General features: G+C 34.2%; 2 protein-coding genes, 1 long non-coding RNA gene and 2 pseudogenes across 3 annotated transcripts; 3 read left to right on the top strand and 2 right to left on the bottom strand.

Moving 5' to 3' along the window:
• Positions 1 to 15,835: 15,835 nt before the first annotated feature.
• Positions 15,836 to 16,530, top strand: LOC120120851. Its single transcript, XR_005515939.1, has 2 exons — positions 15,836 to 16,305; positions 16,483 to 16,530. It is a non-coding gene; the product is annotated as an uncharacterized LOC120120851 (long non-coding RNA).
• Positions 16,531 to 36,006: 19,476 nt separating this feature from the next.
• LOC120120933 lies at positions 36,007 to 36,747 on the top strand. The gene is made up of 3 exons (XM_039140420.1): positions 36,007 to 36,276; positions 36,353 to 36,519; positions 36,627 to 36,747. The coding sequence occupies exons 1-3, from the start codon at positions 36,007 to 36,009 to the stop codon at positions 36,745 to 36,747; spliced, it is 558 nt and encodes a 185-aa protein (XP_038996351.1).
• A 2,053-nt stretch (positions 36,748 to 38,800) lies between these two features.
• Positions 38,801 to 39,900, bottom strand: LOC120120868. Its single transcript, XM_039140390.1, has 3 exons — positions 39,698 to 39,900; positions 39,377 to 39,509; positions 38,801 to 39,283 (listed from the first exon to the last, which is right to left on the bottom strand). The coding sequence occupies exons 1-3, from the start codon at positions 39,862 to 39,864 to the stop codon at positions 39,227 to 39,229; spliced, it is 357 nt and encodes a 118-aa protein (XP_038996321.1). The 5' UTR covers positions 39,865 to 39,900; the 3' UTR covers positions 38,801 to 39,226.
• Positions 39,901 to 41,500: 1,600 nt separating this feature from the next.
• On the bottom strand, positions 41,501 to 45,186 carry LOC120120821 (annotated as a pseudogene).
• Positions 45,187 to 57,956: 12,770 nt separating this feature from the next.
• Positions 57,957 to 59,974, top strand: LOC120120822 (annotated as a pseudogene).
• Positions 59,975 to 72,089: the final 12,115 nt, after the last annotated feature.

Below are 72,089 nucleotides of genomic sequence, written 5' to 3'. Positions count from 1 at the left end.
ACATGAACAAATGAGAAATGATATAAGTCATATGAAACGATCTACGTGAATACATGCACTTGTGATACATGTGATATGATATGAGATATATGGTTACACATACATGTGGTATGTAACAGAAGAGAAATAACAAGTGATATGAAATGTTATAAATGATAATGCCCATGTTATGTGATATGAGAGCGAGGGGTATAGTTAGCATGCCAAGAGTCGAGGCTATACTTATGTTCTACGGAACATATGGACAGAATTACCTATGTCTTTCGAGACATATGGACAATATACCTATGTTCTAAGGAACATATGGACAGATTACCTAGGTTCTTCGGAACCTATGGACAGTTGCCAAGGATCTTTATGACCTCTAGATAGTTACCGAGGATCTTTATGACCTCTGGATAGGTCCTTCGGGACATATATGTATTCTTTGGAACATGTGTGAAGTCTGGTGAGACACATACTTGATCCTTGGCATATGTATATGATTCTTAAGGAATGATATGTGGTCATTCGGGACATTTATATGAGCTGTGGTGACAGCATATGTGTGCACAACCTCAATGTACTCACATACCTTAAGTTCTCCCTAGTGTACATGGGCTAATAAAGAGATTAAACAAACATACTGAATGTGATATGTATACGATGGGTTTATAAATGGTTATCAAAAGTAAGTGGTTTGAGATGTGTTACATGAACCATATGATGTTATATGTGTTTCTTAATGATAATGATAGAGATTATTATAATGATGGTATATGCTTTATGTCATATGATATATTATATGTTTTATATGCCTCACTAAGTCATCGACTTAGCATGTGATTGTTTCACACGTATGTTTGGAAAGCGAAAAGAGAAGTAAAGAGGAACAAGGCAGGTCAGTTCTCCTTACCGAATGTCAGATCATAAGAGATATGAATAATATGTATATTTTTTTATATAAAGTTCTAGTTGGCATGTAATCAAAAGAATATATTGAATAAGCTCTGAATAGTTTTGTAAATGTTTTGAATAAGTTAAATGTTATAAAAGTTTTTAAAATTACTCACTATTTTATACGAATAAAGGTTTGAAAAGTCAATGCGACACTTCGGACTCGTATCCGGGTTGGATACGGGTTGGGGGTGTTACATTTATCGTTCAGCTTCAAGTTCCTTAACTCTCTGTTTCAGCTCATTATTCACAGCTTCAAACTCTGCCTTGACTAACTCAAGTTCAGAAAGGACAGGCTTGAGATGTTCCTCCATGGTCCGGGTGTCTTTACAGTCTAGCATCGGGATGCTATCATTCTTTCTCAATCTTTGCCACTCCATATAATCCGGAGTAAGCATATATCTGGCAGCCACGACATCCATCCGGGATACTTTCTTCCATGACTCGGCTGCCTCTTTGATCCTCTTCTTATAACTGTCACCGTGATACACAAACTCTAATGTAGATAATCCGTATGTTGCTGGGATAAACTGACGTGCCCCATACTGTCTAAGTGCCAACAACAGAGCATACCCAATTGCACCCCAAAGTCCAAGTAAGGTCATAGTGTCAGAATCCCCAAATCAGAAAAGAACGTCACTGAGGAATAACCAGGGGGCTCTCCAAGTAATATCCCGGTCCTGAAGATGAGTGAAGACCTTCATCCATTCTTCCTTCGAAGCGCCTTCATGTCATTTCATAGTAATGAACTCTCCCAATGGTGAATAGGTAGTACTGAATCGGTGGTAGGCAACCCCGTTAGTCTTCCAGAAGTGGCTGTGAATCCAGACTTGAAGAAGCTAAACACATCCAATGAACCTTCCTCCACCAGTTCTTCTGTAATGATTAAGAGACCGAAAGGTCTCGGCTAAGATGGTCGGTGTTGGGTTGACTCGCCTTGGAAGTTGTTCAAATAGTTCTACTACGACTGCGTCGATGCACCCCAAGGTCTTCGGAAAGATAATCAAACCGTACAGACCCAGTGCAAAAATATCAATAGTCTTCCATTCATCATGGTGGTTCTTCATTAGTTGCTTTATATGGATCCACTCGATTCTTTCCCCGCTACCTTTGTGTTGGAGTCGATCAGTCACCCACTTTTCATCAACCCCTGCAATCTTGGCCAGTCCGTTCTTAAAAGGTTGACCCTTGATATGTTTGCTATATGCCTTCTCTAGTCTGATGCTTTCGCAGTGCAGTAGTGTGGTATACTCTTCGATAGTGGGCACCATGTCCTCCCGGTTAAAGGTGAAGCAACTATATCCCGGGTTCCAGAATTGAATCAGTGCTCGGAGCAGGGGCTCATCAGTCTTGACATGAAGTAAGAGGGCAATATCACCATATCGTTGGCTTAACTTCTGCTTTCTGTCATTCTTCCAACTGTCCCAAATGTTTCGCAACTCTTGGACATCATTCTGTTTCAGGCTGACAGAGGCATAGCTAACCAGCTCTGACACGTAGTTCCCCTGAAGACTGTCTCCCTTCTCTTTCTGAGTCATCTCGGACCATAGTCGTGCCTCGGCATTATTAATCTCTTGTATTACAACACCTTTGTCCATTAATTCAGATTATTTTGTGTGTAACAAACGCTTTTTAAGGATCAATAGCCTCTTGTTATGATGCAAATGCTAAAAAAACAAACACAAAGACAGAAATGTTAGTAAAATAAATAAATAAATAAATAAATGACGAAAGGAAAAAAAAGACATGGTTAAGGTAAAAATATCATAGGTTTCGGAAATGTAGTTTCGGGGTAGGCTCTAATTCTCCATGGTCTCCCAATTTAGGTTCTAAAAACGGTACCCGAGTTCTCCTTATCGGTGCCCCCTTGGGCTTGCCAGTCCCTTAGTCCTAAACCCATCACAGGCTTATGTGGACTAAGTTAAACTCGAGGGGACACATTCCCTTATGCCCGCATGGTGAATAAATTCACACGAAGACATAAGGTATATGAATCTCGAAGATTACTTGCTAGGCCCGCACGGTGAATAAATTCACACGAAGGCGTCGCTTTTACCCCCACTTAAAGCAGGGTTTGGAGCTCGGGTTTAGAGCCTTTGATGAAAAATCTTTAAGGGCTGAAATCATTAAAAAACGATCAGTACAACTATTTACTCGAAAATATAATCAAAAGTAAGTAATAAGGATCGAAATGTTACCTTAAAATTTAAACTTACCCTTTTCATTAAAAAGACAACTGGAAATTATCTTAGCCTGACTCACTTACCTGTCTCCCTAGCGGAGTCGCCAAGCTGTCGTAACCGTATTTTGGTTGGGCCCCGGAATTGGGCTTCGACTTGAAAAATATAGATTGGAGTCGCCACCGATCATTTATTTAAAACAAATGGGTTGATCGGATACCCTATTTCTTACCTGATCTGCGTCTTTCCAAAGATGTGTCGGGTTCGAGAGTCGGTTACGGTCAAGGAAGGATTAGCACCCTTGAACCGTCCTTTCGGTACTACGTAATTTCCAGTTGTCTTTGATTAAGAAAATTGCAAGTTAAATTAAAAGGTAAAATTTGATCCGAATTACTTACCCTTAATGAGTTTACGGAAATACCCTTAAAAATAAGATTTTAAAAGAAAATAATAATAATAAAAGAAAGTAACAAAACTAAAGAGTAAACCAAGGAAATAAATGAAACAAATAATAATAAACATAAAATAATTGGATGAAAAAAAATGAAATTGAATAAAATAAAATAAATGAAGACAAAATATATATACAAAAAGAATAAAAAGGTAAGTGTTTTTTAAAAAAAAAAAATAATAAGAGCAAAGAAACTAAAAATATAATGAAAATAAATAAATAGTATAAATAAAATAATAAAAAATATATATAAAAATATAAAAAATGTATGTATAATATAATAAAATACTAAATAGTAATAATAATAATAAATAAATGAAAAATAAATATACATATAATATTAACTAAAAAAATAGTAATCATGGAAATATAAAATAAAATAAAGTAAGATATATATATATATATATATATATATAACGTTAGGAAAATATAGTAAAATATATATAGTAAATAAGTAAACATAGATAAAAAATAATAATATAATATATATATATATAATAGAAAAATAATATAATATAACGCAAAAAAATAAAAAACTTATAATAAATAAATAAAATATAATTAAATATATACATATATACATATAAATAATAAGGGTTAAATTAAAATAAAAAATGAATTAGGAGTCAAAATTAAAAGCCAATCGAAGAAAAAAAATAATAAAACACGCGGATCCACACGACCCGTTTATAAAAATCCGAATAGGTTTTCAAAAACACAAGCCTCGGGGACTAGATCTACAAAAATAGATCTCGAAAACGCCCCCGTTCATCGGCCAAAAACACTTCTCTCAGTTTTCTTTCGAAATCAAAACACAGCAAGGGTAAGGAAAAGTAACATGCGAAGGTATGAACTTTACCTTTCAAAATATAAATGCTTCGAAAAATGGCTACGAGTTGCTTGTAATTTTTTGCTTGGTATTTCGTATATCCTCCTCCGAATGTGTTACAATAATGAGTTACAATGACTATTTATAATGCTTGTGGATCCTATCTTTAGGAGTTTAAATAATAGTATAACTCTATCCTATTTTTAGGAGTTTGAATCCTAGCAAAATTATATCTTATTTTAGGAGTTTGAATCCTAGTAGGACGAAAAGGTGTGTTGACACTCCCTCCTTATAAATACTCCAATCCTTAATCACTTTCATCACACCAAATCCTCTCAACTTCTCTCAACCTCTCTCAAATACTATATTTTATATTTAATGTATATTTTATTATATTTAATATTGTGTATTTAATTTATTTAAGTATTTAAATTATTTAATATTGTATTTAATTAATTTTTTTACAGATATAAAATGGAAAGCGGTCTGCTTCGCTTGAATGGAAAGCGGTATGCTTCGCTTGGATGGAAATCATATATCTCGACATTTTGTTGATACAGTAACATTTTAACGTTTTAATTTAATTTAAATTATTAGTAATAATTTATTTATTTATTTATTTATTTATTTAATGCATGATTATTAGTTTAAAAATTAATTTTTGGAATTATTTATATTTTAGGAGAGATACCGTATATTAGATCATTTTATTAGGAACCTTAAGTTAGTGATACATGGTTGTGTCATGCTGTATTTAGTAGAGGTTGGATTCAGTCACATAGGTAGTTATGAGGGTCACTGTAAGATAGAACCAGACCTTATTGCTGCCTTAGTGGAGCGGTAGAGGCCGGAGACCCACACATTCCATCTTCCGTGCGGAGAGGGCACGATTACGCTTGAGGATGTTTCTATGCACCTAGGGCTTCCGGTAGATGGAGATGTGATATTGGGGATGACGCACGATTCATGGACTGCTTTGTGTCGGGACTATCTAGGACGTGTCCCGGAAAGTTTTAACGGTGGTCGGATACCGTTAAATTGGTTAGATGCCAATTTTCAGGAGTTGAGCGAGGACGCCTCTGATGATGAAGTTAAAATGTATGCACGGGCATGAATACTGCAGCTGATAGAAGGGTTGCTGATGCCGGACAAATCGCGTAACCAATTTCACTGTATGTGGTTGCGACATCTTGGCGACTTTCATCTGGCCGGATCACTCAGTTGGGGCTTTGCAGTTTTGGCTTTCTTGTATAGGGAGATGTGTCGTGCGATTGACTACAGAAAAAATGCTATCGGCGGATGTCTCCTGCTGCTACAGTCTTGGGCATGGTATCGATTACACATTACAGTCGTCGGGCTATCAACCTGATCAACTTGTTCAGCCAGCCCATAGAGGGAGCTTAATGACTGACCCCGAGCAGCACGCACTTGAACAAAATTTGCATACATCTCAATATCGACGTCTGAATAATTACTTTGAGATTCAACCATCACTTCAACATCATCATTGTTTGAAAGTTCGAACGCTTTATAAGTTAATGGCAACAATGATGTTGGAAATATGTACTGCAACGACGATATTCTTCTACTACTTCCAACATGAATCTTCCTCGAAATCTTCGTTATCAGCTCCTCAAGAGTTATGTTTCTCTTCAATGATGTTTTAACACGCTCATTTAATACGAAAACAACGCCAATTTCATCTTCTCGAATTTCACCATCATAATAAACAATAGCTTAAAGGCGCATCATTCTTTGAGTTTAAAAGTGCGACAATATTATATCTGCAAAAAAAAACTGAAACAAACATGATTAAATAAATAATATATGAACGAAAATATAACATAATAAAATTTTTACACATAAACGTATAATATTTTTTCAAATAATCATAATAAACAATAAGTATAATAAAAAAATTATAATAAAATTACCTTATAACGAAAAATCACACGAACTTCTGAATCAAATATGAGAAGATTTTCGGAATTATTGACTCGTTGATGTAATTGTTGTATTAATTTATAAGTTGAGATGGGAGATGTGAGGAGTTTACCGAGGGAGAAGGATATTTATAGCCGAGAAAAGTAGCTATAAATATACAAGGCGCGGTACCTGCATCGCGTCTTATATAATTGTATCAGTTAAAGATAAGGCGTGGCCCCTGCCCCGCGCTATATATAATTAAATTAAAGGTAAGGCACGGCCCCTGACTCGCGCTATTGCCCTACGTGGAGTAAGGCGCGCCCCAGGGGCCGCGCTTTACACACGTGTAACCCACATCAGTATAAAGCGCACTTCAGGGGGCGCCTTACGCACGTGGCGCCAGATCAGCGTAAAGCGCGCTGCAGTGGGCGCGCTGCAGGGGGCGTGCTTTACTGCAAAGGGAGTTAGATCGGGAAAAATAGTCTAAAGGGTGACTGACAGGGAAAAATAAATGGAAAATGTGATATATCGGGAAAACGCCTAATTATTCACCCGCATTATTTATTTTAAATATTTATTATTTTTTCTATTTTTCTTACTTTTGTTTGTATCTTTAATGTTGCTTTGTATCGACTTTTTTAATTATAATAAATTATTTTATAAAATATTAGTAATAAAACTTTTAACTATATCATTACTTATGTAACTAAACATAGCATAAAAGTATCAAAATATGTATGATGTCATATTATTATAAAATTATTTTTTATAAAAAAACTATTTGTTATTTATAAAATAATAATTGTAGATGCTCATTTTATCTGGGATGCATCTAAGTTCATTTGTGTTTATATATTATTATTAATCAGTTTAAGTGCAAGAGATTATTGGGCTAATTATTTAGGCTGCATATTATATAGGTATATCTATTGCATTATATTATTATTAGTTATATGATTAATTATATGGGTTAATTATCAGTAGTGGTTACGCGTGTGTTCATTTATATTAGTATTATATTGTATTAGGATTTATTTATATTATTGCAAGTGTCACATATTATAAATAAAATATTATTTATATATATATATATGGGTTACATGGTTGCGTGGGTGCGATGTTTATATACATGGACATAATATAGGTGCGCTATATATATATATATATATATATATATATATATATATATATATATATATATATATATAGGCGCGAATATATGAATATAGAAATAATTAAATATGTTTATAATTACTAAGCCGAAATACACTAATGTCATTCCATATTTATTTTACATGCCCAAAAATTAATTATATGAAACCCATACCAATCACAAGGGAGAAGTGGCCCAAATGGCAGTCAAAGCTCGAACCAAAGTAAGCCCAAGCTGCTAGAGTTTGCAGAAACCCTAGCCTTCATTATGTCCCAAAGCCGTCGAGCCTTCACCGTTGGATCTCTTATGGGATCAACGACTCAGATTGAACACACAAAACTAGGGTTTTACCCTAATGTTGCATCAGTCGCCGTCAATGCATCCGAACCGTTGGATCTGATCAACGATCCAATGGTCCATCTTCAACCCGAGGAGACCAACCGACCAGGCCTTGCGCGTAGGGAGCACGCTCGACGCTCCAACTGCTTCCCAAGCTGTCACGCACACGTGCCATAACTAACCCCTACTGTACCCGAGCACCTGCAGTAGCACCCGTTGTCTCCCTGCCACATTCCCCAACAGTGGCAGAAGGCATAGGCGATGGGCACCCATAAAACTCCAAAAGGACGATCAGCCTTCTCTTAACCACGAGATCATCCACGCGATGAGCATATCGATGGTCCTCCTCCCTCGCATGCAACAACAAAATATTATAGAAAAACGAGGAACAATATACAAGGACAATTATCAGCAAAATCGGGAGCAGAAGATAGCATAAAAAAGGGCGAAAAAGTATTCCACTTATTCCTCATCTTAAAAACCAACACTCAAAAACCATAAAAAAATTCACATAGCCATCAAAAACAGAAAAAGGGCTTTTACCTTTGATAAACAACAAACCCGGAGCCGAGAAACAAGAAAAAACGACGAGGAAAAAAACACTTACCTTTTTCGTTTGTGTCGAGACGTTTCTCTGCCCAGCGACGGAGAGTGCAAATAGTACACCCCAAACGGTGTAACTAGTCTCGAAAAAGTAAGTGTTTATCCTCCTTGAATAAGATAAAACACCAAATTGTAGAGTCGCCACCAATCTGTTAATTTGGTGAGATTTGTCACCAAAATGTCATATTATTTTAATAAAAATTCCTAAGAATAATATTAAAATAATACAACTAGGGTCTGCTCACCAGAAAAATGAGTTCGGGAGTCGATTACGTATGAGGAAGGATTAGCACCCCAAAACACCCAGAATTGATACCGATATTTATTAATTAAATGTCTTTGTTATAATTGATAAATTTGTATTTAAAATTTAAATAAAATATTATTTAATAGTGTGTAATATAAATATTATTATAATATTTTAATATTAAAACGATATAGATTAAATTATAAAGTTATCCTAATATATAATTATACTAATATTATAATTAGTCTTAAAATAATAATTAATAATAAAATCATAGAATATTAAAATTAATTAACATAATTCTAAATACTATTAAAATAGTGTACTAATAATATAATTTACCCTAAATTATTATATAGATCATAGCATAAAATATTAAGGACTAAATGTGATATTTTATCCTAAAATATATAAACATATAGGCGGGACTACAATATAAATAATTAAAATTTAGAAACCAAATTAAAATGCAAAGGAACCTATTTTCGTGACCGAATTTAATGTTTACAAAACCAGAGGGACCACACGTGTAGTTTACCCATGCAAAAAAATTACAAATATACCCTCCCCAAAATATGTCGCACAAGGGAGGGTATAAATGCCTAAAAACTGGCCTTTTGAGGCCAAGCTCTCTTATTTTCTCTCTTTCCCTCTCTCTCTTTAAACCGAGAGATGTCTGGTATCTCTCTAAAAAAACTCTCGCTGGAGGTACGTCAGTCACCGGCTGACAGCCTCTCACCACCGTATTCTACTGTCGTCGGCCACCATTCACGGTGGCCGAAAAACACCAAACCTACACTAAACGTAGATCGAGACCCCCTCGACTCGAATTCGACTTCCTTTTTCTCTAAAATCCTTCAATAAGCCTAAATCTAAGATTTTTACCTTCGATAAAATCTCTTTTCCAACGACCTTTGGGCTTTCGACGATGGTAAGTGCTCTCTACTATTTTCTATCTATTTTCTGATTTTGGTTGTTGTTCGTGGTACTTGTTTGCTCGTTTGTTACTCTCTATCTCTTGATATTTCTTGTTATGTTTGTTCTCTTTCTTACTGCCTCTTGTTGGTGTTGTTTGCAGGGTCACTTTATATAAGCCTTGGAGATCCTTTGTAATGATGAGGAAATCCGGTGAGTCACCCGGACCTATGGTGGTAACTCACCATAGACCAGTGTGTTGTGCGGTCTGTGTTCGTCTTCTAGAGCCTTCTAGAGTGCTCTGGTGAGATTTGGAGAGGCAGCAATCATCGTGGCAGCACTGGATTGGAGATGTGAAGGCGGTGGCTAGAATAGGCCTTAGGGTTGCAATGAGCACCCTAGGGCCTCTGCTGGATGGACTGGTGACCGTTGGATCTGCCTCTGATCGTGTGGTTGAGTTGCTGTGCGACGCTGGAACAGTTGGTGGAAACCCTAGCAGAGCTGGGTTCGCTCGTGGGCCTCCCAGATCTGGGCCTGGATGGGTGTGGGCTTGAATCTGAATCGGACTCGGTTTAATTATAACCGGGCCTGAAATTAAACTTGTAACTTGGGTCTGTGTGCCTTGCTTTGTAACCGGGTCATCCTCTTGTAAATGAGCCTCCATTTGTAATAATAATATATATAATAATTTATATATTAATATATATATATCTATCTATATAATAATATATATAATAACATAACACTCGGACGAAAACTAGTGTCGACAGCTTGAAAGGGATCGTCACAATCTCCCAAGATCAAAACCCCCCAAGTCGAAGGTAGTCCGCTTCCTAGGTTCATTTGGAGTGGGGGTTTAGAGATTTGTTTCGTGGGGTTAGAGGTTTGGTTAGGGTGTTGCCTTGCTTGGGTTTTAGGTTCATTTCGTCGGGTTTGGTCGAGGTTGATGGTCGACAAGACAAGAGGAGAAAGAGTAGCGTATGGGGTTTCGAGCTCCTTATCGGAGCTGCTAAAAGGGCCACAACCATGGTGGCCTCGCGGGTTAATGGAGAGGGTTGAGAGAAGAGTAGAGAACGCGACTATGAGGAAAAAGAGAGAGAAACAAAATGGGGCTAGGGAAAAATCTTATCCGAAATATCGTATATATGTGCATGCCCAAAATGGCGGCATCTTGGGAGATCTAGGGTCACTCGTCCCTTGTGGGTAATTAGCCGTTTGGGCTACTTTTGTTTTTGTTTTAATTCGTTAATCAAAGCTGTCGAGATTTCTGATTTCATCCTCTAGGTTTACGCGCCTTTCATTTTAGTCATGTGTTACGTGGTTCTTAATTTCATGTTATTTTCGCATTTAGCCTGTAATTTTGTTAATTTATATTTTAATCCCTCAGCATGCTTGTTTAATTTACTTACTAGTTTGCACTTTGTTCGCCCGATTTTGGTATTGATTATATTCGCCCTTTTTGACATCAATATACACATGTACGTAACCACGCATGGTATGGCTTATATGTAATCTATCATGTATTACCTATAGGTATAGGTATTCATACGTCTAATATATATATTCCGTATAAGATATGATGCTGTGTTTGCAAATATGTATATTCCGTATAAGATGTGATGTTGTGTTTGCATATACATATACTGTATAGGTCTTAATTTTCATCCTAATATTTTTATGAATGCCAAGCACAACATGATGAGCATTCTTTTTTTATACTATAGGAACAAGTATTAAAGGTATTTATTATATGTTATTAAAAATAATTATAATATATATTTGCTTAATTAAATCTAAATAATATTAATCCTTGACATGTTTATAAATTATATATAATTGCAGTTGCATTTGCATGTGCTCTTTTGAGTGTATTTGACCTAGGTTCTTCAATTATAATACTAAGCATGTGACATCCTTTATATAACATATACGATAGCCATTAGCATAACTCGATTCGATTCAAATAATTTGATTATGGGCAATACTCTTTCATTTAGGATTTTTGTGAAGTGACTGTCTTAACATATAAGAAAGTTGCTTTCGATAATTTTAAAATGAAAGGGTATCTCGTCAAGCAAAACCCTAAAATTTGATCACACCTAAAACATGGGGAACGAAAGAAGAAGAAGAAGAAATGTTTGTTTATTTCTTCGAGAAAAGATCGTTAGAACTTATAAAAGGTCTAATCTCGACGTCTTTAAATAATTGAATATCCTTCTTCTTTCTAAAAGGAGTGGTAATTTTTAATTTAACTTGTTTTATTTTATTATCATTCATGCATTTGAACTTTAGAATGAAATTGTAATATTTCTTTATTTTGATTGGAGTAGGACTCGACTGCCTCAAGGTATGAGATGTTGTTTCTTCTTGATAGGAAATAATTAAATGTTATTATGTTTCGTTCTAAAATTCAAAGAATATTATTTGAAGGGATCTTAAACTAAATTAAATTCGAACTTGTAGATTTCATTGCAAAGACAATTAATTAATCGACTAGGTACCGATTTAGGGCGTTGTGGGGGTGCTAATCCTTCCCCACACGTAATCGACTCCCGAACTCAATTTTTGGTACGCAAGCCTTAAAACGTTGTTTTAATAGTTTTTAAAATTAAATCTTATTAAAATGACAAAACATTTTGGGTGCCCAATCATACACTAATCAAAAATTGGTGACGACTCCTCGAACCATTTTTTAACTTTAAAAAGGAGATCTTTTAAAAAATCACACTTAATTACAAACTAAATCATTTTGTTTTTGTAAAGAAAAAATCGTTTCGACAATAACAATAATTTAAATTTTATTGAACACAACAAGATGAAAACAACACCCTTCAGGCATCCTAAAATGTTTATTTGAGAAAATATTTTTTTTATAAAGTTGTGTCACATAAATTATATTATTTCTATGGTTTGCATCATTTATGATTAAAATGAAAAAAAAAACAAGGAATCAAAATGTTAAAAAAAAGTATGGATTTTATCTAAAAACACGCATGTGGTACATGTCTAGTGATCGAAGAATAAACCCGAGTCACTATGACGATACATGTGTATAGATATTATCTTCCAACACTCGATGAACATATGTTTAAAAGGCTATATTTAGATACTTGAAAAATATGTGTATAAATATTGTAAGATTTGAGAATTTCATAGTTAAAATTGTTAAAACCTTTTTTTTTCTCACAATAACCTGAAATTACGGTTTAAAATGCGTGAAGGAGAGCCAATGGGGGAGTTTTGATTATTTGTCTAAATTAAATATAAAACCGACCAAAGTACATGCGATCTAATTAATATCTGTTCCTGAGGACTTTCTCTAATCCGACACTAATAAAATAGTAGTAATGTTTTTCAGCTTCAACTTTGATTAAAAAAATAGAGTTTTGATCATTAAGAGATAAACAAATCTGGGTTTTGTTGAATAATTAAGGGGGCTTTACTTCTTCATGTGCACGATGCACGACATCATGGATTCAGCCTGTACTTTGGATTTCGATTTCAGATAAAGCTCTGCTAACTGGTTTTTCTGGTTTATTTATATATTTATGAACCAAAATTTCTCTGCAAGGCTTGTGCTAAAAGACATTAATATTAATTAAACCCTGTCCGTTTTGACAAGTATATATTTAGCAGATAAAAAAAAGGAAAGGTAGCGGTATAATCTGGAGAGAAAAAAAAGTAGGCGGCTTGTAGGTTTTCCAGGAATATTTTAGGGTTTATGTGGCCATCTTTTCAGGGTTTTGTCTAAAGAAAAGTTGAAACATCTTTGCATTGTAATATCAATCAATGTAAAAAGCTTAGAGCTTGAGTTTTTCTGACAAATTAAAACACCATGTTATGAAGTAATCGATTAATGTCGGAGTTTCAATTCGAGAAGGCGGAAAGATCGATGAATCTCTGGATTTGCCTATGTTTAATTGGAAACAAAAGCAATCGTGGCTTCAATTCAAACCTATCCACCTGAATGTCAGATATGCCTGTTCTTTTTATCACAATATATATTATTATTAGAATCTATCAAAGGATTTTATTGATAAAAATGTGCTATTCCTTTTAAAATTTTAAATTCAATATATATATATATATATATATATATATATATATGATTAATGATTACAAAATATTATAATTTTTATAAATATATATTATCTTACAATCACACTTAAATATAAAAGATAATACAAATTATTCATATTTAAAATTAAAATATTTATTGTCAATAACGGTAATAATCAGGAACTGATCACAAGCAAGATTAAAGGGGTATGGTCCCTCCAAAATTTTAAAATTTTAAAAATTTTAAAATTTAATCTAAATTTCTAAAAGTTTTGGAAGGTCAAATTAATTTTTTTTTAAATTTTAAAGGTCTAAGTTTTTAATTAAATCTCTTCCCATATTTAAAAAAAATCATTAAGCCTATAAAAATTTCAAAAATTTTAATTAGACCTAAATATTTTTTTGGAGGAAAATAAATTAAACCTTTCAGAGTCTTAATTTAAACTTCTAAACTTTTTAAAGTTTTAAATTGACTCCCTAAATTTTATCAATAAGCTCCGCCACGGGTAATAATAAATTATCAGCTATCATAAAGCATACTTTATTTTTATAAAACATAATAATAAAATGAAAAAATCTATGCCCCACCAAAAGAATGTATTGTTTTAAATTCCAAGCATTTTATGAAGTTCCAAGTGTGTATGCAAATGAGAAAATAAGAAGACTTTATATTTTGGGCGGAGTAAAGAAGTGGAGTGAGGTTGAAGTTGAAACGAGTTTATCTTTAATAATATAAAATAATTACAAGATAATATATATTTATAATTTTTTAATATTAATGCGGTTTAATCGCTTTAAATTTAAGGGTTGTGCATATATTTAATAAAACAAAGCATAGATAAATTAGTTCCACATAGTAAAGCAGGGAAGTGATGCATCTTCATAACTATTAGTGCAAAGAGATTGGAAGGTATGAACCTCACATACAATTCTATATAGCAATGCATTATAAATAATATGAATAAGAGTTTTAGTAAAATTAGTGGAAATTGATATTGAGAAAGAAATTAAGAGTGTGAGAATAATATTTAGAGATATTGAGAAAGTTGTTGTCTTTTACTAGAGACATCTCATGTTGTTATTTACTAGTTTTAATTTAAGGTTTATGTATGTTAGGGATGTAAATGTTTAGTACATGAGAGTAATATATATTACCGTTTGATTGGACAAAAAAATTAAATTTATTAAATAAAAAAATTATATTTGAATTTAATCATTCAATCAGATGATAACTCAATATATATTAGAGAATTAAATTTATTGGGTTAAATTAAAATTAGAATTAAATTGATAGAATGTATAAATAACATGAATTAAATATGTAATTATACTAAAAAAATTAATTTTAAGGTCACATTATCCGTTAAATATTAAAGATAAATAACTTAATTGGAACGATTTAAATAATTAAATAATTTAGTTTATAAAATTGAAAGATAAGTGGTCAAATTTAAAATTTTCTATAATTAAATTATCATACTGTAGTTTATTCATAAATTTAATTATTTATTTTTAATTTTTATTAAGTATTTAAAATTTAAACTCGAATTCATTATTGAAAAAAAAATCGTTGAATGAATTCAAGCATTAATTTTTTATATCATATATGGAAGATACATATAAAGAGAGAATACATCCTAATGGGCACTAAACCCTTTCCTTTTTAGCTTATATAATGCCATATCCTTCTTGCTGAAGTGCAATAGCTGTGGTTGCCTGTCACCATTATGAAGAAGAAAACTTAGGGGGGGAAATAAATCTCCCTTCTCCCTTTCTTCTTTGTAAAGTCCAAAGCTTCCATCCTCTTTACTCGCCTTTGTACAAAGATCTTCCTTTTTGAACAGTCGCTTTCTTTAATCTCCCTTTCCCTTCTCTGCCGTTTCTCTCTTTCTCCCACTTGTTAACGCAGCTTCTACTTCCATTCACTTTTAATCCGTTATCCATTTTGACTTGTCACAGTGAAGAAATTTCTATGCCTAATTTCTACTAGCTGACTTATTCTTCCGTCTGGAGTTCTCTAGGGTTGCATGATGTAAATTAGTGTGAAAGTGGTTCCATAGATCTATGTATCACAGAAATCTGCAATTTAATTCTCACGACTTCTACATATATACAATATATCTTATGATTTATTATTATTTTTTGTCAGGTTTTCTCTAAGTTGTTTATTGTTTGTTTCTTTTTTCTTATAGTTGATGATCTAATAGGTAAGAGAGAGCTTTCTTCAGTCCACCCATGGGTAGCGATGGGATTTAATTAGCTGCCGACTCATTCACCCAAATACTGAGTTAAAATGGACCGGCCTGCAAATAGTTACTCAGTAAATGAGTGAATGATGCGGGAGACAAATTGAATCCTAATCTTCCTGTGCTTGGACTGAAGGGAGCTCCTTCTGCTGTTATTTTATCAACACCTAAACTACTTTCATCCATGTTTTTCACGACGACCACTACCTTTATATATAGTAATAATTTGTGGCTGAGATATCAATGTAGGAATAATGATCGCTTTATTAGCTTGTTTGTTTGTTCTTCATTGACATTTATATAGATTATCTCAACTTCTTAATGGCGGTGCGTTCTCATTGTTTGACTACTACGAAAGGAAAGTTTCGTTTTTCGCTCCAGGAGGAAAATTTTGCAGCTGTTTCTGGAGTCTAGGGCTGAGGTTTATACTATTTAAAGAACATTTTCTTTTTCTTTGCCTTATGAAGTCTCTTATTATATTAATTTTGAGATAATTAGCCAACGAGGTATTGTATTTTCTTGTTCAAATTGGCTGTTGGTTTTACATCTTGAGTGATTTAAAAGCAGCTCTCGAGAAGTTGGAGACCAGATGTTTTAGGGTTTTACTGTGAAGCTGCTGTTGCAGTTTCTTGTTTAAAGCTCCACCAAAAGAGGCAAAGCATATGAGAGGAGAAGCTCACGCTCCACGAAAAAACCTTATTGGGTCTTGCCCTCTTACTGCAACAAGTTCCTAGACATGTCTCCCCCATTCATGTGCATTTACATTAATGTCCCTTCAGTAGTTTTAAAGCAGTATTGGGACCAAGATTTCTGCAGATCTTGAAAACATTTTTGTTCTTAGTTGTTTGGTGATGTATGTATTCCATTTCATATTAGCCTTGACAGAAAATTTGTTTGCGCTGCTGTTTGTTTTTCTCTTCTGTAAAATGTATCATGGACTTAATTGAGTATAGTTCTTTTAGTTCTTAGGAAACAAACATTAATTGCAAGTACTAGCAGCACTTTTAATGAATATATATAATGATAAATCTGCTAGAACTTTTGATGAAGGTTAATAGTTTCATCTCAAGTAATTTTTCTTTTTAATTGTGTGTATGTATCAGAAAGTCTAATAATGTAGCAGTGTAAATCATATAAACTTTTGACAGATAAATGGCATGGGTATGGACTGCAATCACTGGCATAATGTGATATTCGCTCACACAGAAAACAGAAGCATTTGGAAAAGGAAAAAAAATGTCGATCTTCCCGAAGCAAAGGGACGAGCAAAACAGATATATTCTCCATTTCAGCTGACTCTCCGTGAAACCCTATTTTACCCTACACAACACCAGTAAAGAGTAAATGCTAAGAGCCACACTTGGGACACTAACTATCTTCTCCATGTAACCTATAGAAGTTTGATGCATATCTTTAGATCATTAACATCATCATTTGTAGTCTCCTGTAGCTGTGTTTGATTTCTTATGAGCTTGTCTATGGCTTATGTTTTTTCCATAATATTGTTCACTCTTTTTTCTCCAAATAGATTTAAGAAGTTTTTTTTAATGAGGTCCATAAGATGGTGTACCTTGTATCCTTATCAATACAAAGTATTTATTTAAAAAAAATTCTTTTTCATAGTGAGAATCATTTTGCACCATCTTTAACAAGCAAGATTGACAGGTTTTTTTGTCATTATTGTATCATAATAATAATCTGCTGGAATTATAATTTACCACGTGCCGGTTCCCTAGTGGTCTTCTAAGATGGAATTTTTTTTGGTTTAAAAAAAATAAAGGAATATCAGGGGTTGGTGATAAGGATGTGATGTTTTGAATATTTGTAAAATTGATATTCGATATATTCTCTGGGGCCTGGTTGTTTCCAACCCATTAGGATAAAGGTTATGGATGAATTTCTTAATGAAAATCCTTTGTTCCAACTCCAACAGCACTCTTTTTGTAGGGACTTATTTATTCAACATGCATCCAATGGGTTTATACCAGATAAGGAACTAACCAGAAGAAAGATGCCAAAGAAAATGGAAGTCAATTACATGCATATTATCTTTATGCTAGCAGACAGGAGTGTGGCAATCCAATTAAACTTTGTTGAGGCATCTCTTGATTTTTTGTGAGGATTTTGTCTAGTGTAGTTTATGAGAAGTTTGCTGAGGCAAATAATACAACTGATATTAAATATAATCTCGTTTGTGAAATGTTTTTTCCACCTATCGAAATAATAATTCATTATGTAAAACATATTTTTAAAGTGTTTTCAATGTTTTTATTTTTATTTTTTCTAACTTTAGGGACAAAAAGATTATAGGAAGATATCAACTTGTCCTAGAATCTGCACTTTTGGATAGAAAAAAACATTAGATGTCCAATGGTTTGTCTAGATTATGAATCTTTTCTAATTCACCTTGGAAATTTCCATGTTCTATCTCACTACATTTACATGCAAAAGTTTATTAAAAATATTTAAATTTCATTTCTTTTTTAACTTTTTTAAGATTTGGAAAGATATATTGCTCCCGAAACTATTCACCTTTATTAACCCGAGGAAATGAAGAAAATGATAGTCAAGCTCTATATACAAGTTTAAGTTGGTGCATATTGTGAGACATTCAAACAGGAAATGATGGAGAAGAGAATTCAAATGGGAATTGAGATCCAATTTGAACCCTTTAATTTCCATGTGTTATGCTGTACGCTATAATTGGTGCGGTGGCCCAGACACCATTTCGATATGGAATAATATGCCTGTGGAATCAGTCCCTGATATCACGATCTCGACATAAGGGGTTGATTGTTTCCATAAAAATTTTAAGTTCTTGTATATTTTAGATTTTTTTTTTATTTTAGGCTGATAATCTCTTCTAAAATTAAATTTTTATAAGTTTATTTCCTATCATAAAATCGAGTACGTATCTATTCATACATCCGCAGTTCAATGCAGGCTATCCCTCTCTAATGTGTGTCGACTCATTCCAAGTTCCATTCAATCAAAAACCGCACAGTTACCAGCACGCATGAATATTATTTAGATTCATGCATATATATAGGGATGAAATGAAGGGAACGGAGTGGATCGGGGGCAGTTACCAATTTTAAAATTATCATATATTTTAGATTTTTGTTGTATTTTTTATTGAAAATTTTATTTCCATGCACCTGGAATTTTATAAATTCGTCTTATTCTAAAATTTTAGAGATTCGTCCCCTAACATAAAATTCTATGTTCATCCTTACATGTAAGAAGAAAAGTGACAAATAAAGTTGCAAATGAAGATTTTAACATTATCTTTAATCGTTTCCTATTATGAATTTTGATAAAAATACTTTGTAGATCTCTTAAATCTTAAATTTGATAAACTAATTCTTATTATAAAAATATTTTAAAGATCGCATTTTGAAAAGTAACGCATTACCCATCTTTGGGACGGGATGCTGCCAACAATTGATGGCAGCCTCGAAAATAGAATTCCAGTAATATCACTTTCAAGGTTTATGACAGTGTGTAACGAAACATCGTGGCTGATGCATTACCGTTTTCTGCTCAAGAGAAAGGGATACATTATACTATTACGAAACACAATGTTTACGGAACATGAAATTAATTTCGGAAAAAATGTTCTTGAGGATTCCATAAAACCCAGCCTTTAAAAAGGGTTTTAAGCTCTGGTTATTATATGTGATGAGGATAGTGAGAAAACCTTATTGTTTTATAGCATTTGTTGAACATAATTCTTCATATTCATCATTGTTAATATGTAAAACTATTGATTTTTTCTCTTATTTCTGTTAGAGAAAAGTCAAAGAAAGGGGTTGAGGAGAGGGCACTGAATTCCACTGAATTCGGTGCAATAAATGTTGTTTGAATTTTTGAAATGGGTTTATTACACTTTAGTCATTGGACTTTAGGGTATTTTCAAAGATTATTCCCTAAGCTTCAACTATAAGTACCCTATCTCATTTATCTTCAAAAACATCCCAAAATCTCAAATCATTTCTTTCTCCCAATACTAGAGAGTTTTCTTGTGAGTAGTGAGTGTTTTGTAAACACCTGTAAATTTTCTCTCTTAGTAAAAGATCTGCAGCAGTCCGGAGACGTAAGCAAATTGGCTGAACTCCGTTATCAATTTCGGGTATTATTTTTCCGCTTTTATTTCGCATTCTCACTAATCTGGTTATAGGGAAATTACTCATACTCGGTTTATTTCCCAACAACTGGTATCAGAGCTTTTGGTTGTGAATTTTATCAATTTTTTGCGTGATTACTATTCATTCATTAATGTTTACGTGAATAGTAAATTTCATGAATAGTGAAATTTTGTCAGCGATACGAATTTGTCGACGGAGGTGTTCTAATACACGGTGGTTCGCAAGAATTGTCAGAAACGATCCAAACGAATCCAGATTTGAGTGAGTGCGATGGCTGCAGACGAATGGAAGGTGAAAATTAAAAATTTCGATGGTGCGGATTTTGGCTTTTGGAAGATGCAGATTGAAGATTTTTTGTACCAGAAAAATCTATATTAACCCTCTCAGGAAAGCAACCATAGGGCATGAAGAATGAAGATTGGGCCCTTCTCGACAGACAAGCCCTCGGAGTCATCCGACTGACGTTGTCCCGAAATGTTGCTTTCAACATAGCAAAGGAAAAGACCACGGCGGGTCTTATGGAGGCTCTCTCCAGTATGTATGAGAAGCCATCACCCTCAAACAAAGTTCATTTGATGAGGCGATTATTCAATTTGCGGATGGCGGAAGGGGCATCGGTGGCACAACACCTGAATGAACTCAACACAATCACAACCCAGTTGAGTTCAGTGGAAATTGAATTCGATGATAAAGTTCGAGCTTTAATTCTCTTATCATCTCTACCAGACAGTTAGAATGCTACTATTACAGCAGTCAGCAGTCAGCAGCTCGTCGGGAAACAACAAATTAAAATTTGACGATGTTCGGGATCTGGTATTGAGTGAAGAAATTCGACGGAGAGAATCGGGTGAAGCATCAACCTCCTCAGCCTTGCACACGGAGTCCAGAGGGAGAACTTCAGAAAGAAATTCAAATCGTGGCAGATCGAAATCCAGACGGGGAAAATCAAGAATGGGAAAGAAAGATTTTACCTGTTATAATTGTGGCAAGAAGGGTCACTTTAAAAGGGATTGTCGAGCACTGAAGAAAGATACCAGCGCACAGGAATCTGCAAACATGACAGAGGAGACATGTGATGCCATGATTCTAAGCGTCAACAGTCCGATTGAATCCTGGATCTTGGATTCAAGGGCATCTTTCCACTCCATCCCATGCCGAGAAATCATGGAGAACTATGTCAGTGGTGATTTTGGGAAGGTTCGTCTAGCTGATGATGAAACCTTGAAAATCGTCGGAATATGAGACATCCGACTAAAGTTGCCAAACCAGACCACCTCGACGTTGAAAGGTGTGAGACATATTCCTGGTTTCAAAAGAAATTTGATTTCTGTTGGACAGCTTGATGGAGAAGGATATAGCACAACTTTTTCAGACTGTGAATGGAAGATTACCAAAATGAGCACTCGTCATTGCTCGTGGTAAGAAAACTGGTACTCTCTATGTAACCTCAAATTTAGAGAATATCATTACAGCCGCAGATGCTGATGGAAAATCAAACCTATGGCACCAAAGGCTTGGTCACATGAGCGAGAAAGGGATGAAGACACTTTTGTCAAAAGGGAAGCTGTCGGGTCTAAAGAATGTAGATGTCGGACTATGCGAGGATTGCATCTTTGGCAAACAAAAGAAAGTCAGCTTTGCAAAGATTGGTAAGACACCCAAGGCTGAAAAGTTAGAGTTTGTTCATACTGATGTATGGGGACCATCTCCAGTTCCATCTCTTGCAGGCTCATTATATTATGTCACCTTCATCGATGATTCTACAAGGAAGGTGTGGGTTTATTTTCTGAATAAGAAATCAGAAGTCTTTGATACCTTCAGAAAATGGAAGGCCATGGTGGAAAATGAGACTGGTCTGAAAGTCAAGCGGTTGAGGTCTGACAATGGAGGAGAGTATAAAAATAGGAGATTCAGAGATTTCTGCGCAAACAATGAGATCAAGATGGAGGTAAATTTTCCTATGACACCGCAACAGAATGGCGTAGCAGAGCGCATGAACAGAACTCTGAATGAACGTGCCAGAAGCATGAGGATACATGTCGGATTGCCCAAATTTCTATGGGCTGAAGCTATCAACACTGCAGCTTACCTGATCAACCGTGGGCCCTCAGTTCCTTTGGATGACAGAATACCAGAGGAAGTTTGGAGCAAGAAAGAAATAAACTTTTCACACTTAAGAGTGTTTGGTTGTATTTCTTATGTACACATAAACTCTGTTGAAAGAAGTAAACTTGATGCCAAGTCCAAAAAATGTGTCTTTGTTGGTTATGGTGGTGATGAGTTCAGCTATCGGTTTTAGGACTGTGAAAATCGGAAGATCATCAGAAGCAGAGATGTCATTTTCAATGAGAATGTGATGTACAAAGACATGTCAACTGTAGAATCAAACAGCTCCAATACCGAAGCTGAAACAAAGAAATTTGTTGAGTTCGAGGAGATTTCTGGAAATGATGTTCAAATCAGTCCTTAAGCAGTTTAAGAAGAACCAGGCACACCAGAACTAAGACGCTCCTCCAGAATTCCTAAACCAACCCAGCGGTATTCTCCTTCTTTGCACTACTTGTTGTTGACTGACAATGGTGAACCAGAGTGCTATGATGAAGCAATGCAAGTGGATGATTCAGTCAAGTGGGAGTCTTCCATGAAAGATGAGATGAACTCGCTTATGTCAAATCAGACGTGGGAATTAGCTGAATTACCACCAGGCAAGAAAGTGCTTCACAACAAGTGGATTTACATGATCAAAGAAGAGCACGATGGGAGCAAACGTTACAAAGCGAGATTGGTTGTTAAAGGTTTTCAGCAAAAAGAAGGTATTGACTACAATGAAATTTTCTCTCCAGTCGTGAAACTGTCTACTATCAGACTGGTATTGAAAATTGTAGTTGCAGAAAATCTACATCTTGAGCAGTTAGATGTAAAGACAGCTTTTCTTCATGGTGATTTGGAGGAAGAAATCTATATGAGGCAGCCAGAAGGCTTTATAGATGCAGGCAAGAAAAACCTGGTATGTAGGTTGAAGAAGAGCTTGTATGGTTTAAAACAAGCTCCTAGACAGTGGTACAAGAAGTTTGGCAGCTTCATGAGTAGCTGTGGTTTTACCAGATGCCAAGCAGATCATTGTTGCTATATCAAGAGGTTCGACAACAGTTTCATTATTTTATTGTTGTATGTTGATGACATGCTCGTTGCAGGCTCAGACATGCAAGATATTATACACTTGAAGCAAGAATTGTCAAAGCAGTTTGCTATGAAAGATCTGGGCGCTGCAAAGCAGATTCTTAGGATGAGGATCAAGAGAGACACAAATTCGGGGACTTTGATGTTATCACAGGCTGAGTACATCAACAAAGTACTCTCCAGGTTCAACATGCAAGATGCTAAACCAGTAAGTACACCTTTAGGTGTTTATTTTAGACTCTCCAAAGAACAGTCACCAAAGACGGAGGAAGAACGTGCACACATGGTGAAGGTGCCGTACGCCTCAGCAATTGGAAGTCTGATGTATGCCATGGTTTGTACCATACTAGATATTACTTACGCAGTGGGAGCTGTTAGCATGTACATGAATAATCCGGGCAAAGTACACTGGGAAGCAGTCAAATGGATCCTCAGATATCTGCAGGGTACCACAAATAAAGCACTTTATTTCAAAGGTGGAGATACGATACTGACAGGCTATGTAGATGCTGACTTAGCCGGAAATGTTGACATAAAAATGAGCACTACAGGGTATGTCTATACTCTAGGAGGTACTGCAGTAAGTTGGGTTTCTCAACTACAAAAGATAGTTGCTCTCTCCACAACTGAAGCAGAATATGTCGTTGTTACGGAAGCCAGCAAGGAGATGGTTTGGCTCCAAAGCTTCTTGGAAGAGTTAGGCAAGAAACAAGAAAACAATGTCTTGTATTGTGATAGTCAAAGTGCTATCCATCTAGCAAAGAATCCGTCTTTTCATTTCAGAACGAAGCACATACAATTGCGATATCACTTTATCTGGTCTCTTCTGGAAGATGGGATTTTGAAACTTGAAAAGATTAGTGGAGCTCAAAATCTGGCAGACATGTTGACAAAGACGGTGACCACGGATAAACTGAAGTTGTGTTCAGCTTCAGTTGGCATGCTAGAGTAACAAGACCAGAAATACTGCTGCATTGATCGAGGTGTGAAGACAGATTAAAATCAGTCTTCAAGTGGGAGATTGTTAGAGAAAAGTCAAAGAAAGGGGCTAAGGAGGGGGCACCGAATTCCACCGAATTCGGTGCAATAAATATTGTTTGAATTTTTGAAATGGGTTTATTACACTTTAGTCATTAGACTTTAGGGTATTTTCAAAGATTAGTCCCTAAGCTTCAACTATAAATACCCTATCTCATTTAGCTTCAAAAACATCCCAAAATCTCAAATCATTTCTTTCTCCCAATACTAGAGAGTTTTCTTGTGAGTAGTGAGTGTTTTGTAAACACCTGTAAATTTTCTCTCTTAGTAAAAGATCTGCAGCAGTCCGGAGACGTAAGCAAATTGGCTGAACTCCGTTATCAATTTCAGGTATTATTTTTCCGCTTTTATTTCGCATTCTCACTAATCTGGTTATAGGGAAATTACTCGTACTCGGTTTATTTCCCAACAATTTCTCCTTGTTTTTGATGTTTCAAAGTCCAAAGATAAGAATTGAGAGTCGAGTCTTTCAAGGGGAAAGAAAATAATGAGTGAGGTTTTCTTGAAACTTGTAGTGGTATTTTGGTAAGGTAAAATAATCTGACTGCACTATGATGTTCTTGAATGATTATTATTGTGATTAATGGCTTAAGACGAGTCATTTATGTAGTTTTGTGCAATGGTGTTCATATCTATATACTTAACAATGTTAGATTCGTTATTTCACCATCAAAAAATATAAAAGAAGAACAAAAAGAAAATTTGTATTACAAGAACAAAAAATGTCACAAGAATATATGTTGAAGGAATTCAAGTGGCATGATAGTCCTCTAATGTTTTAACACCCGAAAGTAAACCTAATCTTACTTGGATATTTGAGCATGTATATATGTGTTTTGTACTTTGGTTTCATAACTTGGATTGGGTATGCAAATTACATATATGCTATATCTTCTCATATAAATTTTAGAATGTAATCATGTTTTGAATTTTGGATATGCTTTAATTATTTTGCTTATATTACTATGATTTGTTATGTCAAATGTTCGGGAAAAAAAATGAAATGTGATTTGATTTTCAACTATGAATTATTTTGAAATAAAAGCGTAATATAAAAGGTATAGCCATTGTCATATAATTTGGTAATTCGAAATATACCTTGTGCTTTGTTTTATCTCCTAGTATGAATTAGAGACGGTAAAAATACCCGAACCCCGATGAATCCCAATCCTATAAGGGCATATATATATATATATATATTTGGGAAATTTCAGAGTTTGGGTGGAGCGGGACGGTTTATATAATAGGTAAATTCGGGGCAGAGCATAACCGGGTTTAAAGTGAAAAATCACCAACCCAAGTTGACCCGGTTATATATATATATATATATAAGATTTTTTCAGTTTTTATTTTTATAATGTTAAAATATGTTATTTAATTATTAAAAATATAGTAAATTATGATAAAATATATTATTTTAATAATTTAAAATATAATAAATGATTATAAATATATTATTTAATATTTTTTATATATTTGGATCAGGTTGGATTGGGGTTGAGAATTTAATCTAAAAACCGGGACAAATTCGAGACATGAAAAAAACAAATAATTATCGAGACGAGACATGATCGAGTATAAGTAATACACTTTTGGATCAGGGTAAGGGTAACCAAAAAACCGCCCCGCTACGTCTGTCCCCATCCCTAGTATGAATATGCTTTGATCCCATCAATAGGGTTAAACATTGGCTATGTAAACATGTGAATTAGGATATCAATAGTTAATTGATTTAGTAAGATGATGTATTTGATTCCTTAAATAAAGTTAAGAGTTTAAATTTTAACATTATGAATGAGTAATTAGATTGAACGGATCACCTCATAATATATTTATGCAATACTTGATCTAAACTAATCAATAAAAATACAATACTTGATTTGAATTCATCAATAATAATGCAATACTCGTTCTGAATTAGTCTAGTGCAATAATGCTCTTGATCCCTTAAGTAAAGTCAAAGAAATGAAATTTGACATTGTTAATGGAGCAACTGTGTTGAGTTAATCATTTGACGGAATAGGCCAAGAGGGGGGTGAATTGGCAATAAAAATTTTGGTGGAAGCTTTTGCAGAAACTTGAAAATATTTGCACAACGATTTAGAGTGGTTCGACTTTCTCAACCAAAGTCTACGTCCACTACCTTAGCTATCCACACTAAGGATTTTCTACAAATTCACTCATTTGTCTTTCTTTTGAGGACAAAGAGTAACCTTACAACTCCCTCAAGAATTATACCCCAAATTCTTGAGAACACTCTCTCCCAAAGAGAAAAATACAAATTTTACAAACTTACAGAAATCGTCACAAGGAAAGATGTTTGCACAATTCTAAAACAAGAAAAGAACACTCAAGAATGAATACAATTGAGTACAAATGGTGTTCTTGAAAGCAAAACGAATATTGAAGGAAAATTGACTTGAATTGCACAAACTTGGTGTTTGATGCTTTCTCTCTTGTTTCTCAATGATTTCTTCTTTCTTGTTGTTGATTAATGGCTTCTAAGCTTGTTTAAATACTCCTTCAATTGATTCTGAACGTTGGGTATCATTAGTGGAGTCAATAGAGCCGTTATTGTGTGAAAACAATTAATAAAACAGCTTGGAGCGTGGGGGGAATTGGTACCCGTTCATAGGGAATCGATTCATGCAGTGTAAAATTCAAATATTTTGACCGTTATGAGTTGGGAGGAATCGGTACCCCTGGGGGGAATCGGTACCCTCCGGGTAATCTGTTATTTCTCGGAGCCAAAACCATTCAGGGGGAATCGGTTCCCTCCTTGGGGGGAATCGGTACCCTCTGAGTAAGCTGTAAATTTTTGGCTTGAATAGTACTCGAAATACTTTAAAATTGTTTCAAAATTATTTTAAGAATGAAACTTAATTTTTACACTTTAGTAAGGATTGAAATTGAACTTTGAAAGATTTGGAGTAATATTTTGATATTCAAATAGTTGTATCGAATATACTTAGAAAATCATTTGTAAAATCTTAAAATTCTTTTAACTTAATTTATTATATCGAAACATCAAAAAAATTTCAAAAATCTCCCCCTTTTTGATATAACAAAACATTTTAGTAATTTTAAGATTTTCTTAACTGAAAAATCATTTTTGAAATCAAGAATTAACTTTGAAAAATTACTCCCCCTTACTATAATACTTCTCCCCCTTTTTGTTAAATCAAAAAGACTCTAAGACGTTTTTAAACAAGGCTTTTGAAATTGAAACCAATTGATTCTAAAATTTAAGCTGCTAAGATCAAAATCAAGAGAAAGATTAGCCATTAGTTCCATAAGCAATATTCATAAATAAATGTGTAATGGAAATTGGTCATATATTCTAAATGATGCAAAATTAATGAGACCTTAATGAAACCAAATTCAAACAATCAAACCCAATATATATAAATAAACATTCAAGTTCAAACATCCATATAATCCAAAACAAGCAAAATGTTTTAACAATTATAAGTTCGAAATCATCCTAAGAGAAAACTAAGCAAGAAACAAGGCCTAATCGTCCATCAGTGGATCAGAAGGAGATAAATGTGCCCATATGTTGGTCACATCACGTGAAAATGCAACGACCCTCTCGTCCATAGCGTCGAAACGATGATTCATTGCTTTGTTGTTAGCAGTTAGATGTGACTCGATGGATACAAACCTCATGTCAATAGTCTCCATAAACGATTAGAAGTATGGAGGCACTTGACTTTCTTACGGTGTCAGCTCGTCATCAGGAACGTGATCGCCGATATCTTGAAATTAGCCTTGTAGTTCAGGATCATCGTCCGATGCGGGATCTTGTGAAGAGCTAGCTCCCAGTGTTTTCTCGATGACTCGAACCCATTGGTCCTTTTCCCTGGTCCATCCCGATTTCTTCAAGATTGTAAGATTGATTGGGTTCTTAAGAGGGATGGCCACTTCAAGAATTACCTAAGGTTGGATTTGATAAAAAGGTTACTTAGAAAAACAACCATAAACTAGAGTTTCAATAATCTTTTTATTAGGAACATGGTTTATGGTTTCTACTAACTCATCAAAGACGAGTTGTGGCAGAATTATTTTTCTTGTTATGTTGGATACAATGTATCCACCATAAATCTAAAGCTCTAAGTCTGGAGTATCTATCTCCAGATGGTCTAAACCACCAAGAGATCATCAGATGAAAAAAAAGATCATGATGGTCGACTAAAGTGCTTACACTAGACTTAGGCTTATAACTAGTAGCCACTATGTCTTTTTCATTATCTTCACCTACGTTATCAAGACCAAAAGTCGTAGCAATTGTGTCAGAATCTATATGAATGAATTGGCCTAAAAGATAAGACCGAATAGAAACAGTGGCAGTACAAGACTCATTTTGGACACAACCCGTATTGGAATAAAAAATGCGGACTAATTGGTGATCATTGATAGGTCTAAGCTGAAACAATTTATCAAATTTCCAATTTTGGAGGGTCGGAAGATATTTAAAGTCTATTTCTAACATAGTTTGAAGTGAGGGGATTCGTTCTTCCCAGATTTTGTGACTCAAAATAATTAGAATACCTATAGTAGAGATCTTGTCTACGAACAGGTTCGTTAAAGCACGAATTATGGATAGTCATAATCGATTCGATTGGGTTTGGATTTTGAGGTAAAATAGGATGAGGGTTTGAAGGTCGATTTGAACAACTAGTAGATGACCTAGGGCGTTTGTGAGACATGATTAACAGATCAGAATGGATAGATAACCTGCAATTTTAAAACACATGTATGCAATAAATAACAATCCCAAAACTCAAATGAGTCCTTAATATTTCAAGATTTTCTAAAAATAATCCTGATGGGCAATTTTGAAAACTATGTTTGAAAATTAATATATATAGTTTTCAAAAATAACATAATTAAATCAAAACACAACAATTTAAAAATCAAAATCATTTTTTTTATTTCGAAATTTAAAAAAAATTGTTCAAATCTTGTGTTGTTGATGAAATTAGTTGTAGAATCTAGTTTAGAAACATCATATAATCAAAGCCCGATGTAATGTTTATCTTAGAACTAATTAAAACTAGTCCTAAAATCAAAAATTGATAAAATAAAAGTTTTAGAAAAAAATACCTTGAAGATTTTCGAATTTGAGTGAGATTGGATGAAGTTTGCACGAAATTAATGATGTTAGCAGGTTTTGGTGTTAAAAAACTGAAGTAAATCCGACTCAAAATTGTTGTTTTCAGACAATGTAGAGATAGGGTGAGAGAAGGAGTGAATGGCGAGAGAGAGATAGGAGAGGGTTTTGAAAAAATAAGGTTATTTTAGGTGTTAATAACCAGAACTCGTAGAGGGTATCAGTACCCATGCAAGGGGGTATCGATTCCTAGCGCCAAAAAAAATAAAAAAATATGTATTTTAACACTCAAAATGCTAAATTAATTTGCTCTAGTGGTATTGGAAACTCATATTAAGAAGATTAACTATGTTCAAACAATCAATTCTATCCTTAAACATAATTTTAACATATAATTAATTTTTCATCAAGAATCATAAACTCCCCCTAACTAATAGCAAAGAATGTAATCAAAAGTGTTATTTTTATAAGCATTTTCCAAAACTAATTAAAAATGCTAAACTTATTTTAAACACTAAGTCAAGGTAGGTTGGTCAAACCTAATTCTCTCCTAAGTGTCCAAAATCTTTCTTTATCTAAAGGTTTTGTAAAGATATCCGCTAATTAGTGCAAAGTATCAACATATTCTAGAACTATATCTTCTTTAGTGACATGATCTCTAATGAAATGATGTCTAATTTCAATGTTCTTAGTTCTAGAGTGTTGGATGGGATTTGTAGTGAGACAAATAGCACTAGTATTGTCACACTTGATAGGTATGGTACCTACTTCAATTCCATAATAAAAAAGTTATTGTTTCATCCATAAAACTTGCGCACAACAACTACCGGCTGAAATGTATTCTGCTTCAGTGGTAGATAATGCAACACAATTTTGTTTCTTTAAAAACCAAGAAATCAACATTTTTCCTAGGAATTGGCAAGTACCGGAGGTGATTTTCCTATCTATTTTGCATCCTCCATAATCCGCATCAGAGAAAGCCTGCAAGCTAAAAGTAGAGTCTCTAGGATACCAAAGTCCTAAACTAGGAGTGTCCTTAAAGTATCTAAAGATCCTCTTAACGGCTAGTAAATGTGATTCCTTAGGGTATGATTGAAATCTAGCACATAAGCAAACATCAAACATAATGTCCGGTCTACTTGTGGTTAGATAAAGAAAAGAACCAATCATTAACCTATATAATTTAATATCCACATAATTACCTCCTTCATCTATGTCAAGCTTTGAAGAAGTGCTCATTGGAGTGGCATGTGGTTTCCCATTTTCCAATCCAAACTTCTTAAGCATATCCTTGACGTATTTAGCATGATTGATGAAGATTTCATCTTTTTTTTGCTTGATTTGGAGTCCCAAGAAATATGCGATCTCCCTCATCATGCTCATCTCGAATTCACTCTGCATTAACTTAGAAAATTCTTGGCAAAGAACATCATTAGTAAAACCAAATATTATATCATCAACATAAATTAACTACTAATAAATCTTTACCTTTTCTCTTTGAAAATAATGTAGTGTCAACCTTCCCTTTTTAAAAAAAAAACCTTTTTCAATTAAAAAATTTGACAATCTTTCATACCAAGCTCTAGGAGCTTATTTTAGACCATAAGGTGTTTTTGTCAATTTGAAAACATGATTTGGAAATTATGAATCTTCAAAACCTGGAGGTTGTTCCACATACACTTCTTCTTTTATAAAACATTTAAAAATGCAATTTTAACATCCATTTGATATAATTTAAATTCATGAAAACATGCAAATGCTAATAACATTCTAATTGCTTACATCCTAGCTACGGGAGCGTATGTTTCATCACAGTCTATGCCCTCTTCTTGAGTATACCCTTGAGCAACAAGTCTAGTCTTGTTTATCACTATATTACCACTTTCATCAAGCTTATTTCTAAATACCCATTTAGTACCTACAGTAGATTTATTACTAGGCCTTTCAACTAATGTCCATACTCTGCTTCTCTCAAATTGATTTAACTCTTCTTGCATAGCCATAATTCAGTGATCATCATTTAATGCTTCTTTAATATTCTTAGACTTTATGCATGAAATAAATGCAACATAATTACATATATTTCTAAGAGAAGATCGAGTTGTTACCCCTTTGGATAGATCACCTATTATTTCACCATCTTTGACATAGTTGTATTCCCTTGGATAAGAGACTTCCCTTTCTTCAATGGTTGGATTCTCGAGAGGATCTTGAGTTTCCTCATCTTTCGTTTCTTCCTTTGATGATGGTTCTCCAACGTCATGTGCAACTTCATTTATGTTTATAATACCTATATCATCATTCACACAAGAATCTTTCCTAGGAAGGGAATTATCGTCAAAAACAACATGTATAGACTCTTATACAACTAAAGTTCTTTTATTAAATACTCGATAAGCTTTAGAATTTAAGAAATAACCCAGAAAAATTCCTTCATCATTGTTAGCATCAAATTTGCCAAGATTTTCTTTACCGTTGTTTAAAACAAAACATTTACATCCAAAAGGATGAAAATAGATAATGTTAGGCTTTTTATTTTTGAAAAGTTCATATGGAGTTTTCTTCAAAATAGGCCTAATTATTACTTGATTTATAACATAACAAGCGGTATTTGTGGCTTCCGCCCAAAAATATTTTGGCAAGTTGTTTTCACAAAGCATGGTTCTAGCCATTTATTCTAAAGTTCAATTTTTCCTCTCAACAACTCCATTTTGTTGAGGGGTTCTAGGTGCTGAAAAATTATGGCTAATACCATTAGAAATACAAAATTCAATAAATCCAAGATTTTCAAATTCAGTTCCATGATCACTCCTAACACTAGTTATAGAGTAACCTTTTTCGTTTTGGATTACTTTTGAAAACATGATGAATTTTTCTAATGCTTCATCTTTAGTACTTAAGAATAGAACCCAAGTATATCTAGAATAGTTATCTACCAATACAAATGCATATTGTTTTTCACCCAAGCTAGTAGTCCTAGATGGCCCAAAAAGATTTGAATGGATCAATTGTAATACTCTACTAGTGGATATGTCATTAATGAATTTAAAAGAAATTCGCTTTTGTTTTCCTTTAGTACAAGCATCACAGATTTTATCATTATCAAATTTTAGTTTAGGCAACCCTCGAACTAAATCTCCTTGAATTAGTCGTTGCAAAACACTCATGCTAATATGTCCTAGTCTCTTATGCCATAACCAACTATTATGCTCATCCTTAGCAACTAGGCATAACTTAGTCATATCAATAGAATCTAAATGCACCATGTATATGTCCCTATTATATGACCAACAAGCATAATCAAAATGGATGCAATGTCAATCAATTTTACAAACATTAATTTAAAATAAGACATTGTATCTTTTATTAAATTCATTTTTCAAAAGATTATGCTTTTAACCCATTCACAAATAAAACATTATGCAATGTCGATTATCGAGATTAAGAGTTTATGCATAAAGTTTTTGAAAATGTTATGTATTAAAACTTTATATTATTAAAAAAATCTATGCATAAACATTAAAAAAATTAAGGTCAAAATTTTGCAAAACCAAAGTTCTTGAAATATCGATATCAATTGTTAAAGAGATATCAATTACATTTAAAAAACAATTTTGACCAAAAATTAATATGATGAACTAGAGTTTATAAAACATTACCAAAAATTACTATGTTCATCATACAATATTTTTTAACATACATGAGATAAAACATAATCATTTAGAATTATTCAACATTTAAAACCTCATACATGCATAAACTAAATGAGCAACCAAATAAAATATTGATGTTAAGTTTAGAGGTTACTCATTCATTTTTCATGTGTGGCTAGAGCATCTTGAATATCATCATTTTCATCACAATTTGCTCCCACACACCTACAAGAGACATTTAAGTAGATTTTGGTATCCAAATTGCTTTCGATCCTTGAATGTTAGTTTCAATGCCTCTTGTTCCTTTTGGAACCCATACTTGTCTAATTTTAAATCGTTTTCCTTTCTTTAAAGGACAAGTATGTTCCTTATGACCATGATAATGACAATGTGAACATATTGTCATTATTGAACTAGATGAATTATTTAAAATGATCTATTTTTCTTTTGTTAAGCATTCAAGCTTAACTTTCAAATCGAAATTTTCTTTTTCAATACTTTCAAATTTCATTTTTGAAAGCTCTAAATCCTTCTTCAAGATTTCATTTTGATTTTCAAAATCCATTTTCGTTTCTAGAAGAATTTTGTTTAATTTGAAAATTTCTTTTTCTAAGTTTTCAGATTTCGTTTTTGAAAGCTCTAACTCCTTTCTCAACATTTCATTTTGATTTTCTAAATCTGTTTTAGCTTTCAAAAGAAGATCATTTTTAGCTATAAATTTAGAAATCAATTTATTGTATTTGGAGTTCATGGTCTCAAACTCCGAAAATAATTCATCATAAGCATCTTGTAACTCATTAAAAGATTTTGAATTTAATCTATTTGAGTTAGAAGATACCTTTGGCTCTGTGAGAGCTAATAGAGACATCACCTTTATTGGTTCTTCTTCTTCCTTGTCTCTGTAGATCTCCTCAAGCTTATCTCACATCTCCTTGGCATTTGAACAAGAAGAAACTCTTTTATATACATTAGGATCAATTGCAAAACACAACATGTGCATAGCCTTTGTATTTTGTTGAGCTTTCTTCTGTTCTTGATTACTCCACTTCTTTGTCTTCTTCGTAGGAGAAGAATATCCTTTCTCGATCATCATCCAAGCTTCCATATCAAATGCTTGGATAAATGTCATCATGAACTTCTTCCAACGACTATAATTTGTTCTATTGAAGTGTGGAGGCACGTCAATTGGTCTGGATTCTTCCATGGAGAATGAACCGAAAGTGAACGCCATCTTTATCGATTTAACTCTTCCCGAATCGACTCAAGAGGTGGTTAAACCTTCAAATGAGTGAGGCTCTGATACCAATTATTAAGTTAATCGATCGACGGAATAGGCCAAGAGGGGGGTGAATTGGCAATAAAAATTTTGGTAGAAGCTTTTGCAGAAAATTGAAAATATTTGCACAACGATTTAGAGTGATTCGACTTTCTCAACCAAAGTCTACGTCCACTACCTTAGCTATCCACACTAAGGATTTTCCACAAATTCACTAATTTGTTTTTCTTTTGAGGATAAAGAGTAACCTTGCAACTCCCTCAAGAATATACCCCAAATTCTTGAGAACATTCTCTCCCAAAGAGAAAAATACAAATTTTACAAACTTACAGAAATTGTCACAAGGAAAGATGTTTGCACAATTCTAGAACAAGAAAAGAACACTCAAGAATGAATACAATTGAGTACAAATGGTGTTCTTGAAAGCAAAACGATTATTGAAGGAAAATTGACTTGAATTACACAAACTTGGTGTTTGATGCTTTCTCTCTTGTTTCTCAATGATTTCTTCTTTCTTGTTGTTGATCAATTGCTTCTAAGCTTGTTTAAATACTCTTTCAATTGATTCTGAACGTTGGGGATCATTAGTGGAGTCAATGGAGCCGTTATTATGTGAAAACAATTAATAAAACAGTTTGGAGTGTGGGGGGAATCGGTACCCTCCGAGTAATATGTTATTTCTCGGAGCTAAAACCATTCAAGGGGAGTCGGTTCCCTCCTTGGGGGAATCGATACCCTCTGAGTAAGCTGTAAATTTTTGGCTTGAATAGTGCTCGAAATACTTTAAAATTGTTTCAAAATTATTTTAAGATTGAAACTTAATTTTTACACTTTAGTAAGGATTGAAATTGAACTTTGAAAGATTTAGAGTAATATTTTGATATTCAAATAGTTATATCGAATATACTTAGAAAATCATTTGTAAAATCTTAAAATTCTTTTAACTTAATTTGTTATATCGAAATATCAAAATGTTTTCAACAAACTGGATCGGTAGGATCACCGTCATGATGAACTTATATAGTACTTGATCTAAATTAATCAATAAGAATTCAGTAATCGATCTGAATTAATCAATAAAAACACAAACTTGATCTAAATTAATTAATAAAAAATAAAATAATAAATTGGGCGCTATAGTCTACAAGGTAGGTAAAATTGGCCCAATAGGTCAAGCGAGTAAAAAAAATTGGCTTATTAGACCATCTCCAAAATTAATTTAGAATTTACGATATTTGCTATAGTGACTTGGAACTCATAATGTCTTGTTTGTGATTTGCTGTAGATCCCAAAATAAAATCCGGGTTGGCTTTATGGGCTCATTTTTGTGCATGTTTGCCTTATTCGGCCAATTTTGCCCCAAATGGTAACTAACTTTTCTTATTTTCGGGTCCAACTATTTTTATGCTGTCTGCTCGGCTGTAATTGATTTGGATTTAAAAAACACTTACAATAATCAATGGATATACAAGAACAGAAGAGTGTTTTTTGTCTTCAAACGAGTTTAACCATATGAGAGCATCATTGCATTAGGAAGAAGGTGGTGTGTTCATAACTGTATCGATTAGTTTATAATCACATGTTCCTCGTTCCAGATCCAACATCATTCTTTTTAGGGATATACATAATCTTTTTGCTGGAAAGTTGTATTATATATAACACTCGAGCTTGAGCAGAACCATATGCTGCTAAGACAAGTTTCGGGAACCGGAGAATGGAAGGGAAAATGCTGGAGATGTTTGAAGTTGGTCCCTGTGAAGATGGCTTTCGGCTGGATTTTCTCATAGGTCAAAGGTTCTGTAACCAAATACGAAGCAGGTTGGCCGGAGACTTCATTCTTCGAAACCAGCTCCTTCCTTTTGCTCAAACGCCACAAGCACAACAGCTGATCGAAGCACTCTCGGAGACTAACCGGAAGAAGTTCCCAAGATACTGGGATGAACTTTTACGGACTGCTGAAAGAAGTGGCGTGCCGGTTCTTGATGTAGTTATTGCAAATTGCTCATTTGATCAATACACTCCTCTTTTGAAACTGTCTCATTATGTTCCTTCATGTGTAGATAATACTTGTCAACTTCAGAAAGGAATTACTCCCATTCATTCCAAATGCAGAAATGAATTCATTTGCCGATACTGCGGATGACTGTTCTGACGTTCTCATCGTCAGCGATTTGATGACCATAGCAGCTCACAACGAGGATGCAATCTTTTGTTTAATCGGCAACACGTATGCTTTAGTTTCATGTATCCTGTTCAGATTCTAGGACAGTACAATACGTAGGATGGATGGATGGATGTTCTTAACATGTACCATGTCAATGCTGGGTTTTGCAGCTACTTGATCAAGGGAAAACTGTCAAATGGATTATCCTTCATAGCTTACACATATGCAGAAGAGCTTCTGACTTGTGCTTTCGGATTTATCCGTCAAGGACCGATAAAATTTCTTTCATGATTGTTTAAAAGAAAAGAAAATAAGGGTCTTTTGTTTCACTGAAAACGTTTTCCGTAAAATGAATTACATTTTCTGAAAAATGTTTTACGATATTTTGAAATATGTTGTTTAAATCTTTTTTCACTAGTTGATGATTTTTTTAAAAATTATTTATTACAAATATTAAATACAAGAAATAATATTATTTATCATAAAAATTAATATTATTATTTTTAAAATATTAAAATAATTTATTTATTATTAAATATTATTTTTATAATTTTATTAATAAAAATATTAATGTTGGTATATTTTATTGAAACAAAAATATTATAAATTATATTAATTATTTATTAAAGTAATAGTGTTATATTATATTTTAAAAATATTAATTAGTATATTTTAAATATATTTATTAAAATATTATTAGATTATTATATTAAATATATAAATAATATTATTCATTATTAATAATTTAATAATATTTTTTCTATGAAATTAATAATAATATAAATTTTATTAACAAATTATTATATTATTAAAATAAAAATATAATATCTTATATTATTATATAATTGATTATTTTATTATAATATTAAAATATTATTATATTATTAGAAATATTAATAAATATATTTTAAATATTTTAATAATTAATATTTTAATTAAAATGATATTAAAATATTTTATTAATATTAAATTAATAAAATAAAATTATTTTGAGTATTTATTCTTTGAAGTGAAAAGTTCAGAAAACGACTTATAGAAAATCAGACTGTAAGTCATTTTTCAGAAAACATAAAGGAAATTCTATTGACCAGGAAAATGTTTTACGTTGACCAACCAGTTTTCGTCTTACCAAACACTGGAAAATGAGGAAAACATTTTCCGGAAAACGTTTTACGTAAAACAAATGGACCCTAAGATTACTATATTCAATGAAATCTAATATTTTCATCATACATACCTTAGGCATTCACACAGAACGAAGTACAGACGACTGAAGGTGATATTGTACCAGCAGGCATTGGAAGGAACTTTGTCTCTAGATACCTTCTTGAAGCAACTAGCATTGCAGATGCATTAGTTGTAAAACCTTCTAATCATCTAATGTTTGTTTCTTGTATCAGATGAAATTTAGGATCAGCTTGATCATTTAATCTACTAATATAAGAGAGTTTATCTCAGAGAATACATTCATTCGAAGTTTCGCTGGGACACAATTACAATTTAATCGATATACAGAGGCGAATGATCTTGAATGTTGAAACTGCATCAGATATCGAGTTTCAGTTCATGAGGTTGGATCAACATCATTTTTCAAGGCAAACATGTATCTCCATCTTCAGGTTGAGCAGGTAGAAGATGAAAACTCATAAGAAGGCAAAAAGAGCAGCTGTTCCACTAAAGGATCAAAAGCCGATGCGTTGTCACTCTTAGGAGATACAGAAGATCCAAAATACCCCATCTACATACAAGACAGGTAAAAGTTGAAGAACAGAAATGTAGAGCAGCTTCTATACCATGTTGACTAACTTACCCGTTTTGATGTTGCTTTCAGGTCCACATCTTTATACTCTGCACGACTGTCATTGATTTGGATGAAAAAAACATTTACAATAATGGAAGGAAATCCAAAGAAGGGGAAGATTTCTCATGTCTTCTCGATGTCTTCAAACGAGTTTAACTGCGAATTGGTCAACTCTGGTGCACGGACTTGTCTCTAGAACATTTTATGCTGATTCATAGAGTCCAACTATGCAACCCTTTTTATTCAGTTGCGTTGCTTGAGAGATATTCTCCACTCCTTAATTCTCCGACTTTAGCCTTAGTCCCTAGCTACCAGAATTTCCTTGCACCACTATGTCAGGGCAAGAGCACCTCACCACCACCATAATTGTCAAGCCAAGTGTGACATTTAGCACATTAGCACCGATACTCTTTACAGCGAGATTTATAAATGGCTACTGAGCTGAATCTCAATTTTCTTTTTGGCCAATCAACTTACAAGGAATAGCAGTTCAAAATCTTTAATATGACAAATGCAGACGAATATGAAATATATTCTTGTTAGTACCATAAATTAACCATTACTTTGAAACTAAAACCAATGTTTTGCAATAAAGGTGCATGATGAAAACTCAATAAGCAGACAGAAAGAGCAGCTGTTCTACCACAAGGATCAAAAACCAATTTCTTGTCTCTCCTAGGAGATATAGAAGATTCAAAGTACCCCATCTACATGACAGGTAAAAGTTGAAGGATGGAAATGTAGAGCAGCTTCTATTCAACGGTAACTAACTTATCGTTATCGTTATTACTTTCAGGTCCAACTCTTTATACACTCTGCACAGCAGTCATTGATTTGGATGAAAAAACTCTTACAGTAATTGAAGGAAATCCAAAGAAGGGGAAAATTTCGCACGGCTTCTCGATGTCTTTAAATGAGTTTAACCGTGAATCGGTCAACTCCGATGAAGGGACTTGTTCTCCAGAATATTTATGCTGGTTCATAGAGGCCAACCATGTGACCGTCGATACAACGCATGGCAGCAACCTGAATATAAGGAACAACTTCAGATTGATAACTTCAGTTCAGTATGAAGCTAAGCAAAATAACATCAGGATGAAGAAATTATGGAATCAATACCTTGCCATGGATTTCATATTTGATGGGACCATCTAGTTCAGCTCCTAATGCCATTAATTTTGTTACTGTACTATTAATGTCATTCACTGTGAACGATAAAACTGAAGAGTGGCCATTCTGCATCACATTATCACTGTCAAACAAAACTGGGTCAGAATTATCTATTTTAAACTCACAATTTCCTCTTTCTTTCTTTATTTTTCATGGGAAATTGTATACTTATAAAAGCTAAGAAAATCTGGGACGACCCAAAATCTTATTTATTTTGTGTATTTTCTAATCATCAAAGAAATTTAATAAATTAAACTGTAAAAGTATTACCAGGGGGATTGCATGAGAGCAAGCTTAAGAGGACCAGACTGGAGCTCGGCCCACCGAAGCGTGCAGATGTTGACGGAGAAGTCGAGCCCTTGTGAGTAGAACTTCGCCGCCTTGGGAACGTCCTTGTGGAGTTGGAGCAACCACCTAAACGCCGCCGCCGCCGCCATCACCTTCCTCTCTTTCAAATTCTTTAAATGGCTCAGCCCAAAACACCCAATGCCATCTTGTCGATGCATTTTAAAGCTTCCATAAGGCCCAGGCCCAGACCCCACTTACCAAGATGGAAAACAACAGTCCGAGAGGGGTTTTGTATGTAAAATCTTAGTGCAGAAGGCATGGATGATGACATGGTCGGAAAAATTCCTTGGGATAAAATAGAGTAGATCAAAATAGGACCCAAACTTGATATGATTCATAACTATACTGTGATATTAATTTCTAAAATATATACACACACAAAACAAAATTATCCTGGGGATGAAGCTTCTTCTAGCTTCATCTGCATCCGCTCGTCAAGGCATGATTCAGATATACGAAGAATCAAACTATCATGGTCAGTCACTCCCGTCCAATCTTCATCAGATTTCCTCTAGCTTTTGATTTCTGTTTTACTTGTACAGTTAGTACCATTTTCAGTAGGAAGAAAAGAAAATTTACCTCCATTGAACTTTGATAACTCGCATGCGATACAGGCTGTAGGGCTTGATAATTTTTTTTCAATATATCGATGGTGTTTCATCAGTGTTTGAGCAATCTGCCTCCTCAAACTGTTTGAACTCTCTGTCTGATTGTAAGAAATAGAACAGAAAGTTGGAGACAGGATTAAAAATTATTATTTTTCCCAATCAAACAGGAAAGAAGGACATTACAAACATATAATCAAACCTAACAAACAAGAAACACTCTTAACTCTCTAAGGAACAACAAAAACAGAGTAAATATTTAAGCAGAAGGATCAAATAACCAATATGGATAATATGAGGACAGAAAAATGTAGTTTTATCAATACATTAATTGTAAAGGACTGTTGTAATGATGGAGTGCCTGAGGGTAGTGAAGTTTCCATGAAAGAAGTGGGGTAGAGGGGCCCTCTGTTTTTCTATTCCCTACCAATAATACCCTCCGACTGAATTTTTCCTCCTTTTCTGCTAACCCTTCTTCACTTTTTTCCTCTTTTTCCATCTCTCTCCTTGGTCTTCACTAGTGTTTATATAAACTACTATTATTTTCTTTTCTTTTTACTGTTTTTTTTTTTGCCACTGGGTCTGGTTTCTACTTCTAGAGTGAAAGTTTGTTCTTCTTGGATAGTTTTATTTTTCTTTTTCCTATTCATTTACTCTGATTTTGGGTTCTTCTTTCTTAAGAATTAGTACTGTGATCGATCTTCCACGGAAGCATCGACAAACAAAAAAAAGTTTCAAGATTTAGGAATTGATTGGATTGCCTGTCAAGCATTTTAGTTGGGCAACCGCCAAATTGTCATTTGCAAGAAACTTGTGAATGAAAAAGCTTTGATTCCTAGTGATTTCCTGGGTTTTTTAATTCATGGATTAAAGAAGAAAATACATCCTCAATTTTACAGAATTGACACTTTTTATTAAATGGATACATGTTCTGTTATGCATGCTTACGCAACATATTCAATCAACAAACATAGTATCAACGGACTTAAAAACCACACAAATATTTACAGCTAAAGTTGTAATGGACCCAAAGTTCATCTGATTCGTAACTATACTGCGATATTAATTAATAAAATATACAGACAACAACAACAACAAAAATTCTATCACAGATTGCAACATGGCCAGTATTCATATAAAACACAATGTTGGACTGAAAAGCAACGCAAACAGCTAGTTAATCCAGTTGGTCACGTGAATTCTTCAGCTTATTGTTCAAAGTACAAACAACCACTTTGATCTACGACTTGCCCTTGAAGATTTTTAAACGAGAACGTTGCCCTTTGGACCTTGCTTCAAGAAGCTTCGCCTTCAAAGTGTTATCCTTAGTTGCTGGGGGTAGCTTCACAGAAGACTCAGATACGTCCAGATCAGGGGGTGTAAATTTCGTCATCCATAGCCGCACCGGGCTAGGTTGATTCCTCGGTGGTGGGTAGCTACAAGAAGCCTCACCATAGTTGTTTTCCACGTTCATATTCCCACCTTCCGACAATGCTATATGATTTCTTATCAAGTTGTCCACTATGTATTTGAGCTTAGTCCATGAATCTCATCAAGCTTATTATTTCTTCCCTCGTTGCCATATTGTGTAGCTTCATCATTTTCAAGTTTTTGCGATATTGTTGCTTCAGTGGCATTTCCTACTATATTTTCTTCTTCTGCATCTGCCAACTGGGACATCTTATTTTCATTACTCATGGCTCTGGCCATCTTTTCTTCAAACCTAACTTGTAAGCTGGATGGATGTCTGCTTTTAATCTTCTCATGAGATGAAAGTTTTCTCTCAGCGTGATTTGACTTCATTATTTCCTCACCGTCACGGTTTAGAGCTTCATCTTCATGTGATTTCAGGTCAACACTGCTTGGTTTGTTCAACTCAAAACAATTTGAATCACTGCTAACAGAATCTTCCTCATGACAAACATCTTTACCTACACTTGCAGCTTCATTTGAAGGGATGGATTCAAGTGACTTCCTTCGATCCTTTTGTGACAAATAATCAGTACGCTTACAAACAGAAGTACTAATCTGTTTAACTTGAAGGAAAGTCTCTATTTCAAAGGCTAATTTGTCCACTATTGAATTCAGTTCGGGAAAACCAGACTGAGCTTCTTCTAGTTTCATCTGCATCCGCTCGTCAAGCCATGATTCGGATATATGAAGAATCGAACGATCATGGTCAGCCACTCCTGTCCAATCTTCATCAGATTTCTGTCGTAGTGTATGCAAGTCCAGTTCGTAGTTTTTTATGCCCCTTGCAAACTCATCGCAAAGATCTTCCAAAAGCTTCCTCGATTTCCTTTCCCTTTCAAGATCTTTCAAGGCATTAGAAAGAGAAGCTTTTGACTCAGACACTTCCCGAGCTAACTTCCTGTGTAGATTTTCGGATCGTTTTCTTAACTTCCTCTCATCTTCTAGTTCATCCCTTGCCGACTGTACAGCAGCATGAACTCGGTCCTGTTCTTTGCTCTTCCTAGCCAATTTGTCTTCAGCAATCTGCTTCATCAAATCATCAATTTCAAGTCGACATGCTTGCTGGTCTCGAAGCAAATCCTTGATTCTAACACGGGCATGATCTAGTTCCTTCTTCAATGCTTTTATCAATGATATATTGGATGCATGTTGTTCTTCCAGACTCCAAATATGGTTTAGTACTTTCAGCAGTTCTGTAGATGTTTTGAGATTATAATGCAACTCACCGATTCTTCCCCTAAAACTTACGGAACTGCTAGGTGTGACTGCAGGATTATATGGTGCCACCTGAAAAAAGAGGAAAAACATTTTGAAGCTCTAGATGTACTGGAATGTGAAAACCCAAGTGAGAAAGACCTAAAAACAAACAATACAAGGAGGGATTCCAAAGGAGGATCTTATTTGAGAAAGCATTCCCATGTTCAATTTTCGCACTGTTTTTTTTATTAATATCAATGTGTAAGAAATCCTACTTGAAAATGCTTTTCATGATGCTTGTTATCTCAAATAAAACCCAACAGTCCTTCTAACTCAATTCTCAAATGTTTTCCTAAGACGAGCACGCTATATATTCTATGGAATAAACATTAAGACATCATGAACACCCAGCTACACAACTTATCAACTTAGAACCTAACTCAATAACAAAAAGAATTAAATTTTAGTTAGAGACTAGGGGATAATAGTAGGATTACAACCAATATGGTCACAAGGCTCAAGCTTGTCCCCATACACAAGACTCCTAACAATCATTCTTCGCTTAGCTCCAAGTCGAGTGGCTTCAATTGAAGAATCAATTTAAGAAAGAATTCTATCCGTTCAGCTTGGGGGCTTTGTGACTCTATGTTTCTTATATAAGTAGGTATACTAAAGTAGCAGCAATTCTGCACCTTGGATAAATAAATCTTCTTTTTATCCAGAAATAAAAATCAGAAAAAGAAAACTGCCTTCCCTATTCTGTACTTACTCTACAGATGACACCATTTTCAGTATGAAGAAAATAAAATTTACCTCCATTGAACTACCATAACTTGCAGGCGATACAGGCTGTAGGGCCTGATTACTTTTTTCAATTGACCGATGGTGTTTCATTAGTGTTTGAGCAATATGCCTCCTCAAACTGCTTGAACTCTCTGGCTGATATAAGAAATAAAACAGAAAGTTAGTGACAGAAGGTACTTTTACAAGCTCTGGTAAGTGATAACCCTTAAAGCTCTGTTCTTATACAAGCGGTTGAAGACATTGTCCTGAAGCCACCAAAGACTAGATTAAATCAACTAATACACTAATAATCATCAATTAAATGATTCTCATTCCTCGTTGTAAGACAATTTAGCTCCATTAGTTTCGAACTCGTTTAAAACGCTTTACAATTTTTTCTTTTCAATCAAACTGAAAGAAGGACATTACAAACATATAATCTAACCCAACAAACAAGAAATACTCTATGGACCAAAAAACGACAGTAAAAATTTAGGCAGAAGAATGATCAAATAACCAATTTAGGCAGAAGAAATGTGGTTTAATCAACATAAACCGTAAACATAATCTCAACCCAGTTAAAAGAAATGAATAAGCCATGTCACCATTTACCAAATACAAGACCCAAAATTCCAGATCAATCAACATCGAACTCACTAACTAATAGATCAAAAAAATTTTTAAAAAAAACTTTAAAAGGGAAAATTATCATACGGGTACAACAGAACACATACATAGCTTATATACATAGACAAAAGTAAAGTACGGAGGAAAGAGAAAGGAATCGGAATACCTGGTCAGGGTCGGAGCTGGGGCAAGGATCAGCCAAGAAATGAGAATAGTCGATGGCTTTGTTCTTGTTGTGGTGGAGGCGTTGAGTGTAGCGGCCATTAGTGTTGTTAACACCGCCTCTATGCATTTTGAAGTTATGAGGACGATGGGAAAGGTATTGATGGAACTCCCACAGTGAAGCAGCTAACTTTCTTGCAGAAACAGCGGCAGGAGGAGGAAGAAGGCTGTTGTTATGATGAAGATGAGACTGAGGGTCGTAAAGTTTCCAAGAAGGGAACGGGGTACAGGGACCCTCTGTTTTCCTATTCCCTACCAATAATACCCTCCGACCAAACTTTTCACACAAATTTTCCTCCTTTTCCGCTAATCCTTCTTCACTTTTTTCTTCCCTTTTCATTTCTCTCTCTCTCTTTCCTTGGCCTTCAAAAGTGTTTCATATAAAACTACTACTGTTTTTTTTTTTACTTGTATTGAATCCGGGCATAGTCTCTGGAGTGAAAATTTGTTCTTTCTGGTGGGTATTTTCTCCCTATTGAATTACTCTGGTTTTGGGTTCTTCTCTGTTGAGAGAATGTACTGTGATCGATCTTCCATGAGCATCAACAACAAAAAGATTCGATTACCTGTCAAGCATTTAGTTGGCCACCCGCCAAATTGTAGTTTACTCGACTCTTGTAGTGAATGAGAAGGCTTCGATTCTAGTAATATTCTCAACTAGGTAAATAAAATTCACATGGTGTTTACAATTTTTTTTAACCTTTTTTAAACAAATATATTCATTTAGATTTTAATTAAAATTATATACCAATTTAGCACCTTTAGATAACTATTTATTAAAATTATATCATTTTATTGACCGGATATATAGAGTAAGTTATATTTGTTCTGTTAATCGCATTTTCGTCAATAAAGTTCAAATTTTAATTAATTTAAAAGAGAAAGATGCAACGAAAGGAACCCTTTCTCTTTATCTTTTTATCCTCGCCATGGAATGTTTGGGGAATAGTATTACGCAGGCAACTCAAGGTCTATCGTGGTGTCCTTTCTACTTGTAGAAGACGGGTTACCATTTTCTCACTTCTTTTTTTTACAGATGATCTCATCCTCTATGCCAAGGCCACTCTCCAACAATGTTCTATCATTAATTCCATCTTATCAACCTTTGGAACTTTCTCTGGCCATCGGGTAAGCCACCGAAAATCTTAGATTTGATTCTCGTTTAACACTGATGCAAACTTGCGTAATTCTATCAGTTCAACTTTAGGTTTTCAAGTTGTCAATTCCCTTGGAAAATATTTGGGTATTCCCGTGCTCCACCAACGAGCTACACGAGCAGACTTCTCTTTCATAACCGATAAGGTTAAAGTCAGATTATCGAGTTGAGTTGCTCAAACCTTTTCGCTTACTGGTCGTGTTACTTTGACCAAGGCGGTTTTACAGGCAATCCAAGTTTACTTTATGCAAACAATGAAGCTACCAAAAGGTACTTGCAAGGAAGTTGAAGCTCATGTCCGAAAATTTATTTGGGGTGGTTCTTCGACCTCAAATAAAGTTTTTCTTATTAATTGGAAAGCCTTTTGCCAACCTCTTATCATGACGGTCTTGGCTTACGGAATATCCATGGCCATAACATGGCTTCATCATAAAATTAGGGTTCCGTTTCGTAACTAATTTTGACTCTTATGGGTGATATTTTTAAGACAAAAAATATCGGCGTACGGAACTCATTCCTGGTTCAATTTCGCGAGCCTCATGTACTTCACTTTGGCGCGCCATAGCTTCGCAATGGACACTTTGAAATCTGACATTGCCTGGTCTCTTGGCAATGTTAGTATTATCGATATCCTTGATTACACTTGGTGTATATACCTGTTTTTATCCGATCTATAAAATTATTATTAATATATTATTATTATTATTATTATTATTAATTATAAATATATATTTGATGCATGCCTCACCCAGAGCCCAATTACAAGGACAACCCATCCAACTATCAGCCCACTTGGGTGACCCAAGTATAAGCCCAACGATTACATCAACTCAATACTCAACCCAACCCAGAATATGGACCCGATCCAGATTCGACCCAGCACCCGGAGCAAATTTGAACCAGCCCAATGCAAATTAGGATTTTAAAACCCTAAATGCCATAAACCGAAGCCAACCGCCTTCAATGTTCCGACTTCCTAGAGGCGCGTGGATTCCACCGCTCGTTCCATCCGTACGTGAGTCGCGCCGTTGACTCTCGAGCCGCCGTCGATTTTTCTCGTCCGATGTTATCACCAACAGTGACCGTAAATATGCATCAAACAGTGAACAAGACAAATCAGTCAGAAAATCCTAAAAATCTAGGATTTCACCCAGCTATATTCAGAGAAATCAAACCCCTATGCAAAGATATCATCAGAGAACCATCCATCAAAAGGACATGCAATCAGATCAAAAGGTGGGGAGATAAAAACCATTCGGTGAAGGAAGAAAAAAACAGTGAGAGAAAAAAACGAAGAAGGGGAGAAAATATCGAAAAGAGAAAAACCAGAGAGAAAGGGAACATTTTCGAAACAAAAAAAAAAAGATTCGGTTGATAAGAAAAAAAACATTGAGATAAATAGAAAGACAAAACCCCAAAACCCATTCAAAAAACCCAACCAAAGAAAAACCCTCCATCCCATTCAAACCAAATACCAAAAGAAGAAAAAAAAGAGAAACAGGAACATACCTTGATCGGAGAAACGTCAGGAAGCCGAGTGGTCGTCGGAGTTCACGAGAGGTAACAACCTAGACTTATGGCTAATGGGGGGTTTTAGGCTAAACCATGTTGAGATTCGGGTTGAGGGTGAGAGAATGAAGGTTTTGGGATGTTTGGGGTTGTGTCGGCCGCCGTACGTCTCCGTGAGCACCGCCGTGGGTGTCACTGACGGTGACGACCTTTCTCTCTTCTGATGAGAGAGTTTGAGAGAGTTTTTAGAGCTCTCTCTCTTCTCTCGTCTCAAATGGGAGGCTTAGGCCATTTTTTGCCTTAAATTATATATATATTAAGTGCAAAACGCAGTCGTTTTGCCCTCAATCCCATCTGTGTTTTCAAGTTATGGGATAACTACATTTTAGTCCCCAGGGTTTTGTAACCTAATATTGAAGCATTTTAATGAAGTTTCATTTTTGTTTGATTTCGAGCACTTATGTCATTTTTTTCGTTTTAGTCATGTGATTATATGTTATATTATTCTTGTTAATGTATGACTTTGGGAATGATATTTGTAAATCTATCATTTTAGTAACTGTTTTACATTTGGTTTATTTATGATTCAACCTTCATGTTTTTGTTTATTGCAGTTTAGTCCTAAATATTATTTATGGGTTATTTTCTATTTCTTGTGCCTTAAATGTTTAATATTTGTAATTTGGGTTATAGTTTATTTGTAATTATTGTTTTAGTCCTTTTAGTTGTTGTTTTTACTATTTAACCCTTTAAGATCACATTTTTACTATTTCAGTCCTTTAAATATATGTTTTTGCTATTTTAATCCCTTAAATGTCTGTTTTTACTATTTTGGACCTTTAAATTTTTGTTGTTGATTTTTGGTCCTTTAAGTTTCTGTATTTATTTTTGGCCCTTTAACTTTATGTATTTACTGTTTAGCCCTTTTAATTTCTAATTAATTTTATTTTAGTCTTGTAAATACTTGTATTTAGTGATTTCATTTGGTTTGTAATGTTTACTTATTTTTATTTAGTCATTTATGTATGAATGTATTTTACATATTTTATGGTTATATGTATTATGTAAATAATGTTTTTGGTTCCATTTAATGTAAACACGTTATTTTGCATTTTTAATTACATTTATTTCTATTGCATTTGATCCATGGATGAAATATTTGACTCGTTTCAAGAACATGTATGCGTAGAATTAGCATGGAAAGCATCACTTGATCAAAGTGGTGCAATCCGATACGTCATTTTAACGACACGGAAACTTGAAATGAAATCGAGTTTTTTACTAACTAATGTGTTTTTATCCAAACGATGCAATGTACGTTTCCAAACATCTATTTATTTAATTTATGCAAATGTCGATAACCAATTTATATTCGATTCTTTTTTAATCAACAAGGACGGAATATTCTTTAACAATGAAAAATAGTTGAAATAGCTTTCCCGACAGAGGATTGTAATTCAAGATTTTTTATCGAGTTAGAGGATTTTATCTAATTAATTAGTTAGAAGCAAATTAATTATATTTCAACAAATGGATCATATTTTAATTTTATATTCCATTTATAATTTCCACCATTTCGACAACGTGTAAGCAACACAGTACCAATTTTGGGTGCTATGAGGGTGCTAATCCTTCCCCACGCGTAATCGACTCCTGAACATATTTTAATCGAATCTTTGTGAACGCAAACCAGTTTTTTGTCTTTAAAATAATTTTTCTTAAAAATTATTTTTAAAAGACTTTTTTAGGTATTCGAACTACCTAGCCTAAAGGTCGATGACGACTCCTATCCATTTTCATCCAAATTAAATCCAAAACCCCAAATTTTTCCAAATTAAAGTCATAACTGTTTTTTAAAATAATATTTAATTATTTTTTTAAAAAAAATGGTTATGACACTTGGATTTTAACATTGGGTCCCCCTTCGGCCTAGAGCCTTCAGTTTTATCTTTTCCGATGAACCAACCTTTGAGTTGCCTCATGCTCGAATAGGAGAGAGGCAAACACACCATGGATAGCTTGTTTTCATGGTTGTAAAACTCACATTTTCTTAGATTATAGAACTTCTAATCTTTTCATGTCATCATATTATTTGATGAATTCTGAATCATTTAGCATTCCATTCAGTGTGCTTTAGAATTTCTTTAGTATGTTGTGTCTAGACGTTTCTCTGCCCGGCGACGAAAAGTGCAAATAGTAAACCTAAGTGTAACTAGTCTCGAAAAAGTAAGTGTTTATCTTCTTTGAATCAAATAAAATACTAAATTGTAGAGTCGTCACCAATCTTTTAATGTGGTGAGATTGGTCATCAAAATGTTATATTATTCTAATAAAATTCCTGAGAATAATATTAAAATAATACAACAAAGGGTCTGCTTACCAGAAAAATGAGTTCGGGAGTTAATTACGTATAGGGATGGATTAACACCCCCATAACGCCCAAAATTGGTACCAGTGTTTATTAATTAATTTGTCTTTGCAATAAATTAACAAATTTGTATTTAATTTTAATTTACACATGACTAAAATAAGTAACTACTTAATAGTATTTAATATAAATATTAATAATTCTAATATAAATACTAATAGTGTAATTAATAATTAATGATTAAAATATAAAATACTAAAATTAATTAACATAATTTAAAATATTATTAAAACTGTATACTAATAATGTAATTTACCCTAAATTATTATATAAGTTATAATATAAATTATTAAAAATATTAATGACTAAATATGATATTTATCCTAAAATATATATATATATATATATATATATATATATATATATATATGCAACAATGACCAAAACATAAGTAAATAAACTTCAAAGACTAAATTAAAATGCTGAATCTCCCTTTAGCTGATCAAACAAGTCATCAATACGCGGGAGGGGATACTTATTCTTAATGGTTACTTTATTGAGTTGTCGATAGTCAATGCAGAGACGTATTGACCCATCCTTCTTCTTAACAAATAACACTGGAGCTCCCAAGGCGACACACTTGGTCGAATAAATCCCTTCTCTAGCAACTCTTGGAATTGATTCTTTAACTCTTGCACTTCTTTCGGAGGCATTCGATAAGGTGTCATTGCAATTGGAGCGGTTCCAGGCATTACTTCAATTTAAAATTCTATCTCTCTATCTGGAGGTAATCCTGGCAACTTAGCAAGGAAAACATCAGGGAATTCCTAAACTATTGGAATCTCATCTAATCATTTCTCTTTAGCTCTTGTATCTATCACATTTGCAAGAAAACCTTGACATCCTTGTAGCAATAGCTTCTTAGCATACATTAGTGATATTACATTTGCTAAAGGATTAAACATTTCACTGATCACACTTATTTCTATTCCTCTTGGACTCTTCAGAGTTAACTTTTTCGATCTGTAATTAACATCCCCATAGTAACAGAATAACCAATCCATTCCCAGAATCACTTCAAACTCGTCAAAGGGTAATTCCATCAGATTAACAGGGAATTCAATTCCCTGAATCTTTATAGGACACCCCTTACAGACTTTGTTCACCCGAGCACTATGCCCTAAAGGATTAATTACTATAATCTCATTACTGCTTTCAGCAGGCCTATCTTCTCCCGTTTCACTTCGGGAGCTATTATGTTCGGACATCTAATAAAAATAAACACATTGTTCTATTAGCAAAACAACATACTCATACTACACCATATCAGAAGTTCTCACTATATGTTGGCATGTATTCCATTTAAAGACTCTATAAACTCTGGTTTATGCCAAGAATCGGCTAAACCATAGCTCTGATACCATTAAATGTAACACCCTCAACTCATACCCGACCCGAATACGAGTCCAGGATGTCACATTGACTATAAAAAACAATATTCTTAAAAAACGATAAAACAATTGGACTTATATTATTAAAATACAATAATATACATATGTTAATACAAGTTTATCAAAATACTCAGAGCATACACAACTTGACCCTTTGATTACACGCCAACATTCATTTACATAACAAAATGACCTACTGATTAAGTTGCCTCTCATCTGATAGTTGCATGAGTAATGTTGTCCAACTGTTTAACCTGTCTAATCTACTTTCTCGGATCCTACGTGTGAAACACTCACACGCTAAGTCATCGACTTAGTGAGGCAATATAATAATAACAACAAGGAAATGTAATGAAAATGCCATAATAAGATGGAATGAGATGAAATTGAATACATAACAATGCAGTTTATATCACCATGTTCCTTACCTATAAGCATATTACATTAACATTCATGAATTCGTATTAATAAGTTTATTGGCCCATGATACCATACTGAGAACCTAAGGTATGTGAGTACTGGGAGGTTGTGCGCTATGGTGTCACCACAGCTCGTATAAATGCACCGAAATGCCACGTAGAATTACACCGAAGTGTCGCGTAGAATTGCACCGTAGTGCCATATAAGATGTCCCTAAGGACCACATAGAAAATTACTTAAGAATCATATACATATGCCAAAGATCAAGTATGTGTCTCAAAAGACCTCACACATATTCCAAAGGATACATATATGTCCCGAAGGACCGCGTAGATCCTCTACTCTTGGCATACCAACTATACCTATAGTTCTTATCTACATAACATGTGTTTTTCCCAATTTACATAGTATATCACATAGACATATCATTTCCTTACCTTCATCATATGGCTCATATAACTTTGCATACATATTCATTTAAAACATGTTACACAATGCACATAGTATGAATCCATAGCATGATTCACAATATGAAATGAATCATGCATCAATGTATTGAATCTAGACTTCTCACAAGTCTAGAACTGAATATATCACTATAATCATGTTATGCATATGCACCCACCTATATTTCTTTGCTTTTCCTCGATCGATCTTACTGGGCAATTATTCTGGAACTTGTTTAGGTTCTGTATCTACATAGTAATTCATTGATACTTATCAATATACTAATTAATATATCCTAAACTATCATTTCTTAGGCTAAAATAAAAGTTATTTTTATCTTTTAATGAAGGTATGCATCGATGCACTACACCATGTATCGATGCATCCCTTGACAGGTGCATCGATGCACTATCTATGCATCGGTACATAAATTCCATTTGATGTTTGTATTTTAAGGGGGTGCATCGATGCACTACTTGTGCATCGATACACCGATGGCATTCGATGTTTTTATTTTAAAGAAGTGCATCGATGCACTTCATGTGCATCGATACGCACCTTGAACAATTTCTGGGATTTTACCCTTGATGCATCGGTACACATTGAATGTGCATCGATGCACATAGCCCAGAAATGTTATTTTAGCACGAAAAACTCTTCATAATCTTCTCAACACTTTATATTTCCCTCTTTTTATATCCTTAACTTGCATACACTTACTTAAACTAATTATTATCTATTCAATATCTTTAAAACTTAGAAATCCAATCCTCCATATATAATTTAAGAATCTCACTCAAATTCCAACATGTTCTAAATCTAATTCTGACACTTCATATCCTTTAATTCCACTAATGACAAGTCAAATTTAGTCTTAAAATCTAATTAATACCTTTCTGTCAAGATTTCACTTATTCACCTCCTTTCTTTAATCCTTTCTAACTCCATCATCTTTTGATTTTAAGATAACCTAAGCTTTACTTAAGCTTAGTTATAATCTAATGATCAATAAGCAACCTTAAATTCATCAAGAATTTGATCAACAAGAAAACTCACCTTTAGCTTGGCTTCATGGTGGAAAAGAAGAGAAATTTGGAAACTTTGGTCTTCCCCACTAACTTCCACGTGGGTATAAAATATCATCAACTAATATTTAATTGTTTCTCGTGTTAAAAAAGACTTATTTACCCCTTTAGTTCCACCTTCTTTCCTAATTTATCCTACACAAAACATTTCCATCAATTCTTTGAACTTTTCAATTTATCCAATTTGGTCACTGAATTTTTAAATCTCACAATTTAATCACTAACTTGGTTTGGAGGATGTTACACTGTCATTTCTCAACCATTACTATAATCTATGTGGTTTGCATACCCATTACCAATATAAAAATCCATTTCCTTATCATAAATTTCTTATGTTTATACACATATTTCCCATATAGAAATTCATACACTTAGTATAAATCTCTTAATAGTTTGCACACAAAGTGCCCAATACAGAAATTCATACACTTAGTATGAATCTCTTAACAGTTTGCACACAAAGTGCCCAGTACAGAAATTCATACACTTAGTATGAATTTCTTAACTTGTTGCACACGAAGTGCCCAATACAGAAATTCATACACTTAGTATGAATTTATTAACTTGTTGCACACGAAGTGCCCAATACGAAAATTCATACACTTACTATGAATTTCTTAACTTTTTGCACACGAAGTGCCCAATACGTAAATTCATACGCTTACTATGAGTTTCTTAACTTTTTGCACACGAAGTACCCAATACGGAAATTCATACACTTAGTATGAATTTATTAACTTTTTGCACACGAAGTGCCCAATACAGAAATTCATACACTTAGTATGAATTTCTTAACTTTTTGCACACGAAGTGCCCAATACGAAAATTCATACACTTAGTATGAATTTCTTAACTTTTTGCACACTTAGTGTCATTTGGTAATCACCATTTATATATACATCAACAATTTCTACAACTATGACTATTATAGCATGTATGTACATAATTAAATGTACTCACATGGCTCGCCTTGCTTAGATATCCTTAAAGGGAAGATGATTTTTCCAAGACTTGGCCTTTGCCTTTTGCTTTACTCGACTCGGGGGGCTTGATTACGTTCTATTCCATATTCATTAAATACATGTATAATATCAATTGTTAGTATTTCCTAACAATTATACTTAAACATAAATCAAAACTACTTATTATTAACCTTTCTACAACAATAACATCCTATTTTAAAATTTCTGGCTCTTCAGTATCGATACCCCTACCCTGGTATCGATACTACCATACTATGGTACTGATACCCTACTATGATATCTATACCATTTTTGCATTCTGATTTGAAATGGTATCGATACCTTCCCTTTAGTATCGATACTCCCCCTTCGGTATCGATACTAATTAAATCAGTATCGATACTACGCAACTGATTCATCACATTTTAGCCTATAGTATCGGTACTGTTCTATCATTACCAATACCCGTGCCCAGATTTTCCAGTTTTCAACCCGAGACATACCTAAATTTGGCCAATTTTCCTCACATTTACCCCTAACAATACTAGGTAACTCTTCTTTGCTTAACCATACTAACTTTCCTTCATTTAAATACTTAAAACATCTAGTATCCCTCAATAGCATTTGATTCTAAGAATCACACCAAAATTTCTAACTTGGTTTTACACTCATCCAATGTTTCTAATCTTTCATTTACCTCTTTGACAAGTCAATTCTAGCAATAAACCTCAATAAACACTCATATATTAACATATCATTATAAAACCCATTTTCTAAAATCTCATTTATTTCTCTTATTTCATTGTTTTGATCTCATCTAAACCTTCCTTAAGCTTCCATTACACCCAAGGCTTCAATAACCCACAAAAAAACGAAGAAATAAACTAGTAAATTGAAAACTCACCTTTGAGCTATGGAGGAGCTTTGCTACGGGGGGAAGAGGAAGAAAAGAAGGAAGACTTTTGTGTAACCAAAATGCCTTCTTAGTAATTCATTGTCACAATTTAGTCTAAACCATTAATTCTAATCATTATCATCTTTTATCATTTAATCGAATAAATCCACCTATTTTTAAATTCTTTCAATAAAGTCATTAACTCAATTTTTGGGGCATTACATAAAATATTTAGTATCATAACACAAGAATAAATGTTTTCACCTTACTTTAGCTATCAATAGACTAAATGAAACTTTGAAAAGGTTCATTCTTTGATCTAGGATTGTAAATAAGATGAGATAGATCGTAAGTTACTTGAGTTCGATTAGGATTAAAATTCAATGAACAGTTGATTCGAATGAATTCAATTAGAGCTCGAGTTTAACTCGAATTCTTAATGAGTCTAATGAGCTACTTGATACATAATCTGAAAAAACTCATGAAAAAAAAATATGTTAAATTTTTACTTTTTAAATTAAATTATTAATAATATTAACATTTATACTATACTTTTTAAAAAATAGTATAAGATATTCATGTACTTAAGGTTCAGGTTTGAGCTAAGAATATTTTGAATTTAATTTTTTTAGTTTGAATAAAGCTTCAATTTTTAATTTCGAGTTGAAATCGAGTTTAACAATCTTAAATTCATGAGATTCCAAGTCGAGTCAAGCTAAATTCAACAATATTCAAACTTATCTCATTTACAGTCCTACTTTGGTCTTCTCCTTGTCCTTAAAAGTGTTAATTTTCAATCCGTATTTTGAAGCTTAGAAACATAAAATAAGGAATAAGAGCATAAATCAATACCTAAAGTGCTCAAGCAGTGGTAGATGAAGTGATTACAACAAATTATATTAAAATAAGAGTAAACTACATAAATGGAAGTTCGTTTTCAATAAGGGTAAACTACACCATTCATCACTGAACTTTACGCTCTCTCTTATTTCACTCATTATACTTTTGATTTTTTTAATTTACTCATTGAACTTTTGAATTGCTCCTATTTTGGTAACTGAAAATTATTTATTATTATTATTCTATGACATGGTATTTTTATGTATTATTAAATATAAAAATAATTTAAAATAAATAATAAAATAATATTTTATTATAATATTAAATTTAAAATAATCATCGTTCCTTCTCGTCATCATCGACACCATCTAGGTTTAATTTTGTATTTAAATTATTTTTATACCAAAACATGAACAATTCAAAAGTTCAGTGAGTAAATAAAAAATTAAAAATATAATGAGTGAAATATGAGAGAAACTAAAATTTAGTGATGAATGGTTTAGTTTATCCTTTTAATAAAATCTCTCATATGTACACATTATTGTTATTTTTCAGCTTAATAAGATAATCATTTTAACCCATTTCAACGCCCTAAAATATTGCACAATTATTGTTATTTTTCAGCTTAATAAGATAATCATTTTAACCCATTTCAACGTCCTAAAATATTTTCCTCGCCTAAAATTGACTAATAACTCTAAAAATTAAATTTCCATTTCTTTTTTGTTGTGACTGAAATTTTTTCTCACCAGTCTCAAGCTGGACTACTTTTGTTTCCTTGACTTGAATTATTTCTTCCCCCTCACATAATCATATATGCTTCTTTCTTTATTCTTAAATACGATCCATTGTATTGATATTTAAAATTATCTTAGAGCAATGGATTTTGCTACTTCAACTATGTGTTTATTGTTTCTGCTTTTGCTTCCTCTCTCCGCCGTTGCTCAGACCAATAATGAAAGGGTAGAAGTGGGAGCATCTCTTACTGCAACTAAGAACGCCTCTCCATGGCTTTCTCCTTCTCGGGATTTCGCATTTGGGTTTCATCAACATCAAAATGTCGACATTTTCTCGGTTTCGATAAGATACCTGGTAAAACTAAAACCCTTGTTTGTAACGCATTCGAGAATGGCAGCCCTGTTCTTGTGCCGGTGGGGTCGGTGATCGAATTAACTGGTGAAAATGGATTGGTGTTACGTAATCCTAGAGACCAACAACTATGGAAATCGGATATAACCATGGGTGAAGTTGGGTATGCTGTTATGAATGATACATGCAATTTCGCGATTCGAAATCGTAATTCAAACTTCTTGTGGCAAAGCTTCGACCTACCTATTGTTTTATTTTTTTTAGGGTAAACTATGCATTTAGTATTTAAACTTTTAGTTTTGGTCCATTTTGGTATCTAAAAAAAAACTTAATATATATATATATATAAAGAAAAAAAGACGAAAGAGAAAATAATAAAAAAACATAAAAATGCATTTATAGAGGTTGAATAAATGAGCGCAAGACTTTTTGGGAAGTCTACTAAACCCACAATGACTTTGGTTTCTTATTTTGGTTACCGTATGAGCACAATGTATTTAATATTTACATTGAAATATTCCTTTGAATTGAATCTCAATTATTTTTCTTTCAATAGGAATTACAATGGCCGTTTTGGTACTTTTCTTTTCTAGATATTGCATTAATGTAAGAAAATGCATAATTTAAGTATTTTTATACTATTTAACCCGCATAAATCAAATGAAATGATAATACTTTGTCATAAAGGGTATACTATATAGAGTTGATTGTAAATAAAAAGTTCATATCTGTTATATACTTGATGCTAAAGTAATATAATTATTACTATCGATGAATAAAATAATGACTCGGTTGTAAATTTACTTATAATATAATGACTTATGATAAAATTTACCCTAATTAATAGCTGTAGCTGTGGAGGTTACAATTGAGGCAAATCGCGTTTTTCATCCTCCATTTCCTTGGAAATTTATTTCCTTACAAATCAGTCTTCTCCTGTCTTCGTTTTTAAGATAAATCAGAAGCTAAAGCTAAAGCTAAACCAAAACCCAAAGCCTGCCATTTTGACTATCATAGTTTTTCTCTGGTATTGTTTCTGGGTTTCAGCGATCATGGCGTCGCAAGAACACTTGGAGAAGATGAAGCTCCGCCAGGGCTATCAAAATCTCTGGCACACCGATCTCATGCACACCATCCAACAGGACACTCCTTGTGATTCATCTTTCCCACTTTTTTCTTTTTTTTTACGTTTGATTGATTATTTTATTAATTTATTTTTTGCAGATTGCTGCTTGGCTCTTTGGTGGTAAGTAATTCCGAATCTTTCTATTTTTGGTGTTGTAGATCTGATTCTGACTCTCCTGAGTTCTGTTCTTTTGATTTCTTTTGTTGTGTTTAGTTAGCTGCAATAAGGTTTCTTTAGTTAGTAATGGTTTAGGGCTTAAACGTTGGTGACTGGAGAGTTGACTCTGCCTGATTTTCGTGTTTGTAATATGTCTTTCTTACAATGTCTTATCTCGCTACTAGGATTCTGATTTCTTTGATCTATGACGGCAGTAATGCACTTTCACCATGGAAATTGAAAATGCACACCTCTGGCTTGGACCTTCACCTCTTTTTATCCTGTTTACTTAGTAATTGACAGGGATGGACTTTTATCCTGTTTATCCTGGCTTTGGTTTCAAATTATCATATATTTTAGATTTTTTTTCTTTGTATTTTCTATTGATAAACTGTTTTTGCCCCTAGAATTTTATAAGCTTGCCACTCCTACAATTTTAGAAGTTCATCATCTACTCCCTAGCATAAAATCATGTGTCCATCACTGATAATTGATGTGCAGTGTTGGGCATATTTTGATGAATTTTCTACTTCCCTCGATGTTTTAGAACCATCTAACTTCTAATCATAAATTTCTGTTCAACAATACATTGTTGTTTTTCTTTTACTGCAGTGGACCATGTGTATCCTACATGCTCCGGAAACGAGCGCTTTATAACGACATGTCAAGGTAATTGCTGTAATTGATCCCTCTTTGATTACAAGTCGACGATGTGATGATATCTTGGCTTAAGCATCCCGTTTTGTTTTTGTTGTAGGTATACATGTTGCGCTGGTTATATGCCATGCAGTGGTAGGTGTGGAGAACGTAAATGTCCTGAGGTTTTCCTCTGCACCGAGGTAGGAAGTTTGTCTTTATGCTCTCTATGGCTTTTTTTGTTGCTTCAATTGCAAGTTTGATTCTCAATTGCATGTGTTCTCATTTCCAGGTTTTCCTCTGCTTTGGAAACTCGGTGGCTTCGACCTGATTTCTGTTGCAAGATGAATTCAACATTCAACAACAAAATGTGACAATTGCATTATTGTAATTTATCCCTATCTCCATCTAATGTATCTTAATTACATTTGCACTTGCTGGCCATTGATTAAGCATATTACTACTTGATGTTTAGGGTTTCATGTTTTGTCTGCAACAAATTGCCTGCATATTTTCCATAGTTGCACTTATTGTTGGAAGTGATGAGATTCAAGATGCTGCACAGTTACTGAACTGTTTGGCCGATATGGTCTATTGCACGTAAAGTATTTTGTTCCATTCAGCACTTTCTATCCCTAGCTAATTTTGCCTACATACAATACACTGACGATTTGGTTTTATTGTCCTTTGCAGGGTCTGTGCATGTATGCAGGTAAGAAGAGTTTCAAAACATGCAAATTGGCATTTGTGTTATCCTTATTTTGAACCATTTCTTAATATTTGTTTGATTACAGACGCAACATAAGATCGAAATGGACAAACGAGATGGCAAGTTTGGTCCGCAACCAATGGCAGTGCCCCCTGTTCAGCAGATGTCTCGCCTTGATCAAGCAGTTGCAGCTGGCTATCCACCAGCAGCATATGGACAGCCTTATCAACAGCCTCAAGGTTACCCGCCATCCGGATATCCTCCTGCTCAGTACCCTCCAACTGGTTATCCAGCACCTGGTTATTGAGTCATGGATGGAAATTCAAGGTGATCTTTCTGGTTTAAAATTTGGTTTGAATCGCCTGAGCCTGGGTTACTGAGTCATGGATGGAAATTCAAGTTTGCATGTTGCTGGGGCTTATATATATTGTGTGTGTGTGTGAATTGATTCACATTGCTGATTTTGAACAGCTAAAGGTTTTAAGCGTTGTGACTACAGCTTGTTTATTGTCGGTAACTTTTATTTACTTCATGTTTCAAAACGCAAGTGTTAATGTTTATTCATTAAATATATCTTCAAATTCTTGGTATGTAAACCAATATTGTTAAAATTTCAAGTCGCCTGCTATGGTAGTTTCTCAATATATACTACACATTCGGTTACCCCATGTTATTGAAGTTATAGTTGGGTTAGACATTTCACTAGGATCGGAAGGATTACGACTCAATTCAATTGGATCAGATTTTTGTTGTTGAATACTTGGGTTCGGGCTTTTTTTTAATGGTGTGGTAAAAAAAATCCGGTCCAACATAATATTATGGATATACTCTTATATATATATATTTAAGGATAAATTTAAGGATAAGTGTAATAATAATTTTTTATATTATTTTTATAATTAGATTCTTACTTTACCTAATAAAAATAATTTTTAAATTGAATTTAGATAAGTGAATACTTTAATTCGGTCGTGATATATGACCCTCACTAATTACATCTAGGAACAAAAGTAAAGGAAAGATAAGAAAGGAAATCAAAATAAATATTTTGGTGTCATTTGTGACATTTAAAAATGGGTGTGCCACTACCCTAGTTATTTTACCTTTTCTTTGCTGACGACCTACTTCGGCTCTTTGAGGCTAGCTCGAGTCAAACGAACCTTCTTCGCACCTTACTTGATCAGTTCAGTGCTTACTCTGGACACAAGATCAGCTCGAGCAAGACCAGACTCTTCTTCTCCACCAATGTCTCTGAGGCCGGTGATAATGTTCTTTGTGGTTCTATGGGGTTTTGTCACACCAAGGTCTCCACAAGTATCTCAGCATGCTGTTATTCCACAAGAGAGTTACCTCAAATACTTTTCAATTTATTGTTGACAAGGTGAATAGTAAATTGAGCAGTTGGACGGCTTCAAAATTGTCCTTGGCCGGTCGAATCATTCTAGCCAAGGCCACTCTCTTAGCTATTCCGAATTATTTTATGCAGACGATTCAAATACCCCGGACCATTTGTTATAGGATTGAGCAAATAGCTCGCCGTTTCATTAGGGGAGGGTCGAACAACCGCAACAAGATGGCCCTTGTTGACTGGAATATTTTCTGTCAACCGCGGATGTGTGGTGGACTTAACATTAGGAAGCTTCGGTACCATAATGATGCTTTCCTTATCAAGTTGGGGTATAATCTAACCATGAAATGGGACACCCTTTGGACTCAAATTATCCGAGCAAAGTACAAGATGGTGGATCTCATACCTGATTGCATCACTAAACCTAGGTGCTCGTATATTTGGAGATCCCTAAGCCATGTGTGGGATCTTGTCCGTAATAATATTTGTTAGTCTCTCGGTAATGGTAGGAAAGCCCGGTTTTGGATCGACTCCTGGATTCCAGGCTCTAAACCTTCAGTTGAACTTCTGCCATTAGTTTACAATTTTGATATCGATGCTAATGTGTGCGATTTCTTGGATAATGATGGCAGGTGGAATTTCAATAGTTTGGAACAGGTGTTTGACGAGGCAGTGATCCAGTAGATCGTGGCAGCCCCTCCTCCCAGTGACTCGTGTGGTGATGATAAGCCTCCTTGGTGCTGGGATAACACCGGGGGCAGCACTCTTCGCTCAACTTTTAACGAACTTTACAAGATCAATACGGTGGCCCGTAACACTACCTGGAATATCGCTTGGGCTTTTGATGGACCCCAACGGATTAAGCAGTTATTGAGGCTGGTTCTCCATCAAAGACTGAGGACTAATGTTGAGAGAAAGCGCAGGGGTATCTTGGATGATCAACACTGCGGGATATGTGGTAATGCAGAGGAAACGATAATCCATGTTCTACGTGAGCTCGAACGGTTTGGCATATTCTTATCCCTACCTCTTTATTAAATGGTTTCTTCTCCTCTGATTTAGAAAATTGGCTTAAGTAAAATCTCACTGTAATCACCAAATTTTTATCCGATTATTATTATTTATAAACAAATATACAAATTATTTAATATATATAAATATTAAGCCCAATACATTTTGAAACTAAGAAACCCTAATAGCCACCATTTGCTCCAGCTGCCGCATGGCCTCCCCCAGATCGCGCATCAGTTAGCAACACTCATATCCCGAGTGGCGCCGCCGATCGTTGAGCCGATCTTCAGTTCACTTCCGTTTTCGGTCGAGACACAAGAAAAGCAAGCAAGAAAGGCTTTAGATTTTTTTTTTAATTTTGTAACACTTTGGGTTCTTAAAAAAAACCCAAACTTTCCCATGTAAAAATGGGGCGGGGGAGCATTGAGCATAGAAAAAAATCAGAAACTTTTCAGAGATATTTTATGTTTTTTTAATGGACAATGGTTCCTTTTTTATGTTTGAAATAAAAACAAAAAAAAGTTCTTTTAGATACTAACCTTTAGACTCGAAATACCATAGAGAGGTCGGGTCACCGGAGTCCCTCGTCGGAATCGGGGTCGTCGGGGAGGAGAAAGAGAGATGAGTCAAAAATATCCAAAGGTTAAGAGTCCGTCCATTTGTTTTAGCGAGATAGATTTCGGGTTTCAAGAGTGAAAACATAGGGGTTTTAGTATTTTAGGGCTTTTCCAGAGAGGTTCGGCGTCGGAGGGGATGTCGAATGGCCACCGATTTATGCTGGCCGGTGAAAATTTGGAGCCTTGGTGGCGCACGGCCGCCACTTGAAAAAAAAAGGGAAGGGACCGTGTAGAGAATATGAGAATGAGGCAATTTTTTTAGGGTTTTCATTTCCAAATGACGTAAATGGTAAGGAAATTGACTAAATATAAGATTTTTAGGCTAATTGCGTTTAAGTCATTACTTTTACCTTGTATTTGCAGTTTGATCACTAATCCTGCGTGTTTTTTGTCATTTGCGAAAATAAGATCCTAATCTTGCTATTTTGTACTTCTGTTTTTAATAGGGCTTAGGATGTTAAGTCTAGGGTAAAATCACGTATAGGTCCTCTAACTTTAGCATGTTTTTATAAAATAGTCACTGCTTTTGTGCTTTTCATATGTTTTGATTCTGATGCTTTGATTTTCATGGTTTTCATTTTAATCACTTAATTCTTGTTTAATAGATTTACTTGTATTTTTTTCAATTTGATCTTGTGGTTACCCCATCTGGGATACGACCCATATTATTATGATCTGGAACCTTTTATTATTTTGCCTACTGACTTTTTCTAATTCCTAATTACTAACAACTAATTTTTATTTTTTGCATTCGAACCATTGAACGACTTTGTGATGACCCGCCCTGGGGTATGATCTGTGTTATTACGGTCCATGTTAAAACGCTAACACTATTATCCGCTAAATACTAATATTTATTTTATTTTTAATACTACTAATCTCTAACTACTAACATTTATTTTATTTTTAATACTACTAACATTTATGTTATTTTTTAATATTGCTAAGCACTAATTTTTATTTTTTTGCATTTGAACCATTAAACACCCTTGCAGCAACCCACCCAGGGAATGATCCGTATTATTACGGTTAAGGTTAAAAATTAAAATATTAATTTCTTAACCTTATTTTCTTGTTTTTTACATTTCAGTATTTTAATTTTTAATTTTTAATTTTATTTATTCTGCTCTTTTATTTTTTAGTATATTATATTTCTACCCTTTTAATTCCTGTTATTATATGTTCCCCTTTTAATTTTTTTGTTCTCTTAATTTCAGTCTTTAATTTTCATTATTTAATTTCCTGCATTTTGAATTTGCACTCTATTTTTCGTCTTACTTCATTTTAGTCCATTATATATTTATGCGTTTACTTTATTTTTATATTGGCATTTCCATTGTATTTTGTATTGAATTATAGCATGTTTGTTCTGTTTGAATTCCCTTTTTATCTTTATACATTATTATATGTATATATGTTGAATTAAATTTTTATATGTTTATTCTTCGCATGTGAAAATATCGACTAGTATTATATTACATCTATATATATCATATATTTTTTTACCCTTGTATTTATGTGCGTATGCTTGTGAGAACATCTATCGTAGAATGGATGTGACAAGCGCAACTTGTTAGAGTAGCACGTTTCAGTATGGACATTCGAACGAAAAGTAAACTTAAATAAAAATAATAATCGAGCATGCTTTAATAGTTATATTAACAATCATCGTTTTGTTTAAATAATGAGGATACGTTTTTAGCATGTTTAATTTATTTCTGTTATATTCGATTCATGTTTAATATGATGTTTAAAAAAATAATTTGAAGTAAATTGACCAATTTTCAATAAAAGGATCATATTTTAAATTGAGAAAATAACCTTAGTGACCGAAAATACCTTATAATATACGATTTTAACCAACTTTTTTTGGATTTACGAAAATAACCAACAAATTCGCAACGCGAACTCCAATTTAGCAACCCAGTTTCCAAATTCGCAATGCGAATTTATAAATTGCAACACATAAGTCAAATTCGCAATACAGAAGTCAAATTCGCAACACATAAGTCAAATTCGCAACATAGAAGTCAAATTCGCAACACAGAAGTCAAAGCACGTTTATTTTCGCAATATTAATTTCGCAACACAAATGTAAACAATATTATCGTAAATCATAACCTAAAACCCTAAATCACAACTCAGACACATCTCCACACTCTCTACGGCGACATCCGTCCTCATCTCTGACGAAATCCGTCCCCATCTCCAACGAAATCCGTCTATCTCCATCTCTCATAGCAACCCTCACAACCATTCACGGTCAGAAATGGAAAATCTACCATCGAGGGTTAGTTTTTTTAATCTCTTATTTTATTTTGAAATTTTTGTATTATTATTAGATTTTTCTTATATTTATGATAATTTTACTGGTAATTTCAATATATAGATTAACCATTTCACTTAGATTGCTTAGTAAATTCATTCGGTTGCTGCCAATACTGCTAAATTGTTTAGTCTTTAACCCGGTGAAGTTAGTATTTGTCTTTTCGTTGAAGTAATGCAATTCATTCAAGTTTCAATTTGCAGAAGAATAGTTTTTGAAACTTAAATTCGCAACACGAAAATGAAAATCGCAACGCGAATTTAGTTTCGCGTTGCGATTTTCATTTTTGCGTTGCGATTTTCATTTTTGCGTTGCGATTTTCATTTTTGCGTTGCGATTTTCATTTTCGCGTTGCGATTTTCATTTTCGCATTGTGAATTTAAGTTTAAGAAACTACTCTTTTTCTGCAAATTGAAACTTGAATGAATTGCATTACTTCAACCAAAAAACAAGACAAATACTAACTTCACAGTGTTGCGAATTTAAGTTTCAAGAATAAACTACTACTCTTCATGTTGTCCTTGAATCTGCACTAAACCTATATGTTGTCCTTTTAAATGTTTTATAAGTGTTTACTTCTGGAATGTTATCTGATGCATTTTGTGAACTATGATGGAATAATGACTTGGGTGAATACCGTGCTAGTTTGAATTATATTTGGCTTTGTTTTCACTGTTTAATATCATGTCTGTTTATAGTGTATAATTTGTAGTTTTTGGTATATCTAACTTCGTATGTTTATTGTTTTTGTAGAATTTTTTTTCGGCTCAATTGACCTTAAGGAATAAATTAAACCTAGCCACTAAAATTGCGTCGACGCTTACAACTCTACAAAGAAAATTGTTTGAGGATACTTGCTTCGGGCCATGGATGAAAGTACAACATCCGGGTGGAGATTCTATGTTGACACATTTGTTTCTTCAGACCATGACTAACGATCTACCCGAGAGGATACAACGTGGTGATGAAAAGATATGGTTTCATTTTCCTCCGGCGTATACTTGTTTTGGGTGGGAGGAGTTTTGCTTAATCACTGGTCTACGCTTCGGACACGATGAAGTAACCCAGTACACTAGTCATATCTCCCGCCCATCATGGTTATCTTGGGTTTTTCCTGAGCTGGCAAAGTCGAAGTCGAGTTTACACGTCGACGACTTGAAGAGATTATTTGTTAAAGATGGTTTTATTCGGATGAATGATCTTGATATTGTCCGAGTATGTCATTTATTACTTTTGCATGCCGGCTTTTTAGGCAAAGAGGACAGACAACCTATTTCTGAGGACCTAATATTATTGGTAGAGGACCTAAATGCATGGAACCTGTTTCCGTGGGGTTCATATCTATGGAAAGCTACCTGGAAGAAGTTGACTTCTGCCTTTAAGGATCGAAAAAGTTTACAGGGCGATGGTTCTAAATACACTTTGGCAGGCTTTATTTGGGCCTTTAAAGTAAGAATTTCTATATAATGTTTTCAAATTTATAATTAATTATTTAATAATTACTGATGTTTGTGTATTATATTGTTTGTAGATTTGGATATTTGAAGCTTTCCCTAGCATGCGGACATATGCAATAAAAAATTCAAATGATATTCCTAGGGCTATTACCTGGAGGAGGATCCACCTGTTGGATTGGGAAGAGTTACTCCCGTATACGACGATGAATGATGTAAGTTAACACACAAATACTACCATATATAAACAAGTTATTACTAGTACACGTTTAACTTTGTTTGAGCTTTTATATTGTTAGGAGGCCAACTATCCATTATAGAGGCTGACACCCACAGAGGTTGAGCTTTCCACTGATTGGTGGCAAGCTAGTAAGCAGTTTTTTGATGGGACGGATGATGAGCACCCCCTACTTCGAGAGCCATCACCTGATCGGGCCGATTCTACAGCTCGACACCCGGAGCCATCACCTAATCGAGCCTCTTCTCCACCATCACCTCATGATAGGCGATCGACAAAGAGGCCACAACATTTATCTCCATGTTCTCCACCTCCACGGGATGAGTTAGGGGAGTTACGTGATGAGGTCGGTGCTTTGCGTCATGAGGTCGGTACTTTACGTGAAGACAATGGTGCGCTACGTGATGAGGTACGGTCTTTACGTGGTGAGGTGGATGTTTTTCGCGATAACAATGGTGCGCTATGTGGTGACGTATCTACTTTACGTGATGATGTAGCCGCTCTACGTGAGATTGTTTCATCGTTACAGAATGAGGTTCATACTCTACGCAATGAGGTAAATTTGTTTAATACTATACTAAAAATGCAAATAACCTTTTTTCGACATTATTTATTTATTTATTTACTGATTTATGTATTAATTTATTTTTAGCGGACCGATAAAGTAGATATTTTATGTTGGGTTTTTCTTGTACGACGGGGTTCATGCATCAGACGTCGTACACGTGCCATTACATCTCCTTTCACCCTACTAGTGCCAAGACTCCGTAAGAAGAAGCCCGATACACCTGTCATCGTTCAAGAGGCCTCTCTCATCATTCAAGAGGCCCCTCTCATCGTTCAAGAGTCCCCTCCCACCGTTCAAGAGGCCCATGTCATCGTTCAAGAGGTCCCTCTCACCGTTCAAGAGCCCGATTCACATGGCGTCATATGTCGACATATTGATAAACCCCTCCCATGCCCGATATGATGGATGCGAGTTGGCTTTCGTATGTGTTACCGGCATGTACTATTCCTCAGAAGGAGAGGGAAACACTACCGGGCACAATTACGGATAATACCCTTTGGGTTAAGACCGCAGTTGATTTTTATCTACATGAGCAGAGCAAGGGGTGTTATTCTGACATATGCAAACTCAACGATGTTATTCATTTGTTTCTTTATCGGTCTTGGAGGGGTATTTTATTAGGGGTTGAAGATAATGGCTATCTCGAAGGGGTGGTAAGTCTTATATTCTTCTTATATTGCATTTTGATTAATTTTTTTTAAAATTTATTAATAAATTCACTAATATATGTATTTTTTTATAAAACAACATATTGATGCATGGGTGTCACGTCTTCTAATAATAAGGAAATTGAAAAAAATAAAAAATACTCGATGGACTATTATACCGACGTCTTTTCACGTAGCTCACTTGAAGGATCCGAGAGATGCTTCATATATGTTGGGTAATGGAAAAGCTAAACTTTATCCTACGTGGTGGGAGGTCGATAAAGTTAGTATTTATTTTTTGAATATTTTAAAGGTGTTTATCCCTATTTTGGAACGTCTTTTATTTGATGTGCGTAATTATTTATGATGGTATATTGCAGGTGTTTATCCCTGTTTTGGAACATCGTCATTGGCTTCTTCTCGAGATTCAGCTCCCATCCCTGAAGATAATAGTATATGATAGCATGTTAAATTACATATCATTGTCTGATTTGAGAGATATTATTTGTAAGGGATTGAGCGCTCATTTGGCGAAATACTTGAATGCAATTGATTATTGGACTAATTCTGGAAACAAGAAGCCAAAAAAGTTCAAAGTTACAATGATCAGAGACGAGACCACGCCACAACAAACGGAGGGAGCCAGAGGGGATTGTGGTCCTCTCATATGTATATGCTTGGGAACGTTTGACAACATGAAGTAAACAGTTTCTACCTCTCACAGATAGAGATAGAGGTGCAGTAGGCTTGTAGTTGTCTACCTGCATCCGCGTGCTGAAAGTGTGCATAAACAATTGGTAAGTTTGAGCTAGTGTTGTTAACATATATACTCTTTTTTGGTTTGAAAATGATTGGTTAAGTACCTAGAATTCAATAATTTGTTGTTTGTTGGTTTTAGATGTGTAGAAAGTGTTGTTTGAGTAAATGTTTGGTTTCTGCAGGTTAATCCTGAAGTGAGCTGCGTGAAATTGATGTATTTGTGCATAAACAACTGTCTGGGGTACACTTTTTTTGCTTGTTTAATTGAATTTTACATTGATTTGTAAAAGTTGATTTGTTTAATTGATGAGGAAATAAGAATTATTTTTTGCTTGTTTAATTGATTTGTAAAAGTTGATTTGTTTAATTGATGTGTAAATAAGAATTATTTTTTGCTTGTTTAATTGATTTTAAAAGTTGATTTGTTGTTTATTCAATCTGCATTATGTTGAAGGCAAAAAAGACCTGTTAAAGGTACACTTTTGCAAAACGAAAATCAAATTCGCAACGCGAAAGTCAAATCCACATTGCGATAATCAAATTCGCAACGTTAAAGTCAAATTTGCAACGCAAAAGTCAAATTCGCGTTGCGATTTTCGGTTTGCGATTTCGCGTTTCGAATTTGACTTTCTCGCGTTGCGAATTTAACATTCGCATCAATCGCAACAAAAAATCACAACGTGAATTTGACTTTCGCATTGCGAATTCAAGGAAAACACCTTCGAAAAGATAACAGACAACAATTTGATAAGTGATAACAACTGAACATATCATAGTAATGTTCAAACTCAAGTTACTAATGAATGTCTAACTGAAAATGTATGCATTCACACATAAAATACACTTAATACAACGTTTGCATTTAAAAATCACCTAAGTTAATAAGTCCCAAAAGGTGAAGCCGGTTGTGATTGGGATTTTGATTTTGATTGCGATTTTGGTTTCCTTTTTCTTGGCACCATATGAGCTTTGAATTTTGATGATAATCCATATTTTGGTAGAGGAAAAGATGATTGTGATGGCACTAGTGATCCATAGGTCAACCTTGTATGACCACTTTACTTGTACCGACTACATGTCGATATCCTCTTCTCTTCACCCTTAGACGGTATACGATCGTGATTTTTTTGTCGGCCAGGTAGCTTGCTGTCCATGACTGGTGGCAAAGGTGTTTGTAAGTCATCTGGTATGTCCCACTCAGAAAGATGTGGAATAGGGTAGACAATCTCGGCATAAGTTTGTCGATATACTTCTGTAGTGTAGCAATCCATAGCGTATGCACTTGAATCATCTTGGTTTAGATGAAGAGCAACTTTTATAACATGACCACACGAATAACCAGATGTTTGTCATTTCATACAACTACACATCTTTGCATTTAGATCGACAAGCCCATTTAAGTTATTATCCAATACTTCAAACAAAGTGTTTGAACATGGTTCAACTCTCTATGACGTTGACTTCACGACATGTTTCGTTATCTTTTTTTCAGTCCATGGTGTAACACGACGTTCCAATGTTCCTGTAAATTTAAATAAATAATACTTAGTAAAATATATGATAAGTTACACATTTAAAGAAATAATACATGCATGGTTTCTTTTCTTATAGTACAACTATTGAATAGAGGCTCGAAAAAACTCCATTAACATAGTAATGGGTAATTTCCGGGAATGACGACTTAGATTGTTGATTGATTCTGCACTATTAGACGTCATGAAACCATATCTTGCTCCAAGTTGATGTACTCTTAACCATCTTTCAAACCCGACATCTTCTAGTGTTTGAGCATATTGAGGCAAAACACGTCTTAAACAATTTATATGCTTATTAAAATCCACTTCCCGATAAGCTTTTACAGCCTTCCGGTATGTCCATTTTTTGATTTTTTATACCAGCAGACCTTGATTTTAGATTTCTGTACAAATGAACACCACAAAGTCTATGAAAAGCATCTGGGAAACACCTTCTAACAGCGTTGTCAATTGAGTTTACCCTATCGGATATGATTGTCAGATTGCTAATAGGACCTATGTAATCCCTAAGATGCCCATAAACCATGTCCATGAATCAGAGGTTTCAGATTTGCCAACCCCGTAAGCTATTGGCAATATCCCATTGTTAGCATCCATGGCTACTGCTAATAAGTTTACACCAAGGTATCGACCTTTCAAATGTGCTCCGTCAACTATAGTAACTGGGTGCATGCAAGTAATAAACGAACGAATCTATAATATAATATACACAAGACATATAATCATTTAAATGTGAAATGCATGTAACTAACAAAAATGAGTCAACAAAATTATATTGATTTACTAACCGCATCACCAATGGTGATAAACAACAACTCAAAGCGTCCATCTCTATATGTTTTGATATGAGTTGCCGACCCAGGATTTTTCAGCTTTAAATTGTGACAATAAGCCGGCAGTTGGGCAAACGATGCTTCTGGAGACCCCCTCAATAATTCCAAGGCATAACATTTGGCTCTCCAAGCTTGAGAATATGAGATATTAATCTTGAACCTAGCATTCATGTCAGTCATATTTTCATGTCCCTGATATACTCTGTCATTCAAAAACATTAACTCAGCCAGAAAATCACCCAACACCTTTTTGTTTGCCTGTCTATGGTGAGGAAAAACTTGGGTTCTTGAACAAGTATGTTTATCAATAAAAGTCCTAACTTGAAACATTTCGTAATCTTTTATCCTCTTTGCAATCATACGCCATGTACAGTTTTTGTCAATCATACACTTTGTTTCGAAATGATCTTTGCTTGATTTGTTAACTTTTAGTTGATAGCCATCTTCCACACATTTCGTATACAAAGCTATCTTCAAGTCTTCCTTTGTATCAAAACAATCATCTTTCTTGATACAAATAACTTTTGTGTAACAATCAACTGCTATCTTTACCAACTCTTCTTCCGGTATCTGAAGTAATTATGGCACATTTCAGTTATACTCCCGTGGCATTTTCTTCTTTTTCTTTTCTTCGGGGACTTCTTCTTCTTCTTCTTTTTCTTCTTCAGGGTTATATGAATTACAGAATGGATGTTCGACATGTTCATTCACATTCATAACTTCCTACTCATTATCATCAACAACATCTTCCTCGACAGCGGCTGTTTCATCATCAAAATTCGGGTATTGACCAATATCAAAATCATTACACGCAGGGTCTGTTTCTTCTTCTGAAACATTATCAAAATCCGAGTATTGACCAAGATCAAAGTCTGGGTATTAACCAAGATCAAATTTCGAATACTGACTAGTACTCACAATTTTTTCTGTTGGCTCATAATCGTCTAACTGGCCAATATGGAAATCGGAATTTGGTGTTGAAAGTTTATTGGGATTTGGATTAGGAAAAGGTTGTGGGTTTTGAGATTGTGTTTGGTATTAGAAATGTGGTGAAACAAAATTTTCTTGGTGATGAAATTGTGGTGAAACCATTAAATTTTGAGGTTGATAACAACGTTGTACATTGTGAGCACCATAAATTGGGGTTGAAGAACTTAATTGATTACTACCCGCTACTGACCCAACTTCACTACTTCTAGGTTCAACAACATACAATGTAACA

Source organism: Hibiscus syriacus, unplaced genomic scaffold (genome assembly GCF_006381635.1).
Source record: "Hibiscus syriacus cultivar Baekdansim isolate YM2019G1 unplaced genomic scaffold, ASM638163v2 tig00110348_pilon, whole genome shotgun sequence".
Lineage (NCBI taxonomy): Eukaryota > Viridiplantae > Streptophyta > Magnoliopsida > Malvales > Malvaceae > Hibiscus > Hibiscus syriacus.
Note: the sequence above shows the minus strand (reverse complement) of the source record. Positions and strands in the feature narration are given on the sequence as shown.

Coding starts and splice junctions, on each gene's coding strand:
- LOC120120933 (XM_039140420.1), top strand. CDS start 36,007: ATGGAAGGGAAAATGCTGGAGATGTTTGAAGTTGGTCCCTGTGAAGAT. Junction 36,277..36,352: donor GTGGCGTGCCGGTTCTTGAT/GTAGTTATTGCA, acceptor CTTCATGTGTAG/ATAATACTTGTCAACTTCAG. Junction 36,520..36,626: donor TTTTGTTTAATCGGCAACAC/GTATGCTTTAGT, acceptor TGGGTTTTGCAG/CTACTTGATCAAGGGAAAAC.
- LOC120120868 (XM_039140390.1), bottom strand. CDS start 39,864: ATGGCGGCGGCGGCGGCGTTTAGGTGGTTGCTCCAACTCCACAAGGAC. Junction 39,510..39,697: donor GCTCTCATGCAATCCCCCTG/GTAATACTTTTA, acceptor TTTGTTTGACAG/TGATAATGTGATGCAGAATG. Junction 39,284..39,376: donor AATATGAAATCCATGGCAAG/GTATTGATTCCA, acceptor CCTTATATTCAG/GTTGCTGCCATGCGTTGTAT.